A 59,294-nucleotide genomic window follows, 5' to 3' on the forward strand; every position below is an offset into this window, starting at 1 on the left:
ATTAGCAAAGAGTATTGACTGATTGTGTTTAGAGCAAATTCTTGCTTTAATCAAGAAAACCTAATTAGCACTTTTCAGCTGTTGTAGTTTGAGACATGTTTAAAGTCATTTTACGTATATTTACATGCCTGATTTTGAGCACATACCATCAATGGTTACGAAAATGATATTAGTCACACATTTTGTTCAATAATTATGCCATTAATTGACATTCAAAATTTCAGCAGGAAAAGTTGAGGCCTTACTTGGCGGAAGGTTTGGTGATCACAAAAAGGGGCGTTTCTTTGCTTTTGTGTCCTTGATCCAGCCAAGTATCCATCCAATCAAAGAGAATTTTAGCGTCCTCGTGGCTCTGAAGATGTTCTGATGGGTTGAAATTGATGGTGGGAATCTGCTGCAAGGCTACTTCAGTAACCCTTTCCAAATGTGGGGATTGGCTTGAACACTTTCAAGTCTCTTAAGCCAAGTTTGAATACTTCATGAATACCATAAATTTAGGGCTGATTTTGACAATGATTTTGTTAGTTAACAAACCATAACAATTGAAGGAGCTGGTGTAGCCGAGCGGTCTAAGGGGTAGCGCAAAAAAGGCAAGAATCCTCTCCCTAGGTGTTATGGGTTCACACCCCGAGGTGAGAAAAAAAACTTTTAAGGAACTGGTACAGCCGAGCGGTCTAATCACATCCCGGCGCCCGATGTAACCCTTCAGTTCGGTCCCATCTTTTGTTGAGAGCAGTCGCACGATTTGTTGCTTCTTGATCTTGAATAAGAATATTATTTGTAGAAAATTGATTCAGAAAAATCTTGACCAAATTTCAAGTAATTTGACGTTTGTTATGAAACTATGGTTCTCACTCTGGGAATGGCCCTCAATCCAAAAGGAGACATACTGTAGCTCTGAGCAACATATTGTTCTTTAAACTCATTTGGATGCTTTTGCAAGAAAAACAATTTATTGGCGTCCAAAGTTCAAGTTGAGATCTAGTCTACTGTACCTTGGTGTTACTCTGTGCCCCTTAAATAATGCCTGCCTTTTATGCAAACTTTCTTATAAGTAGAAATTCAAACTCTACAAAAAGATAACTTATTCATTTTTCAGCAATGCCTGATGTTTTTGTCAAATGTTTGGATTAGGATAAAATCATCAATTGTCCATCCCAGTTATTCTAATATTAATTAAATCAATTAATAAAATGATTTTTGTTGATTTTCCATCTATGCATGTTTTACGCAATATTTCACTGATTTGAAAGACAATTTGATTGTTTTTGATTAATTTGATGTTCATGGGTATTTCATTTATTCTTCTGACTTTCAAAATTAATTCACAATATTTAGTAAATGAACAGAGTTGCATGACAAAGAGATGATTACTTAACTAAAAACACTTAAATTTTCTATGCAGTACGGATAATCTTGTTTTATTGATACTAGAGTTACTGTCTTGATTCAACGCAATGGCCTAAGTTGGCTGTCAGGGGAAAGCCGTGTCGTTTTCTCTCTTTAGAGTCTCTGGCTCGGTCAATGTCAAGGTGGGATCATGTGTAGCTCTTGTTCAGAGCTCATCACAAGGAAATTAACCTCTTTTTGCGGCATTTGATGGTGACGAAAATAACGAGTCTGGAAAAGTTGATTTGGAAAATTGTCTCCCACAATTGAATTGGCGTGGCATCATTCGGCCCATTTATCAGTTGTGTCCGTGTTGCGTTTATGCATTTTTCAATGCATTATACAACGAAACAATCAGATCGACAAGAAAGTGGTCCTCAAGATGAACCATCCCAGAGAGGTGTCATCTACTTGCCATGAAACGGTTGCAATTGTTAAAGCTGATTGTTCCAAGAGCCGAACGTTTGATAAACACTGGCAAACTGGTTTTTCCCCCTTTCTCAAGCTCGTCGATTGGTCGGATAAGTTCCTAATCGCAGGGTCTACAGTTATGTGAGTTGTTTCGTGGATCAAATGTGTTCATGTTTGGATCCAGAATGGTTCCCGTCTCAATGGATAAAGCCGACTAGTTGTTTCATCCACGCTTAACTAACCGTCCCTTGAGGTCGGGTTGGCGTCGAAACATTGATAAGGTACCACAAAGGCAACACTAGACTGCTAACCATGATAAAGCCTCGACAACCATTGACGGTGATGGCTGAGACCAACGGTTGGAAAGGCTTATAAATCGAGGCCAAACATGAGCCACTTGGATATTTGTTCTTTTGTTATTTCCACTCGAATTCCAAGGAGTTATATTATATCATTCTGATGTTACTCAAGATCGAGTTTGCTTAGACTGTTCGACTGAATAGATGGTTGATCAATTGATTAATCAATTGGTTTATTCTTGAATTTGTTGTGCTTCGTGAAAGGATTGAGCCACATATTCCAGATCCCGATCAGTTAATCCGCCCAGATTGGCTCGGCCCGATGGATAAATGTAGACCTTTTTCTCCACGGCTAAAAAGGCACATTGCTTGGGGGTTAATCCAGTATAAGAAAACATGCCGTTTTGTCGAGTAATGTGACTCCACGAGCCGGGACATCCATTCAATTGCTCCAAACGATCTCGCAACTTCCTCCGATTCTCCCTATGGCATGGAAAATGCTCTCAATGAATGGCCCTGAAGGCCTCAATTGACCCATTCGGCGCCTAAAGTGGCCAGAAAAGGCCGGATGACTCACTTGATGCGGCTAGTCATGGATCGAACGGAATCGCGCCATTCGCTTTCCAGTTCTAGAGAGGAGAAGACTTCTCGAGCGATTTTCGCTCCGTAAGCCGCTCCGGGCCCAGTGAGACCAGTCAGACAATTGAAGATGGTGACCTTCAATCTTGGAATGATGGATCTTTAAATAGAAAACCGAGACATGCCCGTCAGCTCGTTTGACGGATTGGAGAATGTTCACCACAGAGGACTCGACTTGGCTAGTGCGAAAAGTGTGAAGAAATTATCTCAAAATATCTCTTACATGGCTTGTGCCAAATATTTACCTGAGACCGCACTCCCGCCATTCCCGAAGTTTTTAAGACCTAGTTAACTTTATTTCGAATCACCCCCCCCCCCCCCCCAATTTCCAAACTCGAAATTAAAACAAAATTGTCATCACCGGGGCCCGGAAAAAAAAATCTTTTTGTGGGCCGAATAATCAAGCAAGAAATGTTACTTTTCAACGGGAAAAAAATCGTGATCGGGAATATATTGTTTAAAAGCAAAAAAGGCACAAAAAGGCAACATCAAACTAATTTTGCAAAATTACCAAAGGTTTCAATACATGATATGATGTCAAAATCTTTGTAATCAAAAGCCCTCAAAATTGTCTCCTAGCTTAGACCCCCAAAACCAATACACTAAACCATGCAGGTTTCTAGAGCAAATTTGGTTCCTTTAAGTGTTTTATCTCAGTTATCTCTCAGGGTGAAGAGACAAGGACTGAAATGCAAATCTTTTTAGATTTGCTTATTTGTGTGTAAGGTATTGGGATTCTAATTATATTTTTAGGAAAAGCTTGAACTTTTGCAAAAAGGCAAGGAAGAGCAATATGAGAACTAGAGAACTTCTACTTTATGGGGAAAAACCAAGAAGATTAGGACAGTGCAGTATTTAAAGAAGGTGCATTAGGTATCTTTTACAGTACATCTTCGAAAGTGTCCATGAGTTTTTTCCTCAACCAGGTTTTAGAGTCAATTGTAATGAATGAAATGGTTTCCACTTTTGAGCCCTCCAGAAAATCCAGGCAAGTCAAAAAAATTACTTGGAGCATTTGTCCATTTTAAACTTGGACTCTCCTGGGGAGAGACGGAAAAATGTGAATTGGTATAGACATTCAAAACTCTCCATGGTCTGGTAGATTTTAACCTGGGGGGTGTTAACTATCCTGTATTTTACTACCTTGAAGAAAAAATGTTCAGAAATTCTAGAGCTACCATGGGAAATGAGTTCTGCGCACCTCCCTTCAGATCTCAGTAGAAACGCATTCGCAGTGTGTTTGTTTACCAACTGGAACCAAATGCCTGTATCAACACGTGAAGAAACAATTGTGAAACAGTTCAAAAACGACCTTTGTAATCTGACCTTTACCATAATGGACTCAATGAGATCATAATCATAAGATATTTTTCTGATTTCCAATACTCCTCTATCACCCTTACTGGTGTTGGAGTGGAACCCTACAAATACAAAAATGCAAATATTTCCCATAACAGGGTTTGAACCCATGACATTTGTGGAGATGATTTTGACCTCATCTGCGTTGCCTCTTAGACTGCTCGCCTATACCACCTAATGGTTTGTTCACTAGCCTTGTATTTAGTAAAAACATTAGGTCGTGAATGAATGTTATTAGCCACCCTGCCGTCTCAAGTCTCCTTCATGGTTTGAAGAGAACTAAAGCATGATATCGGTTGCAGTTCATTTAAAAGGTAATTTTGAAAAATTAAAGTTGTCTTCCCCACGGTATATCATATTTCAAAATGGCAGTGCTGTTAAAATAGAGTTCATGTCTTGCTAAAAAAGTTACACCCCCATCCGTGCATTTGCATGATTATTGTTTCCCATACATGGATTCAGATTCATGTCCTAGAGGTCTTTTCATTTTGATATTCTACCACTCAGTTGGTAGGTAGACTGGCTAAGAATTGACCCAAAATTACATAACGTTGGTTGTTGACCCAGCCTTTGGCTCAACTCTATTTTACTGTGCTCTACTTTAACTTTTCCAAATTACCTTTTAAATGAACTGCAGCCGATATCATGCTCAATCATTTCCAAAACTTCATGTGATGTTATAGCATACCCACAAATACAAAATCTTATAAAGTTACTTCATGATTATCTTGGGTAACTTTGGTTCTCTGCAAACTGGAGACATGAGACAGTAGGTTGACTAAAACTATTGAAACACTACATAATGCGTGCAGTAAAAACAAAGCTAGCGGATTAAAAATCAGGAAAAAGAACTCCTTTAAATAAAAGAAAGCAATATTGAAGTATTCAGCAAATTTTCATTGAATAATTTGATCAGTCAAAATTCCATGGCTCTCAATCAAAGTATCCAATACTTCATGTTATTTATTTGATTTTAGACCCCCCTAAAAGTATCACTCAAAACAGGTTACATTGTATCACATTGTGTTTAATATTGTCCATTTGGTATATTGTAAACCTTTGGAATTTTAAACCTGCCCTGCATTTATGAACAATGTTTTCAAACACAAATGCAGAAAATTGGGCTTTCTCACAAGGTTCAAGTATGAGGAGGCATTCATTATCTGGGATTTTCTAACTTAGAGTCAGTTCCAACCCTAATTAGTTATTGAAGTGCATGGTGGTTAATTGAAAATTTGCCTCTGTTAATGAAAGAAAATGAATGATGAAGTATAGCAATATAGATAATGAATAACGACACTCTCTGGATTAACAGTAGGCTTTTTCTCAACGATGATTTTTTCAAAAAAAATTCTTTAATAAAACGCTACGCCCGGAAGGCCAAAGTACTCGGGGGAAATAATCAATACTAAGCAAGGGCGCTGCACGTACAGGCTTTTGTCAGAGCTCTCTACCTCCGTTTACTTACTTATCGTTTACGATCATAAGAAAACTCGCGACCCTTTCCCCATAAAGCCCCAGGGTTTTGGAGAAGCTTTGATTGATGATCATTTCCATCCCAAGGGAAGCAAAATGTCTCATAGGCCATGCATCCTGATCCAGATCACCCGAGACAAAGCCCTGAAATGGCGAGCAACCAAACATTATGACCAAACATGTTCAGTTTACATATCAGGTTAACTAATCTACAACCTAATCAAAAGTCTGCGGATGGAAGGTGAATGGCATGTGGCCTGTCATGTCAAAGCACCCTCAGACAATGGGTCGCTAACGACGTTGGTTGAAATGGGGGATGGGTCGAATACATACCTGATAACATGAGTCAAAGACAGTCATCAAATCTCGGCTCTGCACAATTTTGGCTATGATCTTCCATTGTTCCTGGGTAGGATCAACTCCCGTGGGATTGTGAGCAGCAGGCTGGAAAATCACAACGGAACCTCGAGGAGCTGCCTCCAAGTCTTGAGTTAGACCCACAAAATCCAGACACTTGTTGGCCTCATCCCAATAACGGTAATGCATGAGCTGGAAGCCGCTTTTCTAAGAGCAAATTATGAATAAACATTACTAAAAGAGAAAGATTCATGCAAGGTAGGGAACCTCCATTCAGAATATTCTCGCAAAGACATTTTTCCATGAATGGAGACGAGCTTAATCATTCATCACTGCAGTGATGTCAGCAACTTTTAAACTAACATGAAACCAAATGGCATATAAAAAGTGCCTCTCAATAAATATCTTATCCCTTTTTTGGTAGAGACATGCCAAAAATGAAAAGACAATTAACCCAAAGTGCTTCACTTTTTTCAATTTCAACTTTGCATCGTTAAATGAAATTCAGGGTGACAATGATGTTGGGCAGTTGCCTCGGGATTGTTTCCAAACCTTAAAAAGCAAAAATACTTCGGGATGTCAATCCTGCTAATGTCAACAATTAATAAGTCTTCATAACGAACAAACTTTAACTTTATCATGGAATACGTTTATGCGTTCACCATCTTACCTCAACGATGCTGTCAATAGTAAGCCACGTGGGATCACTGGCATAAACATAATTGGTGGGCAATATCTGTTTGAGGACTTCAAAAGTCACCCGAAGTCCGCTGCAATTACCAGAGGGTTGGCTGCACACCAACCTTCCTTCCTGAAAAGCTTGGCAATCTTCTCCTAGGGTGATTCGGGCCACCTCCGCGGAGAAACCGGACAATCCATCCGGAGCACTGTAATTATGGTTATCAAGCCCCTTGTTTATTCTTTGAGCCAGTACTTGTTCCACTCGTTTCACAACGGGCAAGACGTAGGGCAGGCTGTTCTCATCACGATAAGCTCCGACTAAAAGATCGACCTTGCGTGGATCTGTATCCTTTACGGCTTTGTCAATGAGTACAATATGAGGCAGAATTGAAACTCTGGGGAGATTATCGAAGGCAGACATGTTGGGATACTGATGCTGAATGCTCGAAGTCAAGTTTGCCCATACATCGTTACGTAAAACAAACGAGTTCCAAGATGCTCTTTTCACATTCCTTTTGAACAACATAGCCCATATACATGCAGACCGTCTTCCAGTTGTCTTCGTACAAATGAGCGGGCCTGTGTCAATTACTTTCTGAATGTAATTGATTGTACGAGTAACTACAATTGCATTGATCTGATTTGAAATGTAATGAATTAATATCACCACGATTTCCTTTCAATTTTGTTCCCTAAAAATCAGTGTCCACTTGTAATTCAATTACTTTTTGCCAACACTTTTGCCGCCTCTTGTACAAATTAAAAGTCATTTGCTACTGTTTTACGAATTTTGTATGTATTTGCTTCAGGCATCCTCAAGGTTTTATTGGAACTAATTTAACATTCTTAGCCATGTTTGCTTTCATTTCAGGGATGACGCCATTGGCGGTTCAACTATTTTCACATTTCAAAAGAAAATATTTTGGAAATGATCTTGGCGTTTGTAGTTGGAAAACGATGCCTTGGCAAACATGGTTCAAAATAGATTTAGCGTCAGTGGCTCTCCAAATATGCTGAAAAACAATGGGACAAAAAAAATTGAGGAGATGCATTTGTCCAGAGCAATGAAAAAAGGTCACAGAAAGGTTGCTTGAAAGGTTTGTTGATATTGAAAGACAGTGTAACGCTGTAGGATAACAATCGACGATCTGAGATAATAATTGAATAGTTTTACTAAAGTATGTTTTTTGTAGTTCTAAAGTGATTCAAATTTGTCATTGAATTTGTTATTCAATGCATTACAATTACTCTGAGTGCGAGTGTGATTAATTGCAAGTACAGGAAATTGTATTTGTAAGCGCAAACGTATCCGAGGTTACTAACGAAACTAACAGTTCTGCAACTTTGTGAGACAGGCTATAATCTCTAAATGGGTTGACAAAAAACTGAAAGTTCTAATTAAAGATGGTCATGGATTTTGTCCAAAATCTGAGTCAATGTTTCTATTGGTGAGTTTCCACTCTAAAAGGCATAAGTATAACAAATAACCCCTATGCACTTCGAAACCTGTCTTGTTTTTTCCAACGACAGAAGAAGTAACAACCGCTTGACATACCTTAAACACCGCCAATCGTAATTTCACGTCATTTCATTTTTTTTCCAAGTTCACACGTTCGGGTGATTGAGAAAACAATGTCATTTTGCCCGTTTAAGTACAGGAAAACTCAAACCATTCAAAGTTCATCTCGGGAAAATAATGAGATATACTCCACCCAGGGCAAAGGGCGGGAGGAAGTGTATAAAGTGGCGCCAGATTGACGTGGGGCATTACGTGAATTGAGACTTTGAACTACATAGAACTAAAGAAAATTGCACAATTGACCAGAAGAGGAAACATCGAGATGGACTTGACAAACGGAACTTGTAAAGACAGGGAGTAGGACAAAAGAAATACGAATAAGATTCTGCTAGATGGCAATTATGAAAAGATAAGAAATTATGTGTTATGGTGATAATGGTAGGGAAATGGAAAGGAGATAATACCGCCCACAGATGAAAACCTCGATCAAAAAAAAAATAGAATAACTCAATCTTAAGTGACCAAGGCGTTCCAAACCTGTGGATGGTCTTACCGCACATTTAAATCGAAGAATCGAGTTGCGATGATAACCATTGACAAGTCCCTAGTTCAACCTCATCTCGAGTATGCACCAGCAATTTGGGCCCCAATGGACTAAAAACATCTTCAAAGGTTGAAAAAATGTCGCGCTTCTCTGCGAGATGTATCTCTGACGTGTAATCTTACGTAAAGGGCATGTGAATTAAAGAACATTTAAGGAAAAATGTGGTCTGGCACCCTGATTTTGGGCATTTTGGGCACTCCCACCATCCGCTCATTGAATTTTCAAAAATCGAATGATTTTGAGTGAGGTGCGTTACACAACCCAACAAAATGCACATGATTGGTGTAATTTGGTGATCGCACTGTCAAATTGGCTCAAGACCACAATGCTATTTGGCTAGGCACGCAGATGAATGAAATAAAAGTCAAAATGCAATGCATGCACAGTGCGGTTTGGCTAGGCATGTTGTCATTGATTTTACTCCATGGAATAATGTCAGTTGTTTATGAACGGGTTCACTGGACAAGCCATATTAAGATAGACTAAAATCGCTCGGGGCCAACAGTATTAAACAAAAGTTTGAACGTTTTCTTATCACTTACGCATTCAAATGCATTCACGGTATGTGCCCAAATCCAAGTATTTGCACAACCTACAGTGAGAGAAGGGGCGTATCATATAGCTTGAATGATGATTTATATAATAGAGACCCAGCGCTAGTCAAGAAATTTAAAAAAAACCTTTGTGGTAAATCTTTCTCCCAGACTTTATAACCTTCTCCCTTCGGACCTAAGGCGACCGTTCACAACTATTGACTCTGTACTCTCCTTCAAAACTCGTTTGAACCAGTATTTGTCCAAATTTCCCGACCAACCTTATGTCCAGGGGCTTCTTAGATCGGCTAATACCAACTCGTTGTTAGATCAAGAATTTTTTTGTTGTTCTTGACCATTCCTGTTACACCTTGTTTTTGTACTACATTCAGATATGACAGTTTTTACTTTGAATGACATTCTTTGTATCGGTTAGAAAAGCCACCAAAAAATGAGGCATATCTCAAAAATACACGTTGAATCTGTTATGAACTACATCGAAGCAATGAAATTGATAAAGAAATATGCTTGCTTTAATCTATTTTCACGGACCATTAAGTTGATAATAAGAATTGGCACTTTTCCATCCTAATGTTTCGAAGCCTCGACAACCTCTCAATTTATTGATCTAGAGTAGATATGTGTGATACTTATGTTGAATGCTCCCCTCATTTCCATATATTGTTTTGAAGAACAAAAAAGGTTCAAGGTGCATGTTTCATGTTTACAGTCGCCTTACAAATGATTCTATGAGTTTGCCTAGATGAGTTTGGTGTAAAAAAAATGTTGCATAAATATTCCACATAAAAGTGCCCATAAATATTGAATTCAGCATTTCAAGTAACAAGGCCTCATGGAAAACAAAGAGAGCAAGGAGCACAAATTTGCAAAGAATAGAGGTGAGTGAGTTGGGGATGAATTGAATTTGTCTAGTTTTTTTGCAATTTGAAGCCACAATAGGACTCTACCAAGTATGAACTGGAGGCCCACGTAAACCTCGAGTCCGGCACAAGGGATTAAAGAAAAAACCTTCAAATAAAATAAATGGATTTGAATTCATTCTTATTAAATGAAGAAGAATAAAATTATCTACTTCTTCTTGAATACGTCAGTTTGTAAAACGAAACAAAATCAATAAAGGAAAATTTTGCTTAGAGTTTCGTGAAAAGCTTAAATCTAAAAAAAGCACAATTAATACTAATAGGTGCACAATGTTTGTTTCCAATTTATGCCAAAAAGGCAAAAACAAATGATGTGTAATTGATGTATTAATTTAAAATGATAGTTAAATCAAACATCAGAAAGAAACAAGCATGCGAATAAGTCAAAACAAACAGTTAAATTTCAAAATAATGTGTTCAAATTTGATTACTATTTGTTGTGGCAATTTCATAAGTCATTGAACACTGATTTTTCCATCATACGACGAAGTCAGTTTTGGTGCGAATCTTTTGACTTGAATGATCTTTTGAGATCATTTGTCTCTATGGCGATCTTATAGTCTCAGATGGGAGAAATGGTCAAAGGGCATTGTGATTGAACATCTATAATTTCGATACAATTGTCACGACACGGGAATTTGAAGATTTTCACACAGCACTTTAGAGTGATCCAGAAAATCGAACCAGGGGGGCATTTCCGGACCGACCAAATTCCATTCACACAACATTCATAGTGAGTTGGATCTGCATTCTTGGTCAAGCGGACATTTGAGGCGACTGGGACACATATTTGATCTAATTGGAATATTCTTCCATATCCTGAAAATAATCAAAGGAGTATCGTACCAATTGTCTAATGAAATCGTTATAAAGTATTCTTTCATTCTTAAGAGGTCCTCTGATGCAAATATATTTCCGGTCGCATCTGGAACGAATAAGCTTTCTATATGAGATTATCTCTATTTTTGGTTCCAAAGCCTCTAAGAAGGAACGGATTAACTCCTGCGAGGTGATATGGCATGAGCTTTTGCCTTGTTTGTTCCTCGGTTGTTTGCCAACGAAGCAGACGACAACTCATTTGCTGTTTTGATCACGTGCTAATCCAAAATGGTACTATTCACACGTATAAAAGAAATAAAGTCACCACCACCCAAAGTACAAAATATGGCGCAGTCGGTTGAATCGGCTGCTGCCCGTTATCCTTCATTGTGGCTCTTCTTGTTGGAGACGATCTAGCATTGCCGCCCTACCTATGTGGGATCGAGCATCTCCCCTATCGTAAGGGATTTAGAGTGTGGACTAGGGGCCATGCAGCTGGCAAGTACCTATGATGGAACGATACGATCCATAGTCCCTTGTTGTGGACCAAGCCTCAGATTGAGGATGGATGCCTCGCATGGAGGCAGTATGCCTCGTAGAAGTGATGTCCAGATACCTCGGAGGAGTGACCCGCATTGCTCGTGACCTAATTGGATCATTACCCCTCCCCCCTGTGTGAGGGAGATGTGTATGGATTGAGCCACGCTTTTTCATTCCGTCAAGGACCTTGACAACTAGATTTCTTCTTTGAGTCTAAAGGTAATTATGGCTCTACCCGGTGCGTCAGAAAGAACAACACTGGTCGCTCTTCTTGTTCTATATCCTGAAATAAATGAGTTAGCGAGACAAAGCAGAAAATGTATGGACAGATGTGGGTTAGACAGAAAGAAAATGACAAAAAATAAAACTTCAAAACCTGATTTTAACGACGGCAAGTGTCAAATCAGGAAGCCTTTGCTGTCCTCCTCAGCGCCGACCTATCTGCATCTGAGGTTTTTAAGATCACTGGGATAAGGTGGAGTGCATTTTTGGCATGAAAAAGCTTGGGAAAGATGATTTTTGATTTGAATAATGGTTTGTTGTGGACTTTTATAGACTTTTTGATTCATACAAGGAGTGAAAAACGTCAAGAAGGAAATCCAGAATGACATTTATGGGTGGTGGTGGGTCAGATCAAAATGTTTAAGTTTTCCGTTCAACAAATCATCAAATTCGTCAGCTGGTCAAGTGTTAGGAAGAGGGAAAGCCTCTAACTGATGAGTACATGTGAAGCACTCATATTGTGTGCTCTAAGGTTATCCTATTCACAATTAAAGGCTTGGATGTTGGCACAAACACCGCTCATTCAGACCAAAAGACATTTAGATCAAGCTGAAAACCAGTTTCCAACCCTTCGAATTTCAAGAAAATCGGTTTTTAAGCCCCAGAAAAGAGCGGGAATAAAGCTGGGTCAATATATCTTTAGGATTGTATCCAAACATTCTACCCTAACGACTTTATTTGGGATCCTAGAACCCATCAAAGGAGTCATCCAACCCTGTCTGGTATGAAAAAGAATTCCGTTTCTCTGCGGCCAATTTCATGGATATAATGACAATTATAATTGTAAATTACAAGCTAGAAGTGGGGGAGGACCAAGGCAGAGTGTTTCTTTTCAAATAAGACAGGATCCTGGTCCTCACAACTAACAAAACAAAGGCCTATTCCAAGGCCTTGCATGAACCATTTTTGATCAATGACCAAAATTCTAATATTGCGCTTTATCAAGCAGTGTTATATTACTCAATTTCTCCGAGAATTACAGCCAAAGACTGCAAAACAAAATTCTGCTCCCAAAAAGCCTTGATGGTCACACTCATCCACACCTGTAAGGACTGGCTTCAACTCCCTATTCAGCCTCAACAATTGCTCTGTGTTCCGTCATCATCTGAAGACATAAATGAACGCCAAGAGCAGGGCTGATTTATAGCTTAAGTTGAATAATTTCACAAGAGCTTGCAAATGAAATTTCGACTCAATCGGTTCATTATGGACAGAGATATGACCCTTTGAAACTTTTGGTCCTAAAACCTTGTTCTTTTTGACGTATCCGGTATGTAGCACTTAAACAAATGTTCCAGACAAAGTACAAATACTGTCTAATTTCGGGAGATGTTTTGATAATGACAAGTTTGCAATTGAACATTTCATTTCCATTTACAAAGGCTGGAAACTTGCAATAACTTTAGATACGATAAAACAGATGGCATTCCTCCCGAAAATTTATGAGGCATTTTAACCTTCTTGGCCTTGAACTTGAACGACGGCCATTGAATAAAGGACCTGAAATCAGTTGAATCTCGCATTTTGAGCGTTATGACGGGTTTAAGGGTTCCAATTTTTTCCACCCCGGTAAGTTTCCAGATCTCAAGCTTACGATAACTTCCAGAATTCAAGAAACATGGTGTCCACGACGGTGTCTTGTATGATGTATGTAAGAGTGCACATCATTAATTCGATATGTTCATCCCTCTCCCCTATGGAGTGGTGGAAGTTTTCCTTCGTGAACCTCATCTAACAGATGTAAAACCCTCACCTACTCGTACCTTGACAGAAGATGTTGAGGTTATTCTTGGGACGGATTTATGCAGTGTTGCTTACCCCACAAGAAATGAGATCGTTTAACTTCCTTGTCTCCACCCACGGTTGAGTTAACTAGACTTGGTTGGGTTTTGATGGGCAGAAATTTCGCCAATTGTAAATAATATTTACCACGTCACCTAAACTATCGTGCCAGTGTTGACATGGAAAAGGATAATCTCCATACTTTAGCCGAAAAGTTTTGCTCAGTTCAGACACCTGAATCAAAAGGTCTAAAGTGGACCAAACAAAAACGATTGGGATATGATCAAATCAGGATCACTCATAGTCACGTTGAGAACAGACTTGAGCCTTTGAGGCAAATATTCCATGGAAGGAAGAAACAACACCAAAATTACCTTACAATCGATATGCTGTTATTCAAAGACAAGCTAAAACTTTCCATCCCAACTACTTGAAAAGAAAGGGCTGCACTTACTCTGAAATTGTTCGTGGAAAAATCCTACACTAGGGAATTTTATGATTGATCAGAAAACTCGTTTAATTTACCTTTTCCCCATTTGTATTAAATAGAACGAGAGCAACCACACAAGTACGGCTAGTTTTTGATGCTGCAACTAAACGTAGTGGTATATCCTTAAATTCAGAGATCCTGGACACCCCAAACTTGATTCCAAATTCTCTTCATTCCATCTTGGGCTTTCGTTTAAGAAAATCGGCAATTGTTGGTGCAATTTCCCAAATGATTAATCGGATTTTACTGTCACCAGAAGATAGAGCTTCTCATCATCGTTTTATAATGATCTTGAGGTCTGTAACAAGTTAAGGATTTTGAATTACGAATTGTCCAATTGCTTGGTGTCAAATCAGTTCCAAAGATTTCTAAAAAAAAAAAACTGGTTGATTTGTCCTTGGACTCATCTTTGCCAACAGGTAAAATACTAGGTTTACAGGGCAATTTAGCTTGGAGAAAAAGGAGATACTAAGACCAAGATTATACTGCCTCTTCAGTCACATCTTGCTTTCCTGTGTGCGCTCATTGCATTGCTGGTCCCGTTCGATTGGAGACAAAAACGTTTTGTAACTCCTGACTGCTAGATGACAGGGCAAAAACATCGAGATAAAGCGCCCTCAGTGCAAGATTATCGTTATTTCTTTTCATTTTGATCATATGTACGTATGAATATTCAAATAGCCTTTTCATAACCTTTTTAAAGCGCTATCTTGAGTTTGCCTCTCTTTTTCATCCGTTTCATAGGAGGCTTTGTAAATTACGTTTCTTTGACAGTTTTAGCTAATAATCGATCATCCCCCATAACTAATCTTGACGACCTGCCTTATTCGGTTCCGACCTTGGCCTTTGCCCTATTTCGAACACTCTCGGCACTATAATCCTAACAAACGAATGACAAAGGACATCATAAAACAGACTCACGCTTTTTGTTACACGGAGCTCGATGTTGGCGACATATTTTGCGAGGCTTCTGGGATTTGCTAGGGGTGTTTTTGGAAGTCGTAGAAGTAGAGATATGGTAGTCGTCGTCGTTATTGGTGGTGGTAGTCGTGGTGATATTTGGATGGACAAGATGTTGGTCATCTTCTGAGGTAGCAATAAGAAAGAGCCTGGAAAAGTTTTCGATGGAAGAATGGAAGTCCAACGCAAAACTTACCATTGTTCCCAGTCGGATGGGTCATTTGACGAAAAATGCTAGTAGCGTTTTTTACCCTTTCCAACGCACTTCTTCCTAACTAGAAAAGAAAGGTACAAGTAAGGAAAGGCCAAAGACCAAAGATCAAAAGTGCAAATATGAGGAATGAGAAACTCTCGAACGTGATTCCACATTCACTTTCAATGTGTCTTGGTTAACAACACCTCTTACCGTAGTGGGAAGATGATCCCTTAGAAGGTCGTAACTTTCGTCCACAAAGTCATTATATAGTTCTTCGTAATAAGCGAAAGTGGTTTGATTAGGGGTCACCATTCCCAGAGTACTTTCATCTTCTTTCTCTGCACCTGTCGTCTTAATCTTTAATGTTTCTTTGGTCAATTCCAAGGGTTCTACCGTTGAAGGTAGCGTTTCAGAGCGGCTCTTCAGGGGAATTCCTTTATGAAGTGCGGTCAAACTATGCTTCTCAGATGAATCATACGAGGAATCCATCGCATCCTCCTTAGCGCTATGGTAGTAATACTCTTCTTCGGCTGATTCTTGACCATCAGTGAGGAATGGAATGTCTTGGTTTGGGTCAAAAATCATTCCCAGATTCAAGGCTGGGACTGTGGTCCTTAAGGGACCACTCCGATGCACTTTATCAATGCTCAAGGTTCCATTATTTCTTGACAAAGGTGTGGTTCGTACTTGAGAGAAGAAGGCCAGGACCTTGGTTTGAATTGAATCCATGGAGGAATCAATCGAGAACGATAAGGAGCCCCTTAGCTCGGGATAGAGTTCCACCACCTTGTTCCAAAATAATTTGTTTAAGAGTCGAGTTCTGATATGAGGGTCCAAATTCCTGACCAAGACCTCATTCATCAGCATCAAAATCCTCTCTTGAACTTGATCCAAAATCTCTCCAACCTTTAGATGCCTGTGACCTTTGTCGATAGGCTGATATGAGTCGTATAATTCTTGGAAGGCTCTCATTTTGGTCTCGAGGATATCTAAGGAAAGCAAGTACTTGACAACAATGGTCAGTGGCACGTGTAAGTGGATCATGTCCGAGGTAACACGCTTCACTCCGGGATTAAGGTGGGGCGTGAGGCTCGAGAGGAGCACGTCCAATATTTGAATAGAGCTCAAGTTGTAATCGAACGACCACTCCAAGATGAACCGGATATGCGTGGTGAGGCCCTTCTCTGGCCCAGAGGGAAATGTGGAGGCGTTGAAAAGGGCCATTTCCCGTTTTATGGCCACCATGGACTCGTCGGTGGTATTAGGCAAGTCTTGGGCTCGCTTCAATATGGCGGATATCCGGTTGACATTCGTCATCCTGGCTGGTTTAGAGGGTTTCTTCGTTTCAATCTCTTGCACAAAACTAGGCCAATCGCCGATGATGAATTGCTAAGAATTTACAAGGAATACTCGATCTAGTGGCAAAAGAGTCAAGAACCAAAATCCGTTCGACGTGGATTTTTTAGAACTAGAGTACATATTTTTTCTTCTGTCAATGAATATTTCTTTCATTTATCGAGTATTCCTTGGAACGTACTCTGGACTTCAATCGGTTTGAAGTGGATGGAGAAACGACCGAAAAGGTCAAGAACTTGCTCAGCTCAACATCAAACAAAGGCTTTAGGGTGGGCTCGAGATCCAGGCCCAGAAATGCCGAAACGAAGGCCTTAATGGTGGTGGCCATTTCGATCTCGGAGAGAATCGATGAAGCCGATAAGGCACGATGGATTTTCCTGAATGGAATTTCCGTTCGGCCCAAGCCTTGCAGTCCTGAGTAGAAGTCGCCACTTTTCATGGCGGAATAACTCGATATCAAATCGTGGAGAGGTCCAGGTTTCACTCTGGATAAAATAACATCCACGATTTGTTCCCGACCCAAACTGAAACTTCGAATAACACTCCCGAGGCGAGATAATAGACCTGCCAAATGGTCGAGTTGCAAGAAATTGATGCTTTTAGGGGCTCCTTTCAAGGCCTTTTGGATCGCTTCCCTCGATGGAACTTGGATGCTTTGGAACGTTTTGAAACGAGACTGTGTTGGAAATGTTTTGATCCCACCATAACCGTCATACATGTTTATCATGGGCTCACGGACACGTTGGGCCCTGGGCTCTACTTTGGACCGAGGCCCTAAGGCCTTCATCATAATGTTGTAATTGGAGCGATGTTGATGAACCTTGGTTGTGGAAATTGTGGTGTCTTTAGGGCTCTTGGTGTTTGCACCAATGCGGTCATCATTGCTGGAGGAGGTATGCAGTTGACTGGTGCTGGTTCCAAGTGCAATGAATAAGAGGAAAAAAGGCAAAATATTGAATAATGACTGGGAATATTTTGGCGTTCGAGTGAACATTGGAAAAGTGAGTTTTAAGTCGAGAGTTGTCGGAAATCCAACATGCTGATTATGCGATCCAGTTTTGACATGATTTATGACTTGTTAACATGAAGTTACTCGGAAGTTCTGTTTGAGATCACGTAACAAGGACACCGCTTTGTTAATTTTGTTCAATTAGTGATTAGCTTGAGTTTGTTCCAAGTCCGCGAATTGTCAAGTCTCATTATCCTATTGAATCATTTATAAGTGGAAAGAAAGCGGAAAGGGCAAACCAATTATCACGCAACCTTGGCAAGTTCGTTTTTTTGTGACTTTCAAATGTGCTCTTTGACAGTCGTTTAAAAGGACTAGCGTCGAATTTCAGCGTCTCTACAAAAACATATTGGTTTCAAATATCCTAGAAATTCAGTGTCTCAAGTGTGAAGTACATACATTAAGATAACTTCAAAACCAAAATAGTTCAACTTTCCTTGTTGTTGGATCAATAATGTTCTCGTCGTGCAACACCCATCCAAAATGGCTTCACGTCCACAACAAACAGACAACTCGAGAACCAGCTTGATCTTTTCCGCTAGAGGTCCAATCCCTATTCAACTGGGTAAGCTAATAAGTCCATGCATGCATCAAGAGACAAATATTCATGCAGGATCTTCTCTTCCAAGACGAGCACCCTTCAAACGAATGGTCGAGTGGAGCCTTGGTCTTGGATTTGGCCTTCACTCAACCTGAATCGGTGAGCGAGATTCGATTCCGGAACTTTTACACGGCAAAATTCACCCTTTTACTGCGGTTCGATGATTCCGTTCAAACGGTTCCGAAAAGGGAACATCTGGCTTGGGCGGCAGCTGCGGTATGAATTCTTTAACTTAATGGTCGACCTAATCGAGCTTACAATACAATGTGAAAAGCCAGAGTGTATGTTGTTTTTGAAAACGAAGGGAAAGGTCAAGAGTTGTTTTGGAGATGACAAGTCAGCAAACTTTTGACCGTTATTAATCTAGAGCAACTTATTTGAAGAGGTCTTAATCTGATGTTGCAACTCCCTTTCACAAAAGTAAGAAGAGTTAAAAACGTGAATAAAGACGCAAAATTCTGGAGTTGGTCAAAATCGAAGAAGATACAATTTTTGTTACTTTTCTACACTACCAAACTTTTAATGCCATAACAGAGGAGTTTTCAATTCATTCTAAAATCCCTTTGACTTCTTCACCTACATTCACTACCCAAAGATAATATCAGACCTCGATCTAAAAAGTTGCTGAAAACAACCAAAATTATTTTAAGCTACAGATCGCTAATCACATGTCTATCAAGAGTCAAAAAAGGTATTGTAAACTGCAATTCTTTCAAGGGCATCTCAATGTCATTATAAGTTTATTTCAGAACTTGCACGAAAGTTTGCTTACGAATGTCTTCATTCATAGTAACTACGTTCACAAACTTGGCTGGCAAAAACGGGTGCCGCAGTTTTTCAAGGTGCGACACTTTTTTCTGATCTTCAGTGTATCTTCTGACGAATTATTTTTGGATTCGGCTATTTTTCAATTTTCTCCGTCAAAATATCAATTAAAATTTAGATCAAGGATGAAAAATTATTGAAATTTAAGGCAATATCTTTCATTACTTACATATCTTACGGCATGTGTTATGTCAGAACCAGTTGGAAGTGTCCGTCTTTTGAAAATTTCTACCCTTTTCATTATCACAATAGCAAAAAAAAAAATCCTGTGAAAATGGAACCCACAAAGCCAACTAAATATTCATTTGGATTAAGTTGGATAACCGGAATTCCTAATTATAACCCTAACAGGGTTTCCTGTTTAAGGTTGTGAACGTTCAGCACTCCCCTTAGTTCCCAAACAGAGACGCATATCGGCACCTTGAAACTTGGATAAGTCCGCGGTATAAATGTACGTTTGTAATGGGTATGCATCCACCTGGAATTTTTCAATTTGAGCCACTATGAAATGAATGCGTGTCACAGAAACACTTGCAAGTTTTGGAATTTGGCATAACTCGTCATGGTTACCATTTCATATCTTTCAAGTTGTTATTTTTAGACTTTGTTATGAAATACGTACCGAGTTTTTATAGTGACTTGTTTGGCTAGTAAAACCTTTTAATTGTTACTGGGAACGTTATCCCCAACAGTAGATCTGCTTGTTACAACAGTTTTAATATCATGATACAGCCTTCAATTGGCAGCTCTGAACGAACAAAGCATCCATGTCTAACCTAACCTAACGAAATCAGGTCAACCATGATGTTTAACCTGCTGCAGTACATAAACATTTAGTCTCAATGTTTAACCAACCCTCTTCCAGAGTCTCAGTTTGGCTCGACTGCGAGGCGTTAACTCAACTGAAGGCATCAAAATTGGTAGAAATTGTAAGTTCTCAGACGTCAGACGTTTTCCACACTTTCTTCCCACGCCTCCAGTCTTGATCAGAACTGACATCCTTTCTTCATTTCCAGTAACAAGCTCAAAATCGCTTTCGGATTGGGTGGTGAGTTTACAAAGCAAAGTGCTAATGCCTGATCCCCATTCGGAATTGGGATCCCAGGATGTTGGAGTCGTGCCCTCATCAGAGAGTCTAGCCCCGTGGCATGACATTACGGCCATGAGGTTTCTTTTAAGGCAACCCAGTCCCAATTGGAAGACATTCAACTTGGAAGACATCATGGTGAGTGCATAGTCCAACCATCCTGTAGTCATTTTTGATCTTATCGTTGAGGATGGTTTTTGCATTTTTATTTTCCAGGTGTTTCGATATCCATTAGGAAACGCCAAAGGGCTTTCATTGCGTTCCCCCACGTTAGGAACTGTTCCCGAAAGAGAGGCTAACGACCAAGAGTGTCGGCCCAAATCCGAGCTGGAAAGTTTAATTCAACAAACCCAATCGCTTTTAATGGAATCGCTTCGAATCCATAATGGTGAGATTCGGAACAACGAGAATCCTGGCCATTCGGTGTATGAAATTATGTCGCTTCAATTGGGCCAATAAAATCGTTAAATATGACAATAATCCTTGAGTGACGGTTTGTTGGTAATATTTAGAGGTAAATCATCCAAAATCCGGTGTCAAGATGTGAATCCCCCTTTCTCATGGGGTTCTAACGTACCTGTAGGAAAATTAATTCCAGCAACAGCTTCTCTCGGCTAAATAATATTTTTCAATGTCATTCAGGCATTTACATTGAGAGGTACTAGGTTCGAGTAAGATTTTGCTATTTATTGCGTAAATCTTCAACAAGACAGAGTTAGCTCAGTCATTACTTCTTGATCTAAGAATAAGGCGATTTGAGGTGAAGAAAGAACAAGAAATAAGCATAAGCACAGAATTGCCAAACCATTTAAAGTTCACTGGTGTCAAACAAGGCTCACACAAAAACTGTTGGTAATTCTCATATGGCTTTAGAGCCAATGGGATTACCCTATAAATTTGGAGCTTTGTGCTTACCAAAATTTGTGCATCCAGAGTTAAAACAAGCCTAAAAGAATTTCTAGCTAGTATCATCTGGCTCATTTTCAACATGAATGAATGTTCATCTTGGATTTGCAAACGTTTGGATAGCAAAAGATTTCCTTCGTACAATTTACTTTTCCTCATTCCAATGCCGTGTTCCTTGTCACTTGTTCGGAAACGCCCCAACATTGAGATTCACACATTTCCTGATAGTCTCCCATGACATGCTAGATCGTGTTTGGTCAGTCAGAACAACAAAGACATCGAATTACGAGCGTATTAGTTGACATATCCAGTAATTTACGTAAGCAAAACATTGTTTCACTGGAGGCCAGATAAACCGAATATGATGACGCGAACTCAAAACCGCCCATCTTTGCATTCAGCTCAAATTGAACTGTTGCCAATTTGGCAATTCGAAGGTCAGATTTGATGAGTCTGGCAGCATTTACTAGACTTTACATCCAGAACGGTTTTGGAGGACGGGGCCCCATTAGAAGACACAAGAAAAATTCATGGGAGCGATTTGCCATAGCAAAAATGCACGCCTTTGCCTCTTTTTCATGATTTCCATGAAACCGTAAGACCTTACAGTCTCGAAATCTACTCATTTTGATTCCAAATTCGTGTATATTAAAAAAAGATTCGTTTGACAATATTTTTTGATGAAAAAAAATGCCTGTCGTTGGGTCATACATTCGCCGATCCTTCGTTCAAACCTGAAGGAAATTTGCCCAAAATCACCCTATTTAGCTTGAACAACAGAAGCACGGCCCAAATTGAAAGTAAGAATATCAAAATAAGCAAGTCCCATAGCACCCCGGTGCCTGAATGACATTCCCTATAGTCTGAACTAAAGATAGAGTTTTTGGCATATTTCCATCACGCTGCGAAGACGCATCGGCGAATATACGACCCAACTTAACTTCATGCAGCTTCTAATTGCATGATTCAAGTTCAAAGAGGTTCTCGACGCATGGTTCACATAGGCATGTACTTATATGTCTATGACATGGGATATATTGTTGAGCGGATGTTTACACATGCAGTAAACAGGAAAATATAGGGAGCGAAATGTCGAAGGAATCCCAACAGCTTTATCGGGAGGTTCGAGGAGGGCATTACTAATTATTGCGTAAATCTCAAACAAGCCAGAGATAAACAAGTCTATGGGACATTGAAGTAGGTAAGGAAGATGAGTTCCAATTCATTTATATATGAGAGGAATGCTTCATGTGGCATTGCAATTTAATGAACTGTCACAGTATTACCCATTAACGTGCTGGAAATATACTATTTAGCCGTAAAAAGCTGTTGTTGGACTTCATTTTCCAACAGGTACGTTAGAATTCAAGCGACCCGGACGAGAAAGGGGGGGATTCACATCTTGACAACGGATTTTGAACGGCACCTAACCTTTTGCTACCTCACTTAACCTAAACTTTTGGCTGCAAGGGCCCAAAGATACCTGTGCCCACATCAGTGCACGTTCAACCATAGAGGAAGCAACTGCTAGGGAGTGCTATGAGACCTAGCCAAGCGGACTAGTTTTCAGAGCGAATGAGTATAGTTTCTGATTGTAGAGGCGCTGCCTGCTTTCCATCAGCTAGAGTTGCACTGTCCACTGGTTAGCGATTCAGCTGCAGTAAAGAACCACAACAAACTCGGTTTTTACTCTTCTGTGTAACTTCTTCTATCATTCAACGACCTTGCTTTTCAGGTCCCCTAAAATCAATAATTACCGATTTTTTTAATTTTTAGTCTTTTGAAAACTTAGAAAAGTTTTGCATCTTGGCTTTTAAGTACTTCTATTGTATTAGAAATTACCCAATTGAACACCCAAAATTTGTGCTGACATCATCAAACAGCTGCTACTTAAAGGAGTCAATGAGAAAAGTAATCAAGAGATTGATTGCCTTAAATGCTTTCATTTTTCTGAGATAACTGTCTTCAGATACTTAATTTCCAGGCCCTTGGAGCCAACAAAAATGCTTATTTCACGTGCAAATGCTGATTTTAATCCATTTATCTATAGCTCAAAGTCCGCTTCCGTTACACCATGCTTGGGCTGAATGAAAGATACTCTCTCTGCTGTACTGTAGATTTCACACCCAAGTTATTGCATGAGTCGATGAGCAAGAAAGAGGCAAAATGTTGTCGCACACTTGTTCAAGACAAGTTAAGCACGTTTGACTTCTTCGACTTTTCTCTCCATGGCCATGGACGGTTAATTCAATTTAGTCTAAGGCCACTGCTCGCTTGCAAGAGAAAGAACCTGGGATCTTGAGTCTTGATCGTGATCTCCGCCATTTCCACTTGTTCCAATAATCCGATTCCATTCAAAATGACAAGATCCTCACATTTGAACGCGGAATCCCAGGCAGAGTTGACTCGGATTGTCCGACGGATTTGCCAAAAGGGAAAGGGCATTCTGGCCGCTGATGAAACGCCCATGGCCATGGAAGATCGATTCCAGAATCTCAATATCACCAACTCCGATGAGGTAATAATGTAGATAAAATCTAATCTCTAAGAGCCAGATTTCCTACAACACACCCGTTAAGGCCTAGGCCTAAGCTTATCAATGTTGGGTTGAAAGACAATTCAATGGATGTTATGGCACGTATTCGCCGAAAGGTGAGATGCCATTTCCTCTCTCAATATAGGAAGGATTTGGAATACGGATGCAATTAATTTTTTTAAGATGGAATACGTACATTTTACGTGAACAGGATGAACTTTCAGTAGAATGTGTTTGGGTGGGTTTAGGGGAGATGTTTTGTCAAAAGTCAGTGTACAGTAGAGACCGTATCTACGTTTTTACTGACTGCTACCGTCCTTGTCATTCTTTGACCTTGCAAAAATAAACAGTATCAAACCTTTCTTGATTCAAAGAAAATTCAATTTGCCTAAATGTGAACAGAGATTGAAAATAAGACGGAATTTGTTTTTGGCTGGATAGCCAAGTCACTCAAGTATTTGTGATCCTGGAAGACCTCTTATTTCAAACAAAATTGGCTGCAAACGCCTACGGAAAGGAACGACTTAAGTGGGGTCTTAGATCCGGATTTTTCTTCTCCCTTCCCAATCCTTTTCTCGGCTAGAATGGTAACGAATTCGTTCCTACATTTACTCTCTGTGCTGTCGTTTTACAATTATCCGTGTCAAGTAGGTGGGCCCATGGAAGGGCCCATCATTGCTCCATGGTTGGAGGCCAACAAGGTCTCTTTGAGCCTTTGAGCCGTCAGTTGATGACGTCATTCAATTTCACTTCATTACAAACCTATTGAGTGAACGGCAAGAAAGGGTGAAAGGGGCCATTTCAAGTTGTTCCGTTTTTTCTTGCCCTGCTTTCAGAATCGACGTCTGTACCGACAACTCCTTTTCACTACACCCAAAAGTGAGATTTCCTCGCTTTCAGCAGTCATTCTGCAGCATGAAACGGTCTATCAGAAATTGGACGATGGGCGAGATTTCATTCAAGCAGTGAATGACATTGGAATCGTGCCTGGGATCACTTTGGACAAGGGATGGCGGGCCATCCCCGGACATCCGGGAGAAGTCTTCACTCAAGTGAGTATGCCTATAGGTTGAAAGAACAATGACGTTCTGCCAAATTGACCATGGAGACTTTGAAACGCCACTAAGTATTTAAGAAAATCGGAGAGGTAAATCATTCATATTGAGCAAGCGATATGAATATATTTGATAGATTTCTGTGTTAGCGGTATGACAAACCCAGCTTTTCTCGATTTCATTATTTTTTCTCATTAGTGGGTGCTAGGGTTGTAGTTATGAGCCTCGCCAAGCCACCATTTCGTCCAATTTTCCAGATAGACAGTGTCACGTTTGGTATGAAAATTAATTCTCCGTTTGTGGTTGTGGATTTAGGGTCAAAAACTTTCATAGGGTGGTGGGGTGGAGAATCGAACCCTGGAGTTGTCATGCTGTTAGGCTGCGCTCACCACTGCGCCACAGCTCCCTTTATATACTCATGTTTCAAATGTTCCCATATGTAGGACACTTTTTGGGGTTGTTCTACATGAAATCAAATGGTTCTTAAATCAGTATAGGTTTTTACTCCATAAAATATCTGATACTGACCAATCACCTCAAATAATTCGAATTTATGAATAATATGTACAATTACAGAGTTTTCTAAGTGGAGTGTAAAGGGTTTCCCATTCACAAGTTAGAATTGGGTGGATTGTATCGTTTGGATTTAAGTTAATAATAATTACTTTGAGCCTTAATCGGCGTATTAGATGTTTCTTTGGCAAAACTAGTTGGTACTCAAAGTGACGAAGCGGATCAAAGGTATCGTGAATTAAGATTTTATTTGCAATATTGGATGTTTGATGCTCGTACATAGTAGAAGTACCATTACCAGGATTCAATTGATGCCGTGTGATCCTAATGATGTTTGGGTTGCTTAGTGGTCATTAATCAACGCATTCAACATGACTAATTTGTTTCATGAGAATTTCTCACCATGTGCAGTACTTGTACTGTCCTTTTTTCAAAGAAATTTACCATTCATCGGTCTCAATGCTAATCGTTCAGAAAAGAACGCTTCAGAGTTCTCAGTCATCCATCTCTTAAAAAAGTCCTTCATCAATTGCTTAGTTGGTTATATTACTAGATAACTTCATAACTTACTTTTCGTAATCTTGAATTACGACACATTAGTTTAATTTGTTTTTTATCATTCATAGCTGATGTAAGGTATGAGATCATTTTTAAGCTTACATCAGGTTCCTAGAACACCATTATTTCCAAAGTTCATTCATTGTCGTCATGTTTTGGATCCACTTGCCATCCCTCATCCTTCACAGACTCACACCACATAGTTATTCTTCCAAACAAAACACATCTTTTGATTGATAGGGTTTGGATGATTTGGATGCCCGTTGCAAAACGTACAAAAGCCTAGGTCTTCATTTTGCCAAATGGAGAATGGCCATCACCATTCAAGGTGAGACTGTCCCTTCAAAAACCATGATCGATGAAGGCGTCCGATCCTTGGCCTTGTACGCTCTCATCTGCCAAACCAATGGCATTGTTCCAATCGTGGAACCGGACATCAGCCGGATCGGGGATCATTCTTGGCAACGCCAACAAGAGGTCTTCGAGTTGGTGAACAACAAGCTCTACGAAGTGCTCAAGGACTACGGGGTTTTCATCGAAGGGACCATCCTCAAGTGCAGCATGGTCACGGCGGGCAAGACCAACGCCCAAGGGGCTACTCCTCAACAGGTGGGTGGGGTTCATTGAAGCGGAACATGCGAGCGTGGATGGTAAAAAGAGTCGTATTTTCTCTTGAAGAGAGGGAGTGGCTTTAACGAAGATTGAGAGCAATCAATTTGGAGGTCATGGAGCCGAGTTGGCACTGAGAACTGGCTTTCAAATCAGCAGTGTCCCAAATATTATACGGCTGGATTTTGCCAATTGAAGAGCTTGACCTGGTCTCATAATTCGACGTTGCTACCCAATAGGAGTTCCACTTATTGAGCTGAACCAGCACAGGGATGCACAGGCATCTTGTAGCGGGCCAATTAGAGGCCGCTCTTTGAATTGACTGTGTAAGCAGTTTGGGAGAAAAAATTAATACCTACGATTAAAATCAAATGTACAAAAGACAAAACCAGATGGCTTGACTACGTACTAGTGCAAATAGTTCACGAGAGACCATGTTTACTGATACTGTAAGCTGAATTTGTAAGGAAAATGCCAAAGCTTGAGGCCAAGTTGATAAGTTTCTTGGTAATCCTGGTATTTTAAAGGTCAAATTTATTGCAACCATAGCGGAACTGCTATGGTATGTATGTTCGAAAAACACTCAAGCAGATTTTGCTCCAAGGTACAAAAACAAAACAAGCCCGTGCACGATTAACATGCTCCTTTGATTTGCTTTGTCCAGACATTAAACCCTTTTTTGGCATTTATAACTGAGTTCCACCGAACATACAGCACCCTCTCGCTCTCTGATCTGTTTGCCAATAGCCATTAGTTGTTGCACGAATTACGATCATTATCATTATCATCACCATCATGATCGTTGTCGTCGTCAGACTCTTTAACCCTTGTTTGATTGCTCTTCACTACTCTCCGGTGCAATGTCCGTCTTTACGTAGGTTGGTCGTGCCACCCGTGCGTCCTTGAATCGCTCGGTGCCCGTGTCAGTGGCAGGCATTTTCTTCCTCTCGGGCGGCTTGAGCGAATTGGAGTCGACGGCCAATTTAAATGCCATCAACGCCCCCGCACTACTCAATGACGAGTTAGGCATGCCCCCGTGGCAGCTTTCATTCTGCTTTGGACGTGCTCTCCAGGATTCATGTCGGAGGGCTTGGGCCGGACAAGAGGCTCGGGTGAGCCAAGGACAGGCGCAATTCATCAAGCGAGTGGCTCTCAATGGAAAGGCCGCTTTGGGACAATATCAGCCCGAGGATGAATGATTGAATAAAGGAATGCATTGGTATGCCTCCCAACAGTTCAGTCGCATATCATCATAAACTTATGAACTTACCACTGGGCGCCAGCCATGATAGAATCCGTGAGGGTGGTGAGTCTGGGTCTGGGGAGTGGGGGGAGGAGGTCATGCATGTGAGAAGACAAAAAACAAAGGCCAAGATCGTAATGAGAACATGACATGAACAACTGTTCATTACAGGATGACTCACGTTGATTCATGGCTGAAGAATATATACGCGTAGTATACATATGTATATATTGTAGTGTACAACATCCAAATACACGGATCCCAATGTTCCAGAAAAAGCGAATTAGAGTTGTATTGGCCGTGGTTGATAGGATTTGGGTGGCTCTGAGAGCCTTTGTTCCCATGGGTACCCTAGCTTTTCTCCGAGCTGAAACTGCTTTAGTCATTTCTTCCATCGCTAAACGGATCTCTGTTTTTCCACTTCATCTGTTGATCATGTTATGAATGTGCCGATGACATCCTAATCATGGTCAGCAAAATTTGGAACCACACCAAGCGAGTGAATGACTGCCCTCTTGATTCAATACCGTGTCTTTATCATTCGGAGGAACTCAATAGCTCTAGGTATACTATGTACAGTACAACAGGTTTCGTGCCAACTGCATGGCAATCAATAACAATGACTGCAACCAACATCTTTGGATGGCAAGTGGGCGTTCGACGATCCGATTCTTGAGTAACCCGGAATCCGTCAACATTAACATCATGTTGCAGCAGTGGTATCATCCTTCCCGAGTGGGTGGGAAGATCCTAAAGAAATCCTTTGACATTGTCGAGTCCACAGCAACGAGAATGAGAGGGTCATTTTCAGGAGCTGAAGAAATGACGATGAAGGTGGCAGGTAGAATTCAGAGAATTAGACGGATATTTTCCTGTTGCCCGACCAGAAGTACAGTACCAAATTTCGTTGAATGTGATTGATGTTTAGGAAATGTCACGCCCAATCTCGTGGCAATGACATCTTCCTACTCACGAAGAAGTTTGATAAGGAACTTTTGGGTGCCTGAAGGACCAAACTTCAGATTACTGATTAGTCCAAGCTTGGCGTGACAAGTTCCACATTCTTCTACCAACCAATTTCCAACCACATGCGAATTGACAAGTGTCAGAGAATGCCCTGGATTTGCATAACTTCCCGTCTGTTCAATGGAATGCGTGGACTAAAAACAATCGAGGTCTGCTTGGCGTACTTCATTCAATGTCCCCGTTCTCATCAAGAAGTCATGAGAATCCTCATACAAAGAAAGCAGGAATGCCACAAAAGTACGTTATACAACCATCTCTCCCACAAGAAGATTGGTATACGTAGCAATGGTACTCGTAGGTCTCGTGAAATGACGTCATTCTTGATTCGAATTTTTCTGCCAAATGGATCTAGCCGCAATGGGGAAAGGAACTACAAAGGTCATTATCATAAGCTCAGTCACTGAGGATCCTAAAACTACATATTGTAGTTGTTGTAGTCGTTGTTGCATTTACCATTGCCGTGAGTGTTTTCCTGCATCCATACCTACTATCCTCCCATCGGCGGGGATTTTCCTCCCCTCAAACACACGTGGGTTGGACCTGGGGCTGGCCTTCCATGTTTTGTGTGTATGAGACAACACACCTACACCAGGTTATTAATTGGGTTGAAATAAATGTTAGAACAGTAATGGGTACTTTTTGAATTCTTCATGCAAGTGCAATCAGCCTTATTTATATAACAAATTAGTCTTCTGAGGAGAAATGTACCCTTAAATGTACTTTAAAATACTCATAAAAACAAATGAAAATCCAATCTTTATCCAAGTCTAATTTTTGGTAGCTTGGGCATCTTACTATGGAATCTGAAAGATATTGAATTGGTAATTGATACTTTACATCATTCTAAATTCTTTTAACACCCGGCCAATTTTTAGGATCTTTAGTATGAAAAAATTCAACATCTAGCTCATCCACCGGAGCGTAAAGCTTAGGAAAATGCACCCATAGTATCTTGTAAATATATCTGAAACTATATCATCCACTTATGCGAATGATAATTTGTTAAAACTTGATTCTCATCCTAATACTGGCCTGGACTATGCGTGGTAACTTTTCTTTGGTCTGTAAGACCCTCCTCTGAGCATTCTACATTTGGCTTTGTTTGTCATTGTTCTCAATTCGGAGTTGTTCATTGTCAGGCTATGAATTTCCCCACGGGCAAAACATAATGAATGAAGCTCTCGTTCTACTTCAACCTCTGAGCCTTGCTGACTTGCTTGCTTGCTTGCTTGCTTGCTTGCTTGCTTGCTTGCTTGCACGACGAGGAGTATTAGAATAAAGGACATAGATCCCACTTATTCGAAGAAGTAGCCATTAGCAACCACTGAATTTTGAATCTCCTTCGTGGTGAGCTTTAAACCCTTCATTTCAAAATCAATTGAAATTTGACATGGCGATCCGGATGGTTGGGACCCTTAATTGCTCATCCTCCACGATTAATCTTGAAAATGGCTTTATCCAAGGGTTTGAATATTGGTGCAAAAAAATCCTGCAAGTGAACTTTTTTATCGCAATCATCAATAGATGCGAAACACACACAACTTTATCAAGTCAAAGTTCAAATATTCAATAAATGTTAATTCTTTCATTGGTCAGAGCCAATCGTTTATGAAGATGAAATAAAGATGTCTTGACTTCACTCTTTACGGCAAAGCGAAATATTTTCCCACTCGTAAAAGGTTCAAAGACAATGTAAGAATGCCTGCATGCCCTTTTGGTACGGCACACAACACATGGTACGAAATAATTTTGTCGTTCAAAGATTGATTCTTAACCCCTAGAAAATGGAGAGGCGCCTCAGACAATGGTCGCAAGCTTAGGCAAACGTGTTCTTTAGGCCAAACCTTCAAATCGAATGGAAAGATCGTGCATTAAATATCAGCCAAAAACATTGGCTCCGGTAATTGGAAGAAAGTCGCTCAGTCCCCTCTGGGCTAGAACAACGCCCAGTACGAAATAGAGCGTATTTTGGAACCTTCGGGGAGAAAGAAAGAAATAATCTGGACAAATCCGGGCCATAATCCAATGACGTGTTAACACCCGGTACAAATCCCGCACAGCTCAGGCCGTCTCCATATTTTTGGACAAGTACATGACCGTACCAATTGGAGCCTTTGGAGGGACGTCCAAGATAATCCGGGTCTAATGGAGAACAACGAGTCAGTTACGTCGATCATGCCATAATACAAAAAAGTTGAAGGAAAATGTTGGAAAAATGACCTCTTTTCAGACTTTGGGCAGTCTTGTTGCCTGAATCATTGCCACCGCAGCGTGAGTTGGCGTTTAAAGTAAAGTTTAACCACTTTCATTTCCTAATGTTGGCATCTTCATTACGCTGTAAATGCCACCTTATAAATTGAAATTGTTCTTCGCAGACTGAGTTGTCACTAATGGTGCATTTAGACGACACTTGTTTTGACACATATTGTGATCACATATTCGACGAGAAGTTGACAATGTGACACAAATCGAGATTCAGAGAATTTACACACACCAGTACTACACAGAAGACTATCTGTGTCAAATATACTGGGCCTTGACAAGACTACTGGTTCTAAATGATGGCGTGCGATCAGGTGACAAAGGTACGGAGTATTAGTTGACCAAAATGATAAGTTTGGAAAAATATGAAAAGTTCCATTGGTTTCATTTGCCAGTCTATGACAACGTTTCCTGCCGTCATTACAATGCTGAGTGACTTACTTCAGAAAATTCAAGGGGGTAAATTGTTTCATTTTTTCTTGTATTAAGAATAAACTCTTTTGGTAAATACAAAGCATCTGATTTATTTTATCGCTGGTCATGCTGGTTTAAATGGGAGCTCTGTGTTGGTCAATTGTTAAACTCCAAGGGAGACCATATCTGACCACTCAAAGTTATGTCAAAATGCATTTTGTTTCTTCAAATTTGCAACATATCTCGCAAATGCCGTTATTTTGAACACATTCAAACTTGAATTTTAGTCATTAAATAATTTTACCCCAAACAGGATTGAGGATTGTGAAAAAATACTGATTGCAATTATATCCCTAAGGTCACGCTTAATCTTGCGTTGGGCGATTGCGCTGACCTTGCCTGAGAATTGTTTCACATATCGCAGAAAATTGGAGCAGGTTCCAAATCAAATATGTGGCCATGTGTTCGTGTATATTTCATGTGAAAGCCGTATGTGACCACAATATGTGTCAAAATAAGTGTCGTCTAAATGCACCATTAGCTTGAATTGCTACGAAATACTATTTTACGGAACTCGCACTCAAAATCGTGTACCGGGAGGACTGAAATGTTTAGACTTTTGGACGATGATATCCTCGAGAACAAAGAGGGGTCGCAACCAAGAAAAAGGACTTCAAACTGCCACAAACAGCTTGGATTCTTGGAGACATGATATTGCACTCCTACATGAGGGCAAGTTTTTCCTATTATATAGGAACATTACAAGGTTACATCAATATCTGGGGTCTATGTTATTTTTATATTCATAATACGGATTTATTCAATTTGCATTACGGTTTTAGTCCTCTAAAGCCTAAACTTTTGGGTCTCTTAATCCGTGACACTTATTTTTTTGTTTTTTACGGACTTCCTTACCGCTACTGGGATTGGAATCCCAGCAGTTCAAGACGAAAAATTCATTCATTTTACTTAACTTGTATTTTCATATATTTTATTTGATCGACCAACGAATTAGGGCTGATCTGGCTAACCCTTAAATATAAGGTTGATCGGGAATTTTAGTCAAAAACTTGTCCAAGTCTGACTTAACTCCTGCTACTGGATCAACGCCTACGTACACTTACGAATATTTGAAGGCAGAAAATTGAATAATTGTTTATAATAAGAAAATAAAATTCTTATTTCCCCCACTTTTAGGCAAGTTGTCTCTTGATTATGCTTTAGAATAAACACACTGTTTGTTGATGTTAAATGAAGGAGAACAACGGTTTTTCATTTTCATGATTATCATCATGCAAAGTCATTTTATCGTTCGTATACGTATTTTGGCGGATCATGGAGCTTAATAAATAGTTAGCGATTCATTTATGTTCCTTTTCATCAAAAAGTTTACGATTAACAAAATTTCGGATTATAAATTAACCAAGTGCTCGCCAAAATTGCTCGAATCTTTAGGTTGCATAATGTTGTGAGCTCAATTCTACCCAAATACTAGCCTTTATTTTGCTTATCATTAAAACTGAGGAGAGTGGAAATTAGCTCAATCCATTGATTTGTTTTTCCCTTTGTCTTTTCATATACCATTTTATTTATCGAAAATTATTTGACTCGAAAATTTATCGAGTTCATGCCGAAGGTAGATATTTTACTATACCGCTTCAGCTCCATTGAAAAATATGTTTCCAGCCTCCATTATTGAACTATTGACTTTTCATAGGCCTAACTACAGTAGTAGGTTATCAACAAATGCATTGGAAACCCCACGCTGTCTCTTCGTCTGAGGCCTCACTCGGTTGTCTTTTTTCATTTGTATTTGGAATAACAAAGTCGTCAGGGAAGATATTAAATGTCTGCATGTCCCCATACTCCACATTAAGCCATGATCCCCACATTTTTGAGACCCGACAAAGACGCTGATGAGATCTAGGAGAGAGAAAAAAATGTCGAGTCAAGTCAGCAACTGACATCCGTAGAAGTAACAACATTGTCGTACTGCCCCTCTTACCTTCATTGAGGCTTTTCGATCACGCACGTTGTAAGGCCTAAAAACCTATTCAAGGATGACGATGAACATGGACCCAACGACGGCTCAGCCTATGTGACCACATTAACTTTAAATCCCACACCCGGAAATATTGATGAATCATGTGCACCCAGGGTCCTCTTCAAGTGAATGAGAATGGGACCTTTGTCCTTGACCATCGCTCTCTAAGAGGGTCCTCCAGGTCAAGAAAGAGGGACACAAGCAAGAAGTTCTTTGTTTTGGGGGCTAAAAAATGAGTGGGTCGCCCTCCCCCTATTCCAGCCTTGTGGTTAAAAAGGGGAGATTGAAAAGAAAAAACGAAAGATGAAAACAAAATTATCCCCGTACGCGTATGTCCCAGCCTCATACGAAAATTTCTGTTGAATGTTGAATGGAGTCTACTTTTGGCTATAACAAGTACCGCATATTGGATCCTCTCCATTCCTTTGATGTTATTTGACTTTTTGTGTCTCCCTTTTGACCCATAACCACTTGAACCATGGAACCCATTCTGGGTGTTGTTAAGCCACTGACACGTGGATGACGTCATCTCTCTGGGGATATTAGAGTTGTTGTAAATGGGTACATGAGGGATGTTGTTGCTGTTACTGTCATTACTCCCTCGCCTTGGCGTGCCTGTTAATACACTACATGTTTATTGCCCAAAGGAGAACAGGGACGGGACAGGAAAACGATAGGGAATCAAGCCTCACCATTGAGGGTAAATCATGAGCAACGCTCTGCGCACCTCTAGCAGAGATTATGAGCTCTTTTTAAATGTCGCTAAATATTCTTCACTGATCATTAAGTGGATTATCGAACAGATTAATAAGCAAGAAAAAATAACAATCATCCACAAGATCATGTAAAAATTCATTTGCACTCACGACCAAGTAATTTGGAAGCTAGGTTGTCAGTTTTGTACAAAAGAGGGCGTCTTAGTCGGCTGATCAATTACCTATGGATGGTGCTTATTCGCTCAGTCGTCAACCCTGTAGCTGGCCACCAAGCTAGAAATCCATGAAAAACAACAACCATTGTCAGGGGCATTGCCGTCAGTATTAGGATGAGTGCCTGGCAAATAGACGGCGTGTCATTTAATACATACACAAATTCATGACATCATAGTGTGGACCACGTACACCCCTACACATAAACAAAGATAATGTTGCTGAACCAGCACAGTTGTTCATCATCATCATCATCACCTTCAACATCCGTTCAAACAAACTCTCTAAAGTGCTTTTGAAGGCACAAAACCCAACGATGATGTCATAGTATAGTGTCGATCATTTTTCATAACCATTTCCCGTACTAGGAGAGCTACGTACACCGTTGAAACTCTATTCAACTACTTTATCAAAGCATAGTGATAAGTGAAAACCTTATTCGATTATGGGCAGGGAAGCTCTCGCATAATGAATGCTTGAATACTATTAGGTGTGCAATTTGACGGAATGCTCAAAATGGCTTAAAAGTCAAGACCCTTTTAGGATGATTCCATTAACTTCTTTGATCGCTTTTTGCAACAATAAAGGTCGCCTGATTTAGAAATAGTAGCTTGAGTTGGTTGGACTTGGGTATAAAGGAAAGAATAATAATTGTACGCTTCACGTTACTTGTTGCGTTTAAAAGCAATTGTTTAGCTATAGGCTATTTAGAAAACGTCTCCAGAAAGCTGGAACAAAAGGGTCATGATTATGCTTAGCATTGCAGGAAACTGTTCAAGATTGTGTGCAAACCGCAGTTTGAGCAAAGCCACACTTTTGTAAATCTAACACATAATGAAATAGGACAGTGTGAACATCTTGCAACGTTCACATTTTTTCGACCCGTCAATAGCCATTTAATGTTTATTTATTGTTTATGGAATGCCATTCTGGAAGCTATTTATTGAACTAAGTGGCTCGTTGTTGCGCATTGCTTCGAGTACATGTTCTTCGACAACTGATAGCCAATCAGATTGACCGAAATTGATTACGTAAACTCGAGAATACTCTCCTTGTGCAGACTCAATGGCTTTTAATCTTGAATGTCTTTTCTTTGCTGCATTTTTAGTTGAACCTTTGGCTCTCATTTATTTACATCGCAAATTGGTACTCACCCATTTCCAGTTCTGCACCATGACAACCATGACTGATAAATGAAAAAGTGCATAAAACTAGATAACCTTCCAATTTCTCCCCTTGTAGCCTTTTTATCTCTTGAAAGGCTTGTTAGAATGCAATGGATACAACTTTTGTGATATGTTTGGAATTAAAAAATAAGCAATTTATTTTCTCGATCAGACAGATAATCCGTAATAGTCTACAAAGCTCCCCTAAAATGCCAACAGAAAGTTGTACTCATATAGGGGAATGTTCATTCTTTTGATCGTGTGCAACCAAGGCGATTTTTTAACATGACGAAACCATGAGTAGTTAGAAATAGTGAACGAACAACTCGACCCTGTTCAATAGTGGGGCACAGTATATTGGCTAGACATAATTTTTATTAATGGAACAGAACTGTAGCTTGACGAGTTAAAATTCAATTTACTTCCAAAGAAATAACTTAGAATAACTCTTGAAAGATAGCTAAATTAAGAATAAAGAAAAGTGTCAATAAATGTGACTTATTTTTTTAGCCAATATATTCAGCTTGATCTTTGTACTGGGTTGAGTTGACTGTAAGGTCGATATGTCCTGGTACCGTTAGAACTGAAGAGATATGGTCTAAATCACATTTAATACCAAACTTGATATGTTTTAGAGAAAAGACAAACGAACTTCATTTGACACATGTTGTTGACAAATCTAATGAAATTCCCTGAGAGGATGTAGTTGATTTGTAATAAAATGTTTATCAGAATTACCGATAATTAGACGACTCATCTGATCTACGGTGTCGCAAGAAAGGATATTGACGCTCTAAACAAAAATACTACAACATCATACATTGTTACTTCACTCTCGAATATAACTGCATGTTTTCCTTTGAAGCAATCAATGCTGCAAATTGCGTAACATTAAAAGGAAAAGGTATCACAGAAATGTTCTTTGCTTAGCAAGAGATGGAACTAAGAGTAGTAACAAGGAGAGAAAGAACCCTTTCAAAACCCTGTGACCACTTACCTTTAAATTCATCTTGAAAACACCAGCTTCATAGAGCAAAGGTGCATACATAAAGTGAACCAAGCCTAATCAAGGTTAAACACTTATTCAATAGTTCCTACCAATTGCCAGCTGATTTGTGCAAAAGTGAAAAACCTGCACATTACATATAATGCATTTTTTTGCCATCTCAGTTCAATCAGCAACTTTTGGGGAATTTTGAAAATTTTCTTGGAATTTCTCGCTCTATCTACAATGACTAAAGGTCGGAAAAATAACTTGTTTCAACGTTGAGCAACAAATCCATAGAACTTAAGGTGAAGAGGAGCTACTCTAAGGAAAAACTGGTCTGACAACCTTCTAGAATTTACCCTCAACGGCAAAACAAGGTATTTTCCGACCTTTAATAATAATTGCTCATTCCTTGATATTTATACTCAGAACTAATGTGTTTGCAAAAGCTTAACTTTTTCATATCCCAGCTAATGCATCAAGGGATATTTAATATTGAAGATCCTTAAGAAACCTAAGAAGATCATTCACTCATGTCAAGAGTAAACAATTTGATTGCACATCTGGTTGCGGAAAAGCACATTTTTAATGTTAGCTATCGGATTATTGACCACCAAAAAGCAAGGTTGTATGAAGATGCAATCTCCGTTCAATTTGCCTCTTCCAAAATGTTGAGTTCAATTGCTTCCTTTAAATTTTCGGTAAGAAAATACTTTGAACAAAAGTGAATTAAAAATCCCGACAAATTTTAAATTCAGGCAGTCAAAACCTTCAAGACCTAGATTCTTCAAAGACCTGACGTATTAAGATGCATTGATTTGTAATGACCATTCGTATTCTACCATCTATGGAACGATGATTCCTACTATCTCGACAAATTTGGTGACACTAATAGGTCGTTTGCTTACGTTCATTAAGGACATTCTGTCCAAAGAAACTGGAGCCTGTACGAAGCCCTTTTCTTGGTATTGGTCCCATTAATGCAGATATTCAATGTCACAGAGTCTGGTATCATTGCCCATTGATTAGTCCGCAGATTGGCTAAAGAAGATTGAATTTGGGTTGTATTTTCTAAGATTTCGCAAAAACATCTCTGGAATTTAGTACCGGTAATTCCGCCATTTTTTGGTTATGAAAAGCGCCTTAGTGAGAGTATGTTTCAAGTAAATGATGTGGGTATTATTTTTTATGGACTCCACGGGAAACTAACCAACATTAGATCAAATTGCCCATTAACACTTCAGATGCAAATCCCTTCCCCAAGAGACTAACCCAAATGCAAAAAAATGAATGGCAAGTGGACTACATACGCTTTTCTAATTTATTCTGTGTTGTACGTACTGCAGGTAAATGAACTGGAATTTGATCATTCTTATTTGACTGGAGTACAGATTGACAAATAATGGTTTGGGTGGCTTCCAAATTTGGTGGGACCCAGAGATATCCAGAGGCGAGTTTTGTAAACGCTCGTACCTCTGAGTAAAGGCTTGGACGTTACCCAGAATAAGCATCTGCTCACCACTTTGCCCAGTGTATTTTCATACCGCTTAACGTCCAAGCATCTAACTCTGAGGGAAGCGCTTTAAAAAACCAGGCCTCTGGACATTCGCGAAAATTGGACCACTGGAGGTGTCTGAAGACTATTTGGCTCCTATCCATGTTGGTTTGCCCTGTCTACCAATTGTTTGTCGACTCTAGAATTTAGTAGACGCCTCTTAAAAGAGCTCAGATGTACTTTTCACTCAAATCTTTCAACAAGATCGTCTCTTTTGAAATTTACACTCGATAGGTGAAAAATATTATTTTGTTCCAGTGGTTCATGGTTTATTGTAAATCATAGAGTGGCGTCCTTTTTTCAAAGACTTGGATTTTTTACGTATCCTTGAACCTAGAAGATGCTAATGCTTAATTGGAACGGAAACAGACAGATACTCTTGTCTTGAAATCGTGTTCTACAATAAATGTAGCACAACGCCAGAGCACTTTTCTCCAAAATATCATTTACCGGTACAGGTTTGTTAGAAAACTAGACTGGAATCTTTATGAACAAGATGGTATCTATTATTCCAAGGAAAACACGTCCAATTCTTGAATCTTAAAAATGGGCTAAAAGGAAGTGTGCGTACTCATGGACGTACAGTACAGGGTATACCAAAAATGTTTGTACCTTCCAAAGAGATGCATGATTTCAAATTCAATTGTTAATGCTCTCCCAAAAGTATACCTGAATGATGTAGTTACCAACCTTAAAAAGACATTTGTTAATTCACATTAATATGCAAAGCTGAGCTGGAAATAATACTAATAATTTCTGCATTGGTATTTGATTTCTGCTATTGCAAAATTGTTCAAAATGCATAAAACTTTTAAACTGGTCCCCTGATGGGGCAGTTGGGCAATTGATCAGAGAAAATACCCTAGAATCATCTGCTTTAAATGTTGGAGTATCTGTTAAGACAATTAGAAAGTGTTGGTCATTGCACATGCTAAATGAACCACTTGAATACAACTTGCATATGGCACAAGTCGAGGTTGTGTGGGGGAGAGTACCTAGAAGCCAAGGTGACCCAAAGATCAGCTTGCAAAACCCACGGATGCGGGGATTGTTTGATAAACAGATCTACAGTTTGAGGTACAAGAAGCTAGATTGCCAAATTAAAACTTCTCGAAATTAAAAAGGCCCAAAAAGGTAGCTGGTTTGGAAATTGCCTTCCTAAAACTTCTGAAATCAAATGGTCTTCCCCTCAATCTGGTCAATCTGAAGAAATTGTTAGCAAATTACTTTAAGTTACTTGTGCTTATGTGAAGCTTTCCATCAATATCAGATTCAAGTGGACTTGGAGATTAGTATTCAATACATCAGAAAAAGAGAGCAAACAAGGCTAGATACCTGTGCAAGGCGTTTTGTTCAACCCATAACTGCAGTGCTACCCCATTCAGCTTAGAGCTTTGTTGGGACATCTCCACCCTAGCTCCCCCTGGTTTCAAACATTGTAACGTGATCTTGATTTGTGCCATTGTCTGGCATTCAAGATTGCCAAGAAGACAGAAGGGGACAACCAATGCTTACTACTACTTAAAGAAGACAATTCACCTCAAATTTAATTCATTAATAGACAAAAACGATTAACAAAGAAGACGTCTCAATAATGCTCATTTCTGCAGGACTGTTAGTCACAAAAATGTTCCAAATCAACGTCTAAACGAGAGAAAAATATAAAGTTTGTAGTAACAGCAATTTCTTAGTGTTAGAGTCTGGTCATATGGATAGGTTAGAGTTCCTTGGAACTTTTTGCCCCACTATTCTTAGAATCCATTGAGATTGGGATTTTTTTTAATTGTGGAACGAACAAAAATAAGACGACCGAAGTGAACACTGAATGAATGAAAGTATGCCTTACTAAGGTTGCTTACGGCAACATTCAAATATACTAATAACAGTTGAGTTGAAAATAGGTGTCATTTTGCATTGCCTTGGAACAGGCAAAACTTTCGGGACACCCGGTACAGTACATCGCTTATTGAATCCTGATAATTTGTTCTCGTGGTCACTTCCATGAACACAACTGCTCACGCAGTTGTATAAGAAACTATCGATTAGTGGAAGTGAATCCCGGCCAGTTAACAGAACTCACATGAAAAGAACATTCCCAAAATAGTTGTTAAGTAGACATCATTGTTTCTTATTAAGCATATAGGTAGGGCGAAATGAGGGCTTAAGGTAGATTATCTATTTTTGCACTGATTTCCCTCCAACTTCCTCTCAGTTACACATTCCAGTATTACTACAATACCCGTAGCTTCCGTCCAAATTACGTCCCAACTATTTGCCGAAATCAAGGGAGGCCTTAAGCTCCTGTTCAAGCTTAAAATGAATGCTTCTACGAGCAATACGAACAGTATAGTAATAGTAGTAGTACTTGATATTCAAAGCGGGTTCTTCCTCAATCCGAAACTGTCTTTTGTCCGCATGGCTAAGAAACGGAACGTCAAGCCCATTCTCGTGGCTATGTGAATAATAATTGGTAGAAGAGAGGAGCAGAACCATCGAGCAAGAGCAATAAGTATGTAAATGCTAATAATAGGCCACTTGTTAAGATGCGACGCAGAATTACTACAAACACATCTCGGTTTTTTTCCAAGCCAGGTCTGGAAAATGATCATTTCTTTCCAAAGTAGTTGATTAACGAATATTGATGCTGTTGAGGTTCTTTACAGGATAGTAGACCTCGAAAAGATATCATTCCCCAGAATTATTTTGGCTACTGGAGTTCCCCGTGATCCAAATTTCAGGTGGGTACGTGAATCAGGTCTCCATGTATTCGCTTAGTAGTAAACTTTCTTTCGTAACTTCGTAGGATCTTTCCTTGGGTGGATGGCGATGGAAAAAATGAGATCTAAGACTAAAAGTTATCGGGAGCTCTGTGCTTTGCGGAGGCTAAGAATATCCTTTGCCGGACTTGGTGGATGTAAAATATGTTAATATCATTCACAGGCAACGGTGGGAGGTTTTGAATTCCAAAAACAAGCCAGCTCAATGGGACCGAGAGTCCTTGTAGGAGGCAGAAAGTTCATCCAAGCAAAATCGTTAAAATTGCAACACTCTATCCTTGTGCTAACCTCCACATAAGCCGTGTTTACTTTGGAGGATCAACTCACTTCAGCTTGTTCCTGGATCAGATACTCAATACCAAGCTCTCAAATACTACAGTGTATTCTCGTACTTGTAATTATGAGGAGTGAATAGCAAACAAAGAAAATTCTCGCCAGGATCCCATTACCCTGAGAATCTCAAGCAGACTAGTACAGTATTACGTTTCTTGGTGGAGGTGCAAACTTTTGAACTCTCAAACGGGACAAAAGTTTGCTTGGCAAAGGGCCAACCAAGACCTGACAAAATATCCGGTTTATTATGGGCGTTGTAGGGCTGGGATGACGAAATATTGCATATGGTGACGTCATATTAGGCCCGATTCAAATTTGGAGCACTTGGAGAGTGACTGGTACTTTCGTGTTGTCTCATAAATATTAGAGTCTGTACTATGCATACTCAGGTTGGGCCTGACGAAAAAATACTTAGCTCGGACTGAAGTCGACAAACAAAACAAGTTAGAACTGTTCCCTCAGAAAGAAGTTTTCAATGCGAAAAGCTTTTCATAAAACAAGGGAAAGTGTTGCTGTTGTTGTTTTCTAGCTGAGAAGGTATACGTACGGTTGATGCATGTGCATAATTAGTAAAAGGTATCGAAATCCATAGATAAACGTCATCCAAAGAATAACAAAGATTCGCTAGGCTAAGTCAAGATACAATTCATCACTTAAGGCACTAACCCCATCTATCATTTAAAATCCTAGTTCGTCCATGATTATGGTCTTGTTAGGTGCAGGTCTCTTTTGGTTTATGGAGAAACGAAAGCAATACTGAAAATTTTCATCAAGATTCGTCATTTCTACTTTCCACAGTAATGAATGACTCTGTAAACCCGATAGCATTCCTCGGCTGAAGAGAGTGCTTCTTGTAACCAAGGTGAGCCAATCTTGTGAAAGGTACTGCATATCGCTCCCAAAACCCTTTCAATTGTATTGACTTACATGAAGAACTCTTTTGGTAGCCAGCACCTTACTTTCGTCCTTGAATAAATTTTCCAGACAGGATTGGCTTATAAAATTTCCCCCGACTCGAGCCATAAATAGATGGTCATTCACCGTCATTCACCCGTCATTCCGCCACGATGCGAGCAAGCGTTGGTCTCCTTACAGACCATGAATGAGAGACATTTGGGTTAGTTAAGACAGGAGGACTGTTCCTGTCTTAAGCACTTCTTGGGACCGGGTACCACGTGTTATGCTATCTTCATTTCAGTCTGTCTTTGACCAAACGAGACCCCCGAATACGTCAGTCAAGGTAATTAATGTAGCGCAGTTAGAAGTACTAATATCACAAGTATGCAGAGAGCAAATAGGGAGAGGGAGAAAGGTTACATTGTTGGTTTTGCAATCCCTTCAATCCATTGGTGTTGGTTGGGAAGACATTTTCAGGATGTGTTCAGGCACATTTTTGATTGTGTTCACTACCCCTTCATATTTTCTGCAATAACATACAGTAATCGTCAGAGAGCAACAAAAATATTTTGACGTGAGTGGAATTGGAATGTATGAACACACGGCCCATTTATGCATAAATACGTATGTGTATGACGGGGGTAGAACAGAGTAAAAAAGGCTTTAATGGTTTGGATTGTTCACCTTGGTTAGCATACATTTGCAAAACTTATTCTGACCGGGAACAATACTAATGCGCTTTTGGGTCGGTTTTTCGCAGGTTGAATGAAGGTTTCAATTCAGCTCACACACGTTCCTTCGTTAAAGACGGAGATTGACTTCTTGGTAGTCTTAGCCATAAAAAATTGAAGACTCTGAAGGCTACTATAACACGACGTCACAAAAAATAAACCACGCTCGGCCATGAGTAGCTTTTGGCCTACGATGAATGACAACAACGACAGTCATTATTTGTTGGTAACAACCACCATTCTAATCTAAAACACTAATTTTAGCTTTAATGTTTCGCTTACAACAACCATAATCTACCACTGACAAACATCAGTATTAGCCTTGCTTATAAAATGCAAGCGAATTGAGAAAAAGTGCGCAGGAAAATTCAAATAAGCCTTTGACAGAGGGCAAAAAGCTTTCTAAAGGGCCCGTGCACAGTTCTGAACAATTATATTAGCCCTTGTTTTTATTTCAAGTGTAGCAGGTGGCCAAACCGCAAGGGGAGCGCAACAAAAAAAACCCTTTTTAAGTGCCTCCAAGAAAATATATTTGGTTCATAGTGAAATTTGAATGATTTTGGTAATGTGACAAGGAGTATCAGTGCTTCAACTACTATGAGTTAGTAAAAGTCTTGATCATTATTTAATAGATTGCACGAACAAGCATCACTCTTAATTAACGCTGGCTTTTTGGCCATCGGCTAAAAAAACCAAAGGAAGAAAAAAGTAATGCCATTGGTTTTGGAAGTATAAAAGACAGAGGTGTGAAAGGTCTTAAAACACTCGACAATCAAGTTGTTAAGAAAGTTCCATTTCTAAGCGGAAACTGGGAAAAGTACAGTACAATGAAGCGCAAATTTGCAAAACTTTTCACATATTGCAAATCAATCGGAAGGATAAGAAAAAGTGCAAATATGTGTTTTGACTAGCCCTGATCATTATCATTATCAACAACAATATCGACAACAACAACCATCCATTTCAACTTAGGCAAGAAGTGCCATACCTAATAGATACAAGTAATGTGCCTGCAAAACATTGGATTAAGCTGTTTGTAGCTTCGATCAGTCTAAGTGGTTCCCGTATTCTCTCTCTGGGAAGTTGAAGGAGACAGCAGGGTTTCTCTGGGATTATAGGTACAACATGTATTTCAAAGCCACCCATTTCAGTAACCAAAGCTCTCAGGTTAGAACCTTTTCATTGTGAAATATTGCCAGACAAATTCTAATTCAGTGACGTTTTCTTACATAGTAAGACAAGCTTAATTTTGTGGCACAGTCCTGGCTCGCGGGGTATACCAATTAGGAACGTATAACTTAGAGTTTACTGAATGACAAAGTTCTAAAAATACGGAAGTGTTTGCTTTCTTGGGGCACGCCATTCCCGTTGTCCTCAAATTCATCCAACTTTCTCGGTTGCAACTCCTCTGAGAAGTAGCCCAAGGAAGCTGGGAAACGGGGTTTTAGTCAGGGAACTTGGGGGGATGGAAGGAAGGAAGGAGGGAGGTACTGCACTTCCGCGGGTTCATCTGGCTCGAATGGTACATTTTGGGTTACATTCACCCACTTCCAAGCAGAAATGGCAGCCAGCCTCACTCTAATGAATGGGACCTCACTGCCGTGCCATAAACTTAATGGGAGCTTTTCGACGGATAAAAATTCATCTTCTCTATTTTTAGCCATGTTTCTTCCTTTGTTGTCTCGTCTCTCACTTTCTATTCGTAAAGATGGGCCGTTCCGGGGAAAAAGATTGGGAGAGATTTCACAGGAAAGATCTTGGAAACTTGATTGAACCTACGTATCACACAAGCGGCCGTCTTTTTAAAGCGAAACACAATTGATTTCCCTTCGTCCTATCACACCCACAAACTCATCATGGTGGATGAGAGAGAGGAACAATGCTCTCAGTAAAACAAGCAGCGTCGGTAGACTGCATTCAGGGACTGGGATCAGAATGATGCATTTGATTTTGGGACAAGTGAGGTTTGCAAACAACGAGGGCCCCACATAATGAATACGTGTGTCGATGATCCAGACTTAGTCTCTACTGTCAATATTATCCCTCACCTTCACATGCATAGGCGATCGTGGGGTCCTTCAAGTGCTGGAACGTTCTGGGATTCTGGCACAGAAACAAATGTTTAAATTAGAATCACGACAAACGCTTTCATTTTTTAGTGAATGACTAGTCATTGGCGGTGGGGGTTGAATCCAGGCCAAATACTGAAACCTGGAAAATGTTCCTATGCCCATGGCATGTGAGAACTCAGATGCTGTTCGTTAAGCAAATATGTCAGAAGTTGCTTCTCATCACACATAGCTTTCCATTGATTGATACCATGCATGCCACCAAATAAGTGTGTAGCATGTGAACCGCCTTGATGGCAAACCAGCCAACCAACGCGCTATCCATGAATGAAACTAGCGGCTTTAGCGGCAGGACCACTTCGTGCGATAGCGAATGCTCCCATTCAGGCAGAGATTGAACGACAGCTAAAAATAGAATCCATTTTCGGAACAGGCCCAAGCCCGTCAAGTGTGTACCGTGGAAGCAAACACAAAGTCCGTGGAACACTCCCCTTTACTACTACTACTACTACTACTACTACTACTACTACTACTACTACTACTACTACTACTACTACTACTACTACTACTACTACTACTACTACTACTACTACTACTACTACTACTACTACTACTACTACTACTACTACTACTACTACTACTACTACTACTACTTCTACTACGATCATGATTTGCTGTACTATAAATGCCATCAGATAATCAGATGAGGGTTATTTTGCTGAAAACAGTGTCCAAGGAACCGACTTCATTTGGTCCACTATGGGGACGTTTAGGCAATCTCTGACAGGTTCGTTTGTTTGCTTGTATCAGTGCCAGTGATGCCAATTTAGGGCCTTCTTACACGTTTTTGAAAGACTGAACCATCTTTAACATCATTATGAGGGAGGGCTGCTGGAGCTTGCCTAGACGTCATACTAGTGTCGTTGAAAAATGACTTTCCCCTTATGTTTCCACGTTCTGCTTTAGTCGTGCATTTCTTTTCTGGGAGGCCATTTGTAAGTTTGATATTGATGTACTACTTGACGGACAATTTTTGTTTTGCCAACAACCTGAATTCTCCATTACTGTCATTGAAGGTATACTACTTTGAAAGTGTTGTAACTATTCAGGTAGCCATTCAGTTAGGTTTGATCCCAGTTTTCTGCTATCTCCAAGTCTATGTAAAACTGATGCATTGCATATTATATTTATGAGTGCAAAGCTACAAGAGTGTTTTTTGTCTTTAGTACTGGCCAAAATGATTGCTGCCAACAATGGTAACGACATTTTCAAGATTAGCCTTTACACCCGAGTCCTAACTCAAATACTGTGAATAGTGTCTAAAAAATCAAATTAAAGTGTACATTTTACCCAAACTACAACCTCTGCTTAAGGTCAAATCTCCAAAGAATGAATCAGCTTCACTCAGATTACCAGTTCTTTGAAATGGTTGAAAATGGTCTGTCTAATTTTCAAATCCTCTTTGCTTGTTTTCGCTTTAAGATAAGAAAGCTAAGCGCTACCATAATTTTCTCTCCAAGTTTATCTAAACTACGATGCGCTACCATTAACATATTTGCAACTTTATTGGTTTAAAAGATGAGTGCAAACGTTGAATTCAGATTGTGAAATCATTAAAGGACAATCATTACTGTACTGTGCTTGAATGGTCCTTGAATCGTTTTGAAACTATCATTTGTAAGCCGAAATACCTCTCTAAAGTAGAAAATGGCTTGCTTGACCACAAAAGTTATTAAGGTTCCTAATCATGTTAATGTCCAATGGAAATAGGATTTGAAGTACAATTACACAACTGTTTCAACTAGACATTCGGAAATCGATATCTTCTACCTACGTAAGAAGACCTTACACACTCCCCATGCCAATTCCTTCATTAAGTTCGTAGTAACTAATGGCAACAAGAATCATCTTACCAAATTCTTGTTGTTGCTTACTTCTTGGTTATGTCCGGATTTAGCGTTGTTCGTATTTTTCTGAGTCTTTTTTTTTTTATCTGACCAACCCCGCTTCCTTCTTTCTGAAAGGAAACTGTATTTATTGTTGCTAAAAAGGGTTGAAGAAACACTAAAAGCCTCTTCAGCTTTAATGAATCAAGGCTTCAATTCAACCTGTCTTTTCTGCATGCCTAAATTTGCCCAATCGAGACTGATTTTAACAGGATGGATACGCTGATGAATTTCTCACTTAACCATCGAACAATACACAGTTACAAAACATATAGTAGAAAATAGTAGATATACCTTTAACCAACACCTAAAGAATTGGCTGAAAAAGATATGAGAGAAAGGAAAAAAATCGAAATATCTGTTGGTGGGGAAGGAAGTTGAGCAGGAGCCAAGTTGTAGATGGCGAAGAAATCAGCATCCATCTGAGCATGAAATAATTTGTTTGTGTGCGAAATAGCCTCGGAATCGTCGGGTGCCAGGTCACTTCATGCGTGAGGCTCGCCTCAAAAAGGGATTCATGCGAGATTTTATGAGCAATCAATCAAACTGACAAGGTTTGTACGTCCATTCATGAACCACTGGAGTATGGACGGGGATGGTAAGGTTGAAAATTAGCAACTCCAATTCGAGTCAATGAATTAAATTCTTCGTCAAATAAGGCTGGCCCCAGAATCCTGCAATTGCGTATTTCAAATGTCAGCTCAATCAAACGACTGGGTCAAAAGTTATGCCCTCTCAAAGTGTGGTAGTCAATTACCACAAGAGGGCTAGTTCGTTCATTCATTGAAGAGCTTTGTAGTGCCTTTTGAGACGGCAAAACTTTTGATCCAGTCGCTCGATCGAGCTGAAAATTGAAATGAGTAATTATTGTAGCCTGGGATCATTCTCATTTGAAGAAGAACATAATGCGTTAACTCCATCGCGAAAGCCAATTCCCAAACCAAGCGTCCCCGTCCATATTCCAGTTGTTCATGGTCCATTCATAGCCGAGTTCTAGAGATACTCGTACGAGTATGATTACGAGTACGTATGCCGGTTGTTTTAAGCCCCTCACCAGAAGATATCAGAAGGAACACTTTGTACCCTTGTTACCACCACTGTCTGCTTCCCATTGCTCCATTGCTCTCCGTTCCTCGTTCCTTGTTCCCTGTTCCTTGTTCCCGCCCCTCCCCCCTAGAGAGGTTATTGAAGCTGACATTTCTTGAATAGGCTCAAGAGTGAGGGAGGGCCCAAGCTTCCGTTCCACTCAAAATGGAAATGGTGTCGAAATACTAACTACCTACTATCAGCTCTCGGGTGAGGTGCTAAAAGAAAAAAGGGGTGTTTCCTGTGCCAGAGTTTGCCCCAAATTTATATCTTTCTCGGCATGCACCCATGCAATCCTTTGCCTTTGTACTCTAGGTTTGCCACATTTGGTAATTTATCTCAATAAATGGTGTAAAAAGTGGCCCCTTGGTGTTTGCTGCTGTTGCTGCAGCTAGCCACTCGACCAACCAACCAACCAACCAACCAACCAACCAACCAACCAACCAACCAACCAACCAACCAAGCAGTCAAAAGAGCTGAAAGACCACGATGTGGAAGGAAGAAACACGAGGAGGATTCTCGAAGGAACACAAAAGTTTCCCGTAATCACTCTTCATGATCTGGAGGATGCTTCACGACTCTTGCTATACCTACAAAGAAAGGATCACTACTAGGCCATGAAATGAATTATTTTCTCGTATGAATCTAATCCGATCACAATACTACAATAGTAGGAATACTCGTCATACAGTAGTAGTCAACGACGTCAAGGATCGCATGTTTCCCTGGCTAATGCAATTACCGATATACGAGGGTCATCTCAACCCAAAACAAATATTGTTCACTTGGAGGATCTTTGTTTTTTTTCCCTCTTCAGAATGATCAACGTTAGAGCTCAGAAAATAAATTTGAATGATTATCTTGGCAAAGTCCTTCAAAAGTTTTTAAAGTTTGACGGGTTTTAATATCTATCAATTATTTCGGTGAAAGGTGGCTCAGATTATCCAAAGATTTTACAGGAAATAATTTTGTTCAGCATTATCATTGTGCTTCTTTGCAATGGAAGCAATGAAATCTAATCTGAAATTGATTTTTTTTTGGGCCGAAATAAACAGGTTATTATCTTAGCAATGCAAACTTCCGAAATCTTCCGCTTTTCCCATTGAAGTAGGAATTTACGTACATCTATCCTAAAATGAATCTGCCTTGTAATTTTTGGAAAAAATGTGTTGGATGAATTAAAAAATCAATCGCAGATTAATCGCCAACATTAGACATTTTTTTTCTAGCTTCTTTATTAGAGGTGTGGATCAGTGCTCAAGTGAGCTGAAATACCGACGGTAAGGCTTAATTTGGATTTTCACGGTTATTGGAAATCGTATGACTGTTCCAATTAGATGTGTTCCTCTCAATGCTTGGGCCTAATTCCGCGCCCTTCATCATTTAACGAATGTGCCTTCATTTAAGTAAATATGACCGAATGATTGGAAGCTCAGTGAAACGGATCGAGAGTCACTCACAAACCAGCCATTATGGACGACTACCTTCGTGTCATAAAAATGGCATATTTCAATTTTGTTCAATATCGGGTTTTACCTAGTCTGCCCTTGGCTAGAAAAGCCCCAGGGAAGCCTAGATTTGCTTCATCACAGATATCAGATATTGGGGCCCTTTAGTTCCCATGAAAAACACAAGGGAAGAATCCTTTTGGGCGGTTCGAGAAAGTGGAAGTCGTTGGTTAGTCAGTTGTGGCCCAAGAAACTAACACGAACCAATACGAACACACGTGCTCACCAGGGATTTGCGTGTGAATATAGCAGAAAGAACGAGAGAACTCGATGGCAAAGCAACAGATCCTGCTTCAAGTCGCTGCCTTTGCTCAGCCATATCTGACAGGCCAGTCTCGGTTGGTCGAAATTCCAGGATTCCTTCCTCGCTTTTGTGGAACAAGGCCGGAATTCAAAAATCTGGTCGTGGTCGGTGACAAAGAAAGTGCGGTCATCGTAAAGTGAACAACTGACGTACCAGGATGTGACCAGAATGGACGGATTTTCGTACCCTCGCTTGATGCTTGATGGCCAATGGCTGGTGGCTACTGACAAGGCCAGTCATGATAATCAACCACGCAAACCACGCAGCGTCCTAATAAGAAGACTATGCTATCTCTCTGAACGAGAGAGTTGTTCAATTTCTCGAGTACATACTTGGGCTGAGGTAGAAAAGATTCATGAACCAACTTCGTGCGCTTTGGTAGACGGACAGACGAGATTAACTAATTGAGAGAGTCATTAAAATTAAATGGAACACTGCAGTTGAACTTCCGAGACCGTTGCTTCATAACCTTTATTTTCTTTCCCAAGTTATTACCGGTAGTGAAATAAAGCTGAGGCAAAAGACCACCAAGAACTGATATCCCAGTCCAACATGCGAGGGCCAAAGCCATGCGCCCTCACAAATACCATTCAACATGCAAAAACACCATGCGATTGGTCGTCGTGGTTGAGCAACAAGTGTTTTGATTCAGTTAACCTGGTTTACGCTCCACCGAAGTGATAAATCTGGTCGGAGTCCGTTGTGGCCTTTTTCCACTTGAAAACAACTGACTGTTGACATAGCAACATTGATACAGAACAACTAAAGTTCTCATCGGACCATTTAAAATAAAGTTGGGCATTTATAGGCCTGGTTACAATGTAGGAACAATAAATCATGTTTGTGTGCAATCATCATTTTAAGTGTTGTCAAAGAGTGTTCACCCACAGAGAAGAAAGCATTTGCATATACGTATCAGCGTGGCAAAGGGACTGTATCATCCATTAGAACCGCACCGTAAGTGGTGGGTTGCAGAATCGGCCATGGAAATGTGTGCGTGCACTTTGGCTCCATTCAAAACTCTCTTTTGGGTCTGCACATGCACACTTGAAACTATTCCTTTCCACCCACGCCTTCCTAAAGAGAGCCGAGTTTCGTGCCTCACGGCCAACCAAAAGCAAGCAAAGAAGAAGCAGTAGGAAAGGCCGTCAAAGGCCTTGGAGCTCGGATGGAAACAGACTCACAACTCCCATGGACCCTTGTCATGTTTTGAAGGACGAAACGACGACATCTTTGTCCTTCTCCGTTGCGAGTCGAGTCAGACGCGTTCAACTTGAAAGTAGAGGAAAAAGCGTGTCAAAATGAATCGGGTTTCGAGCCATCCAGTTATCGAGAGGTCCCTGGACCGAGCTTACTGGGGAGTGTGCCATCCAGCCTTGAGCGTCCGGGAGAGAGAGAGAGAGAGAGAGAGAAAGAAAGAGAGGTGAAGGGCAAGGGAAAAAGAGAGAATTGGAAGGAACGTAGCAATGCCAGAGCACAATGGGTGGCGTGGGAGGATAAACAGAGCAAGCAGTGCGGAGGGCCAGAGGTCGGGAGGAACAGGAGACTGGGTGGTCCTATTCTTGTTAATAAAAGTGAACTACTTTAAAAAATTCTGCTAGGACCCCGCCAGGAGTTGTCTGTCCCCATGCTAGCCGAACGTTGGGGAACAAGTCCAACTCCAAAGGTGGATCGTTGGATTCCGAAGAAGTGAGGTGTACTACTCACAGAGTGCGCATGTGTTCATAATTCATAGACGGAAGAGAGTCCAATGGCGAGAAAGTTCGCTCATGAACATTTATCATGCTGTTCCTCTTGGTCAAGAGTTCATTTCCGTTGGGCAAAAACTGCGAGTCTCAGGAGTCGTTCCTTGTAATGGGGCGTGGGCGAAAGAAGCTCGAAAGACGCATCATTTGGTTGGAATGCGGAATTCGGACTTTGGTAGTAGGTAACCATGTAAGAAATCGCCCACATTCATCATTTTTATGAATTGTAAATTGCCAGAGTAGTCCAAAAGTCCTGCAACAACGTCAGGAGCGTGTATTGTGGAGTCAACCAACATACAACTTCGAATAAGTCAAGATGTCAAGCCCTAGCTAGACAAAGGTCAATAGTGAGATGGTTGACACTCACTATTCTCGTGAGTGTACGTACTGGAGGTAGTACGATTTTCAAGACATGGAATGGGTCCTCGTAGTGTGTTCGTTGGAGTGGTGAATGCCCATACTCATCCAATTTTCCCAAGTTCCCTCTCCCTCTCCTACTCCCCCCCCCCTCTCTCTCTCTCTCTCTCCAGTTTTGGCTCATGGATTTCCAGACAGGGCCAACCATCCAGTTCTATGCTTACTTCATCTCTTGCTTCCTCAAACATTGGAACTTCGGAGCTCAGGATACGCATGTGCCTCCCTGGTAAATGGTCGCTCGTCGCTGGTTGATGCCGCCGGAGCTCTGGAGAGACAGCCTGGCCTCCATGTGTCTTGGCTGCGATGCTTTAAAGTTGTGTTTGGCCTCGGAGGACAAGGACGACGAGGAGGAGGGGGAGGTGAAAATTTTGAGGTTTGGAGGCTTTCTGTTGCCCGTTCTTCCTTGTCTGGTGGATGTGGGAAGAAGGAACAGACGTTTTGGACACTGTGGTTGAATCTAGGATTCATTCTTTATTTTAGTGTAGGAAACATATGTCTTGGAGGCGGAGCAAGAGACAATTTGTCAAAGTCGAAATGAAAAGCCATGAGGGTTTGAGCTAGTTTTGGCTATTTTAGGCTCGAATCGAGAACGCTTGAGAACCATGATTTTCTCGCAGTTTGCTAGAATAGAAAAGTTTTTGCAATGCTAAACAATTCCAAGTACCAATTTCCTTGTTGCATGCACATAGCCAATTGATGACTGTCCGAAATTTGATTTTGAAAATCCAGTGCAAAAAATTGCAGTTCCGCTTTTTCTAACATCGCGATCTCCTGGGTTTTCATGCCATTACCCTAAGTAACACTGATTGACAATTACTAAGAACCCAATTCTACCTCGATCCATCAGAAATGTAAGCACCTTTTGAAGTTCAGTCTATATCTGGAACGAACATACATGAAATGAAAGAAAACGCTAGTTTTTCAACTATCATGCTTCTTTATCCACTCTCATTGCCAAGGTTTTTGGCCTCACCACAACCTTTTTGTGCCGTAAACGTCAGAAAACATTTTTATACCTCGAAATTCAGAGGCCCGAACAACTGAAGAGCTTGGTTATGGCCAAAGGCGACTAATTTCGACCCTTTATCAGAGCATAGCCATGCCATTCCTCACTTATCTATTGTCTGTGGTTTGCTACCGACCCAGGCGTTTCTTTGATTGCAAAGTTTGAAACCACATGGCTAGGCCTAGTAATTTTTGTGTCCACTACTCAATCTTCGTCACTCCTCAGTCCTAGATCCTGTAATATTAACACTACTTCCAGATTCCGGCATGACTCTGGATATGACCATCGTGCATCTCAGTCCTGTCCACCCACGCAATTGTGTGCCCATATCATGGGTTTGATCATCATGAGGCCATCCGCGTCCTTTCACCTTGGGCTTTCGGACTTGTTCCAAATGACCATGGGTGACAATGTTCGATCATAGATTTCTAGACGCTGGATGTCGGACGACCGACCACTCGGTTGGCAAAACAGTACAATAAACCGGTTTGTAATCAATTCCCAGGAGACCATCCATTGTACTGTTTTACCAGCCGAGTGGTCGGTCGTCCGACATCCAGTGTCTAGAAATCTATGATTCAACCCACAAAGGGTAGGTTCGATTAATGGAACCCAATAGATCTGGTTGCGAATGATGTCGCCCAAAGTGAATGGATCACCAAGCCAGGAAAGTTCAGGTTTCTTACTGATCCCCAGATATTGAGAACCAGCTTGCTTTGTACCGGATTGTAATCTTCCTCTGCGTTGCCCAGCTGACGGAGAAGCAACAGTGTTCCCCTTTGTGGCACCTTTCTGTTCTGCTTATCTTCTTCCTCTTTTTCTTCTTCCTCTTTTTCTTCTTCTTCTTTTTCTTCCCCTCTTTCTCGTCCTCCCTTCCTCCGGTTCATGACAAAAGCGCAGAGAGAAACGTACAGAGAGAGGAGGGAGGAGGCCCACCACCAATTCGAGTTCACTTCCCTGCTTCATTCTTGCCTACCTTCCGTCCTCCTTCCGCCTGTCTGTCAGTCCATCCATCCGCCTTGCGCCTGGGCTGTTGAATATTTGGGTGGATGGGTTGGTTACTTGATTACATGTTGCTTAAAAGCGACTTAGTTGCTTTCATCGTCTCAGGTGGTTTTAAAATCCCAAATTTTGATTTATAATGAGCAAACCTAAAAAAGTTACATGGTGAAAATATTAACTTTTCGGGCTAAAAACAGTTCATGCAAAATTTTCAATTTTCCCACATTCTGGCCTTTTTCCCCACTTTTTCCAGGCATTTTGATCCTTTAATAATAATATTAATATTAATATTATTATTATTAATATTAATAATAATATTATTATTATTAATAATAATAATAATAATAATAATAATAATAATAATAATAATAATAATAATAAAAGTTATTAAGACCTTTTAGCCGCTTTGGGTTTGGGTCGTCGCCAAGTTCTTTTTTCCTAAACGCGCTCACTTTATCAGGTCTTCTCCAAAGAGTTGTCTTGGTGTTTCTGTTGTTTCTTTTTACTCTTTCTCTCCCTGTTCTTCCTCTCTTTCTCGGGAAGAGCCAATACTACATGTTCTAATCAAGGTCTTCTCTACATTCAGTAGGATACTTCCTTCTCGTGTGTGTCTCTCTCTCTTTCTCTCTGTCTCTCTCGTTGGTTCCATGGTGCCCAAGTGAGCTCGCGTGGCTCCCTGTCGTCTACGGTGATGGTTGTTTTTGCTGTAGCCACCAATTCCTCTTCTTATGTTGGTTGGTGTTCGACCTCGTTCTCGTTCTTCCTCTTTGGCGTCCTTGTCCTCCTCGTCCTCCTGCTCATGGCACATGAAGTCGTCCAACGTTGTTACTCGGTTCTTTCCCCGTTCGTTCGTTCATTCGTTCGTTCATTCGTTCGTTCGTTCGTTCGTTGGTTTGCTCGTTTGCTCGTTTGTCCGCTCCCTGGTCTTGGTCTTGGGCGTCCGAGATCCGTCGCTTCTGAATTGTGAGGAGGAAGAACGGCCGTAAAGCCCAAGAACACGGCAACCATCACCTTCTCCTTCGTCTCCTTCTACTTCTTCTTGGCCGTCGTCGTCTTCTTGTCCTTCTTCTTTCCTATGGATCCGAGCTTTGTCTGCAAGTTCTTGCCCTCGTTCTCGCCCCCGCGACTCAATTTAGTCTTGTTCAGAAAATAACTATCAGCTTCTGCAACCAGTCAAAGTTGGAACACGTTCCGAAGAGGACACTACTACTGACCCACGGCACAATTTAGCTTCAGACAAATACTACAGAGAGTGCGGCCTTCATCATCGATCGGTTTGGGGAATCTTCCTCAGATTGAAACGGCTTAGCTCACTCAAAGTCGTTGTTAGTTGTTGTTAGTTCTCAAATGCTCATGACTTCAAAGCACGCAAGTGGTGGGTGGTGACAAGCTTGAGTTCGGGAACTTACCATACTTCCGGGAGCGTACCGAGCATTCACTCACTCCCTTGCCCTTGAGCAACAATTGGGTGCTAGTTCACAATCCTTGGTGGAGCATAATTTGATTGCAGGAATTGGTCTCCTCATGACTTTTGGATGGCGACAAGGCTGTGACCGCCTTGTTTAGGTGTCACAACCTCACACGGCACTCACTCAGAACCCCCTCAAAAAGCCGGTGGCGTCGCAGTTGACCGCCTTCGATTCTGCAACAGGATGTTGTTGGGGTTTCACGCTGAAGACCGCTTCTTCCAGTTAAGTACCATTTGGGTTAATGCGATGTTGGTGCTTACATCGTTGATCCCAATCGTTTCCTTGATTTAAACGCCCCCACTGGCATTGACGGCTTCCCCAGTGGCTTGGAATCAAATTGATTACCTACTCTAATGCTTGGTCTTCAGCGCAGCTCTGAATCACCAATGATTCGCTTGATCTTGATCAGTTGGCATCTGTTGACGCTCTGTGGCTCTCGGGCTAGCAACGAGGTTTTGAATCGGGCCGCTTCTGACTTGAATTCAATAGACATAAACAACCATTCTCCACTTGTGATGCCATCATCAATTCAAACTGGCCTTCCCTTGGGCGAACAGTCCTCCGTTGTCCGTGATCAAAGTACCTTGAAAACTTCCAGTAATTTGTTCCAGACATCTCTCAAAGACTCGAACGTCCTCTCTTCACATTTTTCATTGCCAGCATTACAACTACCACAACAAGAGCAACAAACATCATCACCAGCAGTGACGACAACAACAGCAGCAACAGTCGCCGCAGAAGCAGCAACAGTAGCAGCATCTACATCATCAAATTCAATCAGTCACAATCTCTACCAATATTCTCAGGAGCCATCCCCTTCATTTTCGTACGCGCTGCCCCCGAAGACTCCCTCTTCCAAGGCAAATATTTTCCCCAACTCCGAACTTTTAAGGAAACTTTCACAGTCCAGTTCGAGCAATGGTTTGAGCCGCCCACAAAGCCTTCAAGGTCAACCAGAGGGTCGGACTCCAACGTCAGCATTGTTACCACTCTCATCAGCAGAAGTATCAGTATCAGCAGTATCAGCATCATCACCTCCTTCGTCTGAAACACAAGAGGGACACTCTAATCCATATGTGCGCGACAAGCGATCAGCCAGTCCAAATCATCACAGTTCTGACAGTGCCATCTACCTCAATACGCCTTTGTCCAGGACAGGGCGGGACCGCTTTAAGCATTCTTGGCGCCGACGAAAATCCTTTTACGGACCTCCGATGGAGGTATCCAACCCTTCCTCCGCATCCTCTCGCGTCTTAAAGCAGTCTTCCCTCTCTGAGTTTGAGTCACACTCAGATCCCAACCCTCGAAATCACCATCACAATCGCCGTGAGCATCAACAGAATTCGAATGCGCTTTTCCCCCGAAGTAGTGACACAAACAATAAGAACAATAACAATTTTGATGACGACAACAGCAGCAACAACATGAATAACAACAACAACAATAACACACCGTTGTCCCAACCAAGGGTGTCCCAGAGTTCTTACCGGTCCCATCGAGTCGTCTCCCCCGAGTCTCTGGACAACAGGAACCTGTGGAAACCACCTGGCTCCCAGACTGACCTGTCCATGCCCACAGGCCTACAAGAGGGCCCCGTGGTGGCTGCCAGTATGTCTGAATCGGCTAATCTGGCCAACAACTCGCCAGTGGAAGCCTTTGCTGCCGTCGGGCAAGATCTGGCCAGAAATCTCATGATGAGGACACCTCGGTCCGGTCGAAGATATGAAGTTCCTCAAATTGGTGAGTCTCATACCCACCGGGGCAATTGGTAGCTAGCGGTTCCCTACATTTAGCGTTATGAATTGATAATTTCGGGATCAATGGGTGGCCTACTTTAGCCAAAGGTTTTCTGCTACTCTCTGGTCCAAAGTCTGAGTCACAGTAAGCATGGTGTTTATCTAAGTAGGGGGCTTCCCCGGCCCACCTTAGGCTGACCCGGTTATACCCTTTCTTTCTTTCGGTCGGTCGGTCGACAATGACGAGGAAAACGACCTCCTGCAAATACAAATGAATCATAGCCATAAAAAAAGGCCAAGACAAGAAGAAACGGTTTACCAGGTTTTTGAGAGGTACTCTCCCGCTTTGTCATTTACATCAAAAATGTCCAACTGGTTTTGTTATGACGAGATGGATTGATGTGCATTGAGCATTTACCACGGAATAAGTAATTTTGTTTGTCCTTGTCATGGTTTCGTTTCAATTCATCAGCCTTGGGTGTTATGCTCTCAATTGTGGACCCTAATAAGACCCCAGCACCGACTTATGAACGGAAAACGTACTCGTGGCAAAGCAAGTAGAAGTCAGAATTGCCTGAAACCTTGTGCTACGTAGCAATACATACAGTAGATGAAGGAGGATTGCAGTTGTCTGTTACTGGTATCCTGCCTGGTCCCTGGAAACCTCAAATACTCAGAGACCCCTAGAGATTTCTCCGGCACTAAAGGGAAATAAACACATTACTCAGATGATCCTCCCCCAATGAAGGCTGAAGGCCAAGCGCTGGCAGGCGAGAGCTGAAGTGGGAAGCCTTTACCCAGAGTATTGTCGAGGATGATTAAGAAATCATTTCTCGGTACAGTTTAGCTTCCTAGATTTGTTCGTGCGTTTGGCCTCTGGCGCTAAGTTTAGCTGAGAACATTTATTTTTAGCTTGGCAGCAAACGATGATCGGTTGAACTTTCGTGCTAAATATTGAGCCTTTCCTTTCTCATGCGAGTTCAAACAAAATATATGAACTCTCTCAGGCCATACGCTAACACTTTAAAAATCTATATTTTACCTCACCTAGCCACTTGTATGGAGCAATCCTGAGATTAAGACCTGTTCTATTTTACAATATGATATGAATTTGAAGCAAGCTATGAGATAAAGTTATCCATTTTTGACTAGTTTATGATGAACTTTCAGAGTTTTTAAAGAGCACTATTGCTACACATGAAAAAAGCACCCTTCGCCTCAGGGTAAACATTAGTGAAGCTCTTAAGTGAGACGGACGCACTTGGTGTAATGAAATATTCACACGAATCATAAATTCAAGCAGTCAGCTTGCGTTCTTCTAGTATTTTTTTGATACCTTTTATTTCGTGATGCTCCAAAGAATGAGCTATTTTAGAAAACACACATTCGTTGAAATGTCAAAAACTTCCCAAACGGACATGGAAAAGCGGCTTGACAGAACCACCTTGCTTAAATGAATTCAGTAAATAGCGAACTGAAGTGATTCAATTGATAGGAGAGTAGTCAGTCTAGAGTGGAATAGATCTAAATAAGTTACTGCATCTTGGCTAAATAGAAATGAACTGTTTGTTTATTTGTTCGAGTGGCCGATTTACAAAATTGATGGTGAGCAATTATTCGTTCTATCCGCGTACTACTTTTCGGGGAGAAACATCTCGCATAATACTACAATTAACCTTCGCAAGGGGATCCATCTTAGAGGTAAGATGACATTGGAGCAATCACAATAAGGTCAAATTTCTATATTTAGTCTTCATTAAAACGCTTCCAGCAAATCAGAGTCCACCAACTTTTGTAAAGAAAGGTTGATGAAAGCTAGCAAGTCTTCTCTCTCCAAGGATGTTTAGTTGACAATTGAGATAAGCACAAGAGTGAAGTGGAATACCAAAAAGGGTGTAGCAAAAATAATGCCTTGTTAAAACATCTGGAACAGGATACTTTGGCTAATGCACTGTTTTCAAGAGTCTTGAAAACGAAAGAGTTTGTTGGTTTTTAAAAGACAAACCCCTGACAATCCAAAACTTGCTTTTGTTCTTGTTGCACCTAGATATTGACTTGAACCGGTACGATTATTGCTAGAATATAGATATTGAGAACAAATATGCCCGGCCATCTCAAAGAGTTATTATTGGATCCGAAAACGGATCAATTTGGTTGAATCCGATACATGATATGCCCTGAATCAGAATCGAATTTCTTCATTAACATGCGCTCGTTGTGTTCTTTGTTTTGAGCCCTCAAGGTTATAGCCGACTTGAACTCTTTGCGAATATACAAGGGCCTATTGGTATGTGTACCTACGTTGCCTA

General features: G+C 40.6%; 5 protein-coding genes across 11 annotated transcripts in view; 3 read left to right on the forward strand and 2 right to left on the reverse strand.

The window, feature by feature from the left end:
- Positions 1–2,202: 2,202 nt before the first annotated feature.
- On the reverse strand, positions 2,203–7,060 carry LOC131881047 (aspartate aminotransferase, cytoplasmic-like). Its single transcript, XM_059227803.1, has 5 exons — positions 6,601–7,060; positions 5,907–6,137; positions 5,566–5,717; positions 2,677–2,838; positions 2,203–2,582 (listed from the first exon to the last, which is right to left on the reverse strand). Exons 1-5 carry the CDS (start codon positions 7,030–7,032, stop codon positions 2,333–2,335), a joined length of 1,227 nt encoding a protein of 408 aa, XP_059083786.1. The 5' UTR covers positions 7,033–7,060; the 3' UTR covers positions 2,203–2,332.
- Positions 7,061–7,399: 339 nt separating this feature from the next.
- LOC131881030 (uncharacterized) lies at positions 7,400–17,732 on the reverse strand. Of its 5 annotated transcripts, none has more exons than XM_059227779.1 (6): positions 16,815–17,728; positions 15,488–16,666; positions 15,278–15,356; positions 15,043–15,207; positions 9,277–9,326; positions 7,400–7,624 (listed from the first exon to the last, which is right to left on the reverse strand). In XM_059227779.1, the coding sequence occupies exons 1-6, from the start codon at positions 17,625–17,627 to the stop codon at positions 7,502–7,504; spliced, it is 2,409 nt and encodes an 802-aa protein (XP_059083762.1). In that variant the 5' UTR covers positions 17,628–17,728; the 3' UTR covers positions 7,400–7,501. The 5 variants fall into 5 exon arrangements, 3 of the variants coding, with proteins under 3 accessions (XP_059083762.1, XP_059083763.1, XP_059083761.1); XR_009373320.1 differs by lacking the exons at positions 7,400–7,624; positions 9,277–9,326 and adding exons at positions 10,891–11,027; positions 14,157–14,419 and having other exon boundaries at positions 16,815–17,725; XM_059227780.1 differs by lacking the exon at positions 9,277–9,326 and having other exon boundaries at positions 7,460–7,624; positions 16,815–17,726.
- A 17-nt stretch (positions 17,733–17,749) lies between these two features.
- LOC131881031 (nicolin-1-like) lies at positions 17,750–20,624 on the forward strand. 2 transcript variants are annotated; one of them, XM_059227781.1, is made up of 5 exons: positions 17,750–18,207; positions 18,272–18,459; positions 19,934–19,997; positions 20,085–20,293; positions 20,372–20,624. In XM_059227781.1, exons 1-5 carry the CDS (start codon positions 18,126–18,128, stop codon positions 20,612–20,614), a joined length of 786 nt encoding a protein of 261 aa, XP_059083764.1. In that variant the 5' UTR covers positions 17,750–18,125; the 3' UTR covers positions 20,615–20,624. The 2 variants fall into 2 exon arrangements, with proteins under 2 accessions (XP_059083764.1, XP_059083765.1); XM_059227782.1 differs by having other exon boundaries at positions 18,272–18,342.
- A 2,591-nt stretch (positions 20,625–23,215) lies between these two features.
- LOC131881059 (fructose-bisphosphate aldolase-like) lies at positions 23,216–27,564 on the forward strand. 2 transcript variants are annotated; one of them, XM_059227818.1, is made up of 4 exons: positions 23,216–23,579; positions 24,434–24,649; positions 25,964–26,332; positions 26,402–26,669. In XM_059227818.1, exons 1-4 carry the CDS (start codon positions 23,421–23,423, stop codon positions 26,426–26,428), a joined length of 771 nt encoding a protein of 256 aa, XP_059083801.1. In that variant the 5' UTR covers positions 23,216–23,420; the 3' UTR covers positions 26,429–26,669. The 2 variants fall into 2 exon arrangements, with proteins under 2 accessions (XP_059083801.1, XP_059083799.1); XM_059227816.1 differs by lacking the exon at positions 26,402–26,669 and adding an exon at positions 27,211–27,564 and having other exon boundaries at positions 23,219–23,579.
- Positions 27,565–54,364: 26,800 nt separating this feature from the next.
- LOC131880957 (putative uncharacterized protein DDB_G0277255) overlaps positions 54,365–59,294 on the forward strand; it is an 18,595-nt gene continuing 13,665 nt past the window's right edge. The window contains exon 1 of the mRNA XM_059227689.1: positions 54,365–56,989. Coding sequence (XP_059083672.1) covers positions 55,603–56,989 — 1,387 coding nt within the window. The 5' untranslated portion in view covers positions 54,365–55,602. The remainder of the gene's footprint in view (positions 56,990–59,294) is intronic.

The sequence above is a fragment of the Tigriopus californicus genome, chromosome 5, assembly GCF_007210705.1.
Source record: "Tigriopus californicus strain San Diego chromosome 5, Tcal_SD_v2.1, whole genome shotgun sequence".
Classification (NCBI taxonomy): domain Eukaryota; kingdom Metazoa; phylum Arthropoda; class Copepoda; order Harpacticoida; family Harpacticidae; genus Tigriopus; species Tigriopus californicus.

Bases quoted from the DNA above. Each gene is read 5' to 3' on its own strand.
- LOC131881047 (XM_059227803.1), bottom strand. From the start codon at position 7,032: ATGTCTGCCTTCGATAATCTCCCCAGAGTTTCAATTCTGCCTCATATT. The intron at 5,718-5,906 runs GTATGTATTCGA...TCGCCATTTCAG, and splicing joins TCTTTGACTCATGTTATCAG to GGCTTTGTCTCGGGTGATCT. The intron at 2,583-2,676 runs GTGAGTCATCCG...TCCATGCCATAG, and splicing joins TCCATGACTAGCCGCATCAA to GGAGAATCGGAGGAAGTTGC.
- LOC131881030 (XM_059227778.1), bottom strand. From the start codon at position 17,627: ATGTTCACTCGAACGCCAAAATATTCCCAGTCATTATTCAATATTTTG. The intron at 15,208-15,277 runs GTAAGTTTTGCG...TTGCTACCTCAG, and splicing joins CCATCCGACTGGGAACAATG to AAGATGACCAACATCTTGTC. The intron at 11,028-15,042 runs GTGAGTCTGTTT...GATTATTTTCAG, and splicing joins AGCTCCGTGTAACAAAAAGC to GATATGGAAGAATATTCCAA.
- LOC131881031 (XM_059227781.1), top strand. From the start codon at position 18,126: ATGGCTTCACGTCCACAACAAACAGACAACTCGAGAACCAGCTTGATC. The intron at 18,460-19,933 runs GTATGAATTCTT...ACCCTCTTCCAG, and splicing joins TGGCTTGGGCGGCAGCTGCG to AGTCTCAGTTTGGCTCGACT. The intron at 19,998-20,084 runs GTAAGTTCTCAG...CTTCATTTCCAG, and splicing joins CATCAAAATTGGTAGAAATT to TAACAAGCTCAAAATCGCTT.
- LOC131881059 (XM_059227816.1), top strand. From the start codon at position 23,421: ATGACAAGATCCTCACATTTGAACGCGGAATCCCAGGCAGAGTTGACT. The intron at 23,580-24,433 runs GTAATAATGTAG...CCCTGCTTTCAG, and splicing joins ATATCACCAACTCCGATGAG to AATCGACGTCTGTACCGACA. The intron at 26,333-27,210 runs GTGGGTGGGGTT...GTCTTTACGTAG, and splicing joins AAGGGGCTACTCCTCAACAG to GTTGGTCGTGCCACCCGTGC.